The sequence below is a fragment of the Lactuca serriola genome, chromosome 2 (assembly GCF_051521515.1).
Source record: "Lactuca serriola cultivar US96UC23 chromosome 2, Lser_US96UC23_V15, whole genome shotgun sequence".
In the NCBI taxonomy this organism is placed as follows: Eukaryota; Viridiplantae; Streptophyta; class Magnoliopsida; order Asterales; family Asteraceae; genus Lactuca; species Lactuca serriola.
Window position 1 is genome coordinate 192444460 of NC_136409.1, and position 72089 is coordinate 192516548.

The window sequence follows — 72089 nt, forward strand, 5'->3', positions numbered from 1 at the left end:
TTCCCAATCCTCTGAAGAACTTTAAACGGTCCAATAAACCTTGGACTCAACTTTCTCCTTTTACCAAATCTTATAAGTCCCTTCCACGGCGAGACTTTAAGCAAAATCGAATCTCCAATTTCAAAAGTCATCGGTCTTCGCTTCTTGTCAGCATAACTCTTTTGACGATCTTGAGCTGCTAACATTCTTTCCCTAATTATTTTTCAACTTTTCAACAGTTTGATGAACCATCTCTGGTCCCATAAACTACTTTTCCCCAGCCTCAAGCCAACAAGACGGCATACGACACTTCTGTCCATACAAAGCTTGATAAGGTGCCATCTTAATGATCGAGTGAAAACTATTATTATAGGAAAATTCTACCAATGGTAAATGTTCATCCCAATTACCTAGGAATTCCAAGGTACATGCTTTCAGCATATCTTCAAGTGTTTGTATTGTTCTTTCACTCTGACCATCAATCTGGGGATGGTAAGTTGTACTTAAACACAACTTGGTACCTAATTCCTCTTGTAGACTTTTCCAAAACCTCGAGGTGAAACGGCTATCACGATCCGATACAATCGTTAACGGAACACCTTGAAGCCTCATAATTTCCCTCATGTAAGAATTCACAAGCTTTTCCATAGACCATTTCTCCTTGGCTGCTATGAAATGCGCACTCTTAGTGAATCGATCAACGACCACCCAAATCATGTCGTGGCCATTCTTTGTTCTGGGCAGTTTAGTGACAAATCCATAGCAATGTCTTCCCACTTACCCATAGGCACATGCAATGGTTCTAAACTCCCATACGGTTTCTGATGTTGTGTCTTGAATCTCGCACAAGTCACACACTCGGCCACATACTTTGCAACATCAAGCTTCATCGTCGGCCACCAGTAGTAGGGTTTCAGGTCCCTATACATTTTAGTGCTACCGGGATAAATCGAGTACATGGTTTTGTGAGCTTCTTCCATCAGAAGATCTCTGACTGGCAATCGTAGCTCTCAAAAGCTTCTGTCTAACTTTGACCTTGTAGATGAACTCTGACCTTTGTCAATGACTTGTCCATTGGATAAGTGATCATATATTCCTCCATTCTAGATATTATATGGACTGAGACATGGATTATAATCATTCTCTTTGTCCATTTGTTGTTTCCCGATTTCTGATTTATGACGACTGACTAATTGAACAAATCAAATCAGTCCAGGCCCGGCCGAGCACTTACTTTTGTCATCACTAAATCATCGAGGGGCCCACAGATATCGCTTTTATCCCGAAGGTAAAAGGAATGGATAAACTTCGACTCATATGCTTGTACTAACTGTTTGTTGAATCATACACAAAGGCACGTTTTATAACATCGAGTTACCAATGCGTTTACGTGCAATCAATGTATAACCAACTCATAGTCAACAACTCATATCTCTAGGTTTGAAGAATATAAGATATTATCGTCTCATGATTCACTCGTGATAAAATCCATGAAGTGAATCCAAATGAGCGTGGGTTGAATCCAATACTCAGCCCTTATGAGTACTCATGAATGTTGTAGCAACTATTGCATTGTCTAAAGCACTTTAGACAAATCATACAAGCCAAATTCACGACAGTCTTGATTCATATCTACTTCCAACATATGACCGACTGTGGATGGTTTGAATAACTTGGTCATTCAGGAGAATGATCTTGTTATTCTAGAAGTCAAAACATGCAAAGTGAAACACAAAATAATACTAGTCCTATATGGCCTCAACACTTTGAGCGTAAATAAAACACCTTTTATCTAAGCACCATATTGATCACTCATTATTCATGTTTCGATTAATCAACTTAATACTTGAATTGAAACAGTAGTGATGCCATGCTCCAAGCATGCATACTATGTTTCTCTAAACAATAGCTATGCCATACTCCAAGTATGCACACTATGTTTACATGTGGTCATCTCTTTGTGAAATGTATATCAATTGAACATGACTTCAATGATTCTCATTTCACAATCCCAATCCTTATTGTAAATGTAAGAATACCAAGTTCTTGTCATTTACCATAATCTATGCAATGATCCTCTTGTAATTATATTCACACAAGTCACAAAGACTTGGCAACAAACATTACAAAGTATTCCAATGGAAAGCAATTCCATGGAGATGAAGTCTCAAATTCAAAGTACATTCCTTTGAACATCCTTCTTTGCATTAAGTTCTTTAATCTTACACAGATTCAAAGAATAACTTCCACCTATGGAAAAAATTCCATATTCCCATCTTGACCATCGCTTTTGAACAAGAGTTGCCTCTTTCCAAAATATGTCAATACGATCCTTACTCTATACTTCCAATTGTCCATGAGTAACCAAACTTTGGAAAACCCCAAATTGTTCTCGACAATTGCTTAATCATCTTAGTCATATCCAGTTCTAATCCCTTTTCCCTTCTTAACGCTCTAAGCATTAGGAAAAATTAGAATGGATGAATATTATAACACATGCAATCGATCCTATATCCGAAGCATATGGGATACGATTCATGCTATAAAATTTTTATTTGCCATGTTCTCATAATTCGAACTATGAAGAGGGATGTCGTAATCATAATCGAATTTTGAGAAAGCAACATATACAGAAATTCCTTATGTTGAACCATTCCAACATAACATTCATATATATTTTTGACTAAAGTTGATTAAAATCTCAATCTAAGCTTGTAGAATTGGAATGAAGTATAAATTTCTCTCCCTTAATTATAGTAAAACAACTTTTTCAAAGCGAGTTGAAACTTTTGTTTTCTATAATTAACATTGCTAACTTGCAACATAACCATCATGCTCCCACTAGCAGAATGATTATTATCTAACTAGCATAACACTTTATGCTCCCACTAGCTTTGACATGTACCTAGAAATCAGTCAGATTTCTGATACTAGATTGCCTTGATAAGACTTTATCAAATCATACACCTGGAGTCTAAACCTTTCCTTAGATAGCTCACATGTGAGTCTAAACCTTTTCCATTCTCATTAGTTAGTGTGCCGGTTAACCACGCACGCTCCACTAACGACATGAGAATGCAAACTTCACACTTGCTATCCACTTAAATCTACTTAGTGAAAGAGTTTTCTCACTATCATTTTCATGAATCGGAGAGAAACCTTATGACACTTAGATTCAATGGTGTATGTGTTCTTATCCATGTGAATTGTCAAAACCATAGTCACAAGACAAGGATAATGACAAATCCAAACTCATATGGACTGAACTCAATCTAATTTCTTGCCACCTGGCAGCTCAAGGGCCTACCATTGCTTCCAAGTTGTTATGCAACCAGTTGAAAACTCTCAGAACTCCAATACAAAACCAACTTTAACGGGAATGGGCACAGAATATGTCAACACGATAGGTTACAAACCTCAAGTCGTGGTCTAGTGATTAACAAAACTCTTGATTAGTTCTTGAATCTATCTTAAGATCCTTTTAAGACTCCCACTGACTTCTTGACATATAAGATTCTCTTTGTCAAGAACCATTCCTTGACAAAAACGAATATTCAAGAGTTAGTGCAGATTCTTATCAAGTTAAACACTTCTCACAATTGGTCTTAGTTGGTCTTTGTTTTATCCAAAACATCACAACTTACCAATTTCAAATGTACAAGAGTAAGAACACATTTTACTCTACAATTAACAAGTGTTTTAAACCTTTCTTAAGATTATGTCACTCAAGGCTTAATCTTGGAGTATGACTCTAAGATTTAATTTTGGAACGAAGTATAATTTATCTTTTAATCTAACCATTTCAACAATTCACGATTCCTCTCCTTAGTCAAACAAAAATGAACTAAGGTGTCCTTAGAGGATCAATTGTGACATGGTTCCATAATCACTAAGATAATCATAAAACAAGATACTCAAGTTCTCTCCCATCTCTTCAGATTAGAGAAACTTTTATCTTTCTGCCTTATTTGATTCTTCTTACTCATTATGTCTATCATTGAAACTTTTCCAATGATCCAGAACTATACTTAAACTTGTAAGTATAACCATATTTACTAAACTTTAGTAAATCATAATGAATAATCTTATCAACTTTGTGGTGGACCTGATCAGCACACACCCAATTGTATCCGATCCCTTTGTCCTTCATTTGATTCACATATACATGTGAACAAGGAATTAGACTTAATTTGCCAAATATATAAAAAAATTCTCATGATCATACAATACAAGTTGCATGATTCCAAGTTTCTATCCATCTGAAACTTGGGTGATGAGAATCTTTCCTTATTTGGTAAATTATGACACTTCCACTAATGAAAGAATCAAATCCATTTACCCATATTGCTTATCAATGGAAACATATAATCAACAATTTTTCACAAATGCCATTGTAAGGATACTTAAAATAAATAAAATCAAAACCATTTTTCTTTTATTTTAAAACTTTGAGGAAAAATTTATCCTTACAATCCATATGGAAAACTTGTTGTTATCTATTCCTAAGCAATATATCATAACTCTTAAGTAACAACTCAAAATTCTGATCACTGAACCATGCGATCGAAATCCATCTTCGCGATCAGAATCAGTATATACTTCCTTTAAGTTTCTTCTCCTTTTCTTTGATTCTTAAAACATCAACATGTGACCTCGTCACATTATGCAATAAGAATCTCAGAATAGAAACTTAATAGAGTTAGACAATGGACTTTACCTGAAGTAGAGTCAAACCTGACTTTAACATCCTTAAGATGTTTCAGGTAAATCTAGCAGCTTCGCAACCAATGTCTTTCCTTTGGCAACAGAATCATATGGACTTTTTGGAAACGGTACATGCAACTATCACAGACTTAACCTTTCTCTTTACCATTTGGTCAACCGAGTTGACTATGGCCGATCCCTTTCCATTGGGAAGAGAAAGTTTTTCCTGGACCTCCAATGTCACCATTTTCAATGTCCAAATAGGTTTGGAAAGTAGATCTTCCAATCCAATTTGCTTTACTAATGCTCCAAATCACTGCTGATTTAGCATCATCAAGCAAATAGGTAAGATCATTAAGGGTCTTGTCACGACCTGTCATCAGGGAGTGACTGAAAAACCAAGTCAGCAGCCAGCTACCTCGAGACTTTGACACCCGACTCTCCCGACTTGTCAATATGTGGCTTAATCCCCAAGATCTAAGCACATATAGACTTTGCTTGCTGATAGCTTCATTTTATTTACTTCTTTTTATAGTTTATTTTAGCACATTTCATTCGCATTTTAGTTAACTTCCATGCATATTTTCCCTTTTGTTATTTTTATGACCATTTCGGGGTACTTTCTAGTTTCTTGAGCATTATTGCAGATTTTCTTGGAAACTAGCGGGGCGGCACTCTTGGGAGGCGATTGGGCTTGAAAGGAATTGGGGATTTCGTGCTTGATGGCTATGAAGGTGACTCATGGGGTGGACCTGTCAATTGCTTGAAGACTTGGAAGAATTGAGCTTTAAATTTGAAAAACGTGGGAGAATTCTTGAGTGTGCAAGATCGATGTTTAGGAGTTTGCGGAAGTTTTGAGTGATACGGAAAGACAAATTGGGCTCAAATTGAAGAAATATTGAAGAAAAATGGGCTAGAAGCTGATTGGACTCGAACTGGGCCAATGGATTAGCTGTGGGGGCCCAAGACTTGAAGAAGCCCAAAATACCCGTCAGAGCCCGCTGCCCGCGTAAGATTCCCTGCGGCCCGCGTGGATTCCTGTCAAGGGTAATTTCGGGATTTTGCTAAGAGCTCTATATTGGGAAGTTTGGTGTGCCTCTTTAGCCTTATCTTGGAGGTCCGATTTTGAGACTTTCTCTCTGGAGTTTGGAGTGCTTTTGAAGGCCAAGAACACCTCAAGAACATCTTGATTTCACCTCTTGATTATTGTAAAATGTTTGGTACAATTTCCTCTAACTTTGTTTCTTTGAGTTTAGCCATGGTTGGCTAGACTAATCTTGGTTGACTTTTTGTTGAATCCTTTGAACTTTTGTTGAATGTTGAAGAATCCATGAACTTGTTCTTAAATCTTTATGGAAATGTTTTGTGTTTTATCATATTATCACTACTAGTATGTTTTTATTCATGAGTTTAAATGCGTTTGTGGTGATTAGTTGGCTAATTTCTTGATTAAGTAAATGATCCTCAAATTAGCAAACAACAAATGATTTTTGTGTTGTTTTTGCTTCACACAATCATAAAAACATTTCCTCCAACATGGTGGTGAAAGCATTTGACCCCTCTTGGATTTGGTGACTTTTTGGTTCTTAATGCTAGTTAACTTTCACTAATTACATGCTATTTGGAATTAGTGACTTTGACTAAGGAAATTGTTATGAGCTTCTCTAGCCATTTCAACAATTAAGAAAAGTCTAGGTAATCTCAAGCTCCTTGGATTACTATAGCCAAATTAAGGATTTAAATCAAAGTATTGCACCATTGGATTCTAATGATATGTTCATCAAAAGTCAAAGTGAGGAAACTTTAAGTCAACCATCTCTCCCTTATTGATTTTACATCATACTCTTATTTTTGTTGCACTTGTCTATTTAAATCATAGTTAATTCTAGTTTGTTTCAAGTATTTCAAAACACCAAAACCCCCCATTTTATTTTTATTGTCATTTTACAAGTATTTTTACAAAGAGATTTTTCATAGAGTTATAAATTAAACCAATCTCTGTGGATTCGATCCCTTTACCACTATACACTATTTTAGTGTGTAATATTTAGGGTTATTATTTGTGTTGGCCTCGACAACCACCACTTGCCAATAGGGATTAAGTGACTTAGAACTTATCAAGTCTTAAAAATTGTGGGATAGGGAGATTTATTAGAGGAGGTGGATGAAGTGAAGTATGATTTCTAGTCCCACAAATGCCCAACAAAGGGATTGATCTTTCACCTTGATTGCCATTTGGGATATCATCTTCATTAGGAAGCTTGTTCCTAAAGATTTGGGAAGACCATAACTGTCTAAACTAGACATCTATAATGGGAGAAATTCAAGTTAGTTGATTTAAAGTCCTTAATATAACACCCAATATGAAATATTAAGGCTAGGACCCAACAACCTATTTATAACTGGAAAAGGGATGCCGTAATCCAAATTATAAAATAGTTGAAGGTAGGTAAATGACGATTTACCAATTTCCACCATGAAAACGAAATATTTTATTATTAGGTTTTATTAGTTTTAAAACTCCTAGATCTTTTGAGATACATTGAACTTTTCAATGGCATGTTTGAATCTCGATTGTGCCCTCTCAAATTTGTGACGGGGATGCCGAGGATCACAAACAAGGTGTGAATAACCATACGAATTGACTTGGTAACCTTAACAATATTACCTAATCGATGTGCCGGTTAACCACACACGCTCCACCGATCTATAATAAAGTCAAGTTACCCTTTGCCACTCTTACTAGTCCATGTTAGTGTGTCGGTTAACCACACACGCTCCACTAACGACTTGGTAAGGTACAAAGTGTAATTTTATGGGCTAGCACCTTTTCACATTTTTTTAAGTAACTAAGAATGGGAATTTATAAGTGTTTAGTTACTTAGTATTTTTCATTATACTTTTAATGAAGGGAGAATTATAGTCCATTCCTACCCGTTCGGCTAACGACCCTCCACCAGTCAAGGAAGCGGTGGGTGAGAGTGGACACCCATTAAACTGTCATTTTATAGGCAGTAACCTTATACCCCCCCTTATAGACCGGCTTCGTGAATGAGGCCTACTAACGGTAAGATTGACTTCCTCTTATACATATCTATATAATTAAAATTATAATAATAGTATAAGGGTTGAATTTTAAACTTTTTAAAATTTCAATGTTCAGTTTGGAATTAAAGTATACATGAGGAGTAACTTTTCAAATTCCAAAATTTGAGGGCAAGTTTTGAAACTATTTCAAGACTCTTTAAATCATAACTTATGAGTTTAATGGTTCATTAAAATGAAGACTCTTCATTTTAATGTAACCCCTTATTCTTTAAAAAAACACTTTAAAGGAGTGTCTCTTCAACATCCATAACTTGAGGACAAGTTATAGAGTCATTAAACTATTTAATTGAAAAAACTCTTACATTTTATGTAACCTATAAAACTTTTATGAGTTTTTAAGATTCATAAATATGACTTTTCACATAACTTGAAGACAAGTTACACAAACATAAAACTTCTTTTAGACTAATATGGATTGAAAACAACTAAAACATATTTTTTTCATTATCAATCTAAACTAACTCATAAATCAAGGAAACATAAAATTCTTGAAAATTCATAACTTGAGGACAAGTTATGAACTCCATACAATTTTCAACAAGATCATGAATTATATCAACAAACAATTTGCACACAATTCCTATGATCTAGCAAAACTCATAAGCATGATCATTCATAATCAACAATTTTAAAGAATAAAATGAACACATATAAACTTGAAACTTTTATTATAGCATTGAAATTGGTTTAACATAATCATTACCACATTCAAAACAAGTTTTATAAGCCCAAAACAGTCAAAGGTAATGATTCTAGACCAATTCCAGCACCAAAACTCGAAAATATGCTGTCTGGGGGTCCAACTCGTCGAGTGCATGAACAAACTCGGCGAGTTGGATGCATTTTGCCTTGGACTCGTCGAGTCCCTTCATGGACTCGGCGAGTCTGCTAGGCAAACAGCACCAAAAGTCGATTTTTAAGCAGTTTAAGCAAGTACAACAAGAAAACAAGCCTAGGCTCTGATACCACTGTTGGGTTTTGAGCAATCTAACACTCCTAAGTGTACATGAAACCCTAAATACCTTGGATCTATGTTTTCTCTATTATACATGCAAATATCAACTTTCCAAGGTATTGTTCTATTCTAGCATACAAAACTTTAAATAACACAAGTTAGAATAACATACCTTTTGTTGGTGCTTGTCTTCATGAAGCTTGAGTGCCTAGTGCCCCAAGTGTGACACCTCAAATGGTTCACACAACACCATAAGCACTTGGAATAACTTAGAGAGAAATTAGAACACTTCAAGAATCGGCTTGCCCTCCATGCATAACTAGTGGCCGATTTCTCACATCAATAAGATGCTTATATAGTTGTTACAATTAGGGTAAACCCTAATTGTCATGGCTTTCCATTTCCTTGGATCCATGGGTTCAAATACACCATGGAGCATCCAATGGGTTTGAGCCCAACTTGATAATCCATGGAGCATTAGCCCACTATATAAGTATGGATGATTTACACAATCAACCCATATATTTAATTAGTCTCCTTTTGATCACTTAATTAATTCCAAATTAATTCTTGATCAATACTAATTAAATAACCTTATTAATATATTAGAACTTATAATATATTAATAAACCTTAAGTGTTATTTCTCTCATTTTAGTCTGTCCAAGTGCATGATGCCATGCAACCCAAATGGACCATGCCGGGTCGGGTCAAGTCTTACCAATTATAGTTATGGACTTAGACATTAATCCAACACCATCCAATACCATACTTCCAACTACTCACAAGCGACCAATACTTAGCGATCTTTGGATCGTCCTTTGATAGTTGTTCAATTATCTTAGTCAAAAACCGATTCTTGTCCTTTTTCCCTCTTAATGCGCCAGACATTTGGAAAATTTAAGAATGGTCAAATATTATAGCATCTGCAATCGATCTTTTACCCGAAGCGTATGAGACACGATGCATAATGTCTTACATAAAGATCTGATACTTTATCAATCTTCTGCCATAATATTTTATGTGCCACGTTCTCACAATTCGAACTATGCCATAATCATAATCGAAATTTGAGAACACACTATGTATCCTTGACTAAATTTATTAACATTCCACAACCTAAGCCTTTAGATTTGAAATGAAGCATAATATTATCTCCCTTAATTATAGCAAAACAATTATTCAACCCTTACGACTTTGCAAAGTATAACTCTTGTTTTCTATAGTTAATATTGCTAACTTGCAATACTTGCCTTAATAATCATACAAGCACAACATTTATGCTCCCACTATGATGATTATTATCATATAAGCATAACACTTATGCTCCCACTAGCTTTGACATGTATTCAGAAAACAACTTAACTTCCAGAAAACAACACCTATTGAATTTCTTAAGTTCATATTTCTAATACCTAATGCTTGGATAATCTTTTATCTAAGCTTCTTAATCTTATACACCTTTGCGTTAGATAGCTCATATGTGTGTCTAAACAATTCAGACTAATTTCCAAATCCCACAATTCGGATTATGGAAAGGGATACCGTAACCATAATCGAATTTGAGAATACAATTTCACAATCACTATCTTCTTAAAATCTCTCTTAGTGAAAGCATTTCCTCACAGTCATCTTTATGAAGGAGGGAATCTTATGACACTTAGATTTTAATGGTGTATGTGTTCCTATCCATGCGAATTTCATCTTTATGAAGGAGGGTATGACACTTAGATTTTAATGGTGTATGTGTTCCTATCCATGCGAATTTTTCAAAACCAAAGTTTGCGACAAATCCAAACTCATATGCACCGAACCTTATCAATCTTGATCTCTTGCCTTATGGTAACACGGCTGCCCACCATGTCTTCCAAGTAGTTAAGCAGCTCATCCTTTCCTATCAATGTACTTTTCATTGATCAAAGTTCTTTCCTTTTATGCGTTCAAATGAGAACTCATAGAACTCACATTCATAATTAACTCAATTGGAACCGCACAGAAACAAGATAGTGTCAACACGATAGGTTGTAAACCTCAAGTCATGTGCTAGTGATGATAGATAAGGTTTATTCTTGATTAGTTCTTGAAACTTTTCAAGACCATTAAGACTCCCACTGGCTCCTTGACATATAAGATTCTTTTGTCAATAAGCATTTCTCGACAAACAAATATTCAAGAGTTAGTGTAGCTTTTATCAAGACAAAACACTTCACAAAATTGGTCCTAGTTGGTCTTTGTCTTATCCAAGACATCACAACTTTCCAACTTCAAATGTGCAAGAATAGGAAAATCTTTTCAAATTCTACATTTGATGAATGTTATAAACCTTTTTAAGACTTTTCACTCAATGTTACAATCTTAACTCTAAGACTTGTTTTTGGAACGAAGTATGATTTACTTCTTGATTTAACTATTTCTTCAATTCTCGATTCCTCTTCTTAGACATACAATTGCACTAAGACTCACTTAGAGGATCAATTAAGATATGGTTCTTAATCATTAAGACTTATCATAAAACATAATAAAAGGTACTCTCCCTTCTTCTTAGAATAGAGAAACTTTTATCTTTCTGCCTACTTGATTTTTCTTATTCGTTCTGCTATTGATTGAAACTCTTTCAATCAATTCAGAATTACACTTAATCTTATAAGTATAATCATATTTACTTAACCTTAGTAAATCATGACGAATATCTTTGTTAGTCTTGTGGAGGATGTGATCAACACACAACTTTGTGTACTCGATCTCCAAGTCCTTCACTTGACACTTTGTCAAAGAATTTGTCTAAATTTCCAAATATGAAATTTCTCATTCATTATGCAACCAAGTAGTATAATTCCAAGTTTCTGTCCAATTGAAACTTGGGCGATGAGAAACTTTCCCTATTTGGTAAATTCTTGACAATTCTACAAATAACATAATTAAGAATCTAATCCATTATTACTAATAATAGAAACTTTCAAACATCAATCTTTCATACATGCCATTGCAAGGATAAATAAATAATATAAAATCAAATTTTATTTTATTGCGGAAAAATTTGTCCTTACAATGCAATTCAATTGAAAAACTATGTTAATACATATTTATTAGCAATCTTTTCTAAGTCCAAGTAGTAGCTCAAAATCTAATCTTCAAACAATGAGATCGAAAACCATTTCTTCACGATTAGATTTCTCTCACTTCTTCCCTTAAGCTTCCTCTCTTTTCTATGATCCTACAAAACACCAAATGTAATCTTATCACATCATGTATTAAGAATCTAGAATAGGAACTTAAAAGAGTTAGTTAATGGATTTTACCTAAAGTAGAGCCATACGTTTTGACTCTCCCATCTCTTAGATCTCTTAGGTAAATAGGGCAGCTTCGTCTCCAATTCCCCTTCTCTTGGCAATAAAAGCAAATTGACTCTTTTGGAACAGCACATGGAACTACTTCAGACTTTGCCTTTCTCTTAAGATTAAACTCTTCGATCATGGCATGCCTTTCGTTGCCATTGCCTATATCCATAGAGGTCTAGAAGACAGATTCACCAATCAACTTTGCTTTTCCAGTGCACCAAACCATTGCTGATTCAGCAGCAATAAGCATGTAGGTGAGATCTATAAGGGTCACGTCGTTGTTCATCATATAGTACTCTCTTACGAACTCACTATATGAGTTAGGAAGTGACTGAAGAACCCAATCAACAACCAACTCCTCACAGACGACGGATCCCAACATTCTTAACCTATCAATGTGTGACTTCATCTTTAGGACGTGTGTACACACTGAATTTCCTTCTTCATGTTTACTTGCCAAAAGGGCTTGAGTGAGATTGAACTTTTCAAGCCTTCGAACTTGTGGGTTAGGGATAATAATTGGAGGAGGTGGAGGAAGTGAAGCATGATCTCTTGTTCCTTGATCGAATCGTGGAATATCATCTTCATGTGGAAGGCTAGTTCCACGGGATTTGGGAAGACCATAGTTGTCATACTTTGACATCTACAAAACAGGAGAAAAAATTCAAGTTAGTTGATTAGAATCCTCGATGTAACTCCCAAATGAAACATCGAGGCTAGGATCCAACACAATACTCTACAACCTAGAAGAGGGATGTCGTAATCTAGTTGCAGAATATTTGAAGGTAGGTAAATGACGATTTACCAATTTCCACCATGAAAAACGAAAAATTAATTTAAGTTTTAAATCTATTGAAAATTCCTAGATCTTTTGAGATTCATTGAACTTTTCAATGACATGTTTAAATCTCGATATGCCCCTCGATTTGTGACTGGGATGCCGAGGATCACAAAACAGGGTGTGAATAACCATGCAAACTTACATGGTGCCCCCAAATGTTACAGTCACCTATTCGATGTACCGGTTAACCACACACACTCCATCGAACTATGACAAACAATGAGTCACCCTTTGCTACCTTTGCTTAGAACCATTTAGTGTGCCGGTTAACCACACACGCTCCACTAACGTCTTCGCAAGGCACAAAGTGTAATTTCATGGAATTGCATCAATTCACTTTTGCGTAAAGTAACTAAGATTGGGAATTTTGTAAAAGCATTTAGTTACTTTATACTTCATTATACTTTTAATGGAAGGTTTATGTCCTGTCCTACCCGTTTGGCTAACGACCCTCCACTAGTCAAGAGTGCGGTGGGTAAGAGTGGATACCCATTCAATCGCCATTTTATAGGCAATTTCCTTAAATACCCCTTATAGACCAGCTTCGTGAATGAGGCCTACTAACGGTAAGACTGACTTTTACTCATACATATATATAATATTAGAATTTTAATGTTATATATAGTATAGGGTGTATTTTACACTTTTAAAATACTAGGTGGTCAAATTTAATAATTATACTTTTAATTTAATTAAATTGTAAACCAAAACTTTATGGATTTATAAAATCTCTTTTAATTATACACTTTAATTAATTAATAAAACCATAAGGGTGTGATTTGAACTTTTCAAAACAATACTAGGGTTTTAGAATTTAACATTTCTAAATTAAACTTTTAATCAACTTTTAAATTCCAAAACTTGAGAGCAAGGTTTGAAACATTTCAAAACATTAGGGTTTAACTTATTTAAATTTCAAAAACAAAACTTTTAAGTTCAAATTTAAACTATAAAACCTAAAGAGATTAATTTGAAACTTTTCCAAACGTTATCAAGAATATTCTAGATCACATAATTCAAATAAGGCAATTAACAATTAATTGGTGGTTATCTAATTAGATCTAGTTCAAATTCTTGCAAGATAATGATCAAATAATTCAAATAATTTAACATTTATCAAATAAGGTAACAATTATCTAATTAGATGACCAAAATCTTTTATTTTGACAAAGATAATCATAAGGAATCAATAAAATTCATATTTTATTAATTTTAAACAATTATGGCAATTATCCTAAGTCAAAACAGGTAAAAATCCCGAACTCTGCTCTAACTGACGCTCGAACTTGCCGAGTTCCTCTATGGACTCGCCGAGTTGGAGCTACTCGCCGAGTCCACATTGGAACTCGCCGAGTTCATCAGTCAGGGGGCCAAAAAATCGATTTTACAACAAGAATCAATGTACTAGGCATCAATACAATAGAAACCAATCAAATCTCTGATACCGCTGATGGGTTTTAGCCATAAGAACATCTTATGTGCTCATGCAAACCCTAATGCTTGGATCTAGGTTTCTCTATTGTACATGCAATTCATCCAAGACTTTAAACCCTAGTTCTAGCATACAATTAATCATATTAACATATGAATGGGGTTTAGATCTTACCTTGATTGTTATGTAGCAATAACAATCTCAAATCCTCCTTGTAATGACTTTAGAAAGCTTAGAGTCACAAGTGTCACTCCTCTAATGGCTCACAAACACCAAGAGCAAGAGGATGAAGAATAAGGAGAGAAGATTCTGCCCAAAAACGTCCAGAAACCCTAGTGGAACTCTTAGCCACGTTTTTTGGGCTTAAGGGTACTATATATACATGTAGGCTATTAGGGTTTTCAACTAGGAAACCCTAATCTGACTGCTTAAGCCCTAAGCACCCCATGGAACCTTTTAGAATACCCCTTGGACGATTTCTAATGGGTTTCCCCATAGAATCCGTCCAACCTATTACTCCAAGGTGATCCATAGCCCAAATGCAATTATCTTATAATTACAGTTCCAATCCCTTAAGTTTAATTAATCTCTTTTAGCCACAAAATTAATTATCAATTAATTCTTGACTAAAATTAATTAAACAATATGATTTTTCCTTTAATATATTATTCTCATAATATATTAATAAATCATAGTTAATACTTTCTCTCCATATTTTATCCTATCAAGTTGCCTTGGTGAAGGCAACCCAAAAGGACCATGCACCATCGGGTCAAGTACATACCAAAATAGTTATGGACTTAGACACTAATCCAACATATACTTCGTATACCAAACGGAACCTACCTCCGATATGATCCTACATGGTTGTTCCTTACTTAATAGATCATGAAGTGGGATTTCCACTCAGTAATCAGACTGGAATACCAATATACAGCGGGCCCAATCAGTCATCAGACTGGAATACCCTCGGGTCCACTTAGTCATCGGACTGGATTACCCCTGGTTTGTTGACTCATGCACAATGCAGTAAAGTCTCAACCCAACACAATATGTCGACATATAATAGATAACAAACATAATCAACAAACAGATAATCATGCAATCAGAGTTCATAGGTAGTCCTATAGATCTATCCGTCTACGCATACCTGCAACTAGCATATAATCATACAAATCTACCCCATTCTCAGCATATCAATGTATAGCAGGATATCAATCCAATGGGACGGCCTTAGAGCCTTCGACCTGTAAGTATAGTGAGGAAAACTCACCTCACAGTTTGAACAATAGTTGATGAGGTCCTGACTCCGAATCTCAGCTCTAACTAACACCTATTCATCCAAATGACCAATTCTCAAACACCATACAAAATACCCAAAATACCCAAAATACCCCTTGGTCAAAATTGGTCAAATTCGTAGTCAAGCTGGTCAAAGTCAGCCGATTCAACCAAACCGAGTCAACATAGAATGCGTACGTTGCGCGTACTCCAATGGTACGCAGGACATACTCGATCATTGAACACCATCGGGGAGGTTGACCACGTATGCGCTGCATACTCAAATTATACAGGGCGTACGCCAGTCTTCCTAAAAACATATTAAGAGCTTAATGCCTTAAGCTCTTATGTCGAACTTCCATATCCATGGCTAAATCATCCTCAAGAGTCATAAAGTTTCCAACTTTATGACTTTGCATGTCCATTAAAGTGCTTAACTCAGCATCTTAATAGATTAAGACCTTCTAAAGAATGCATGGAGCAAAACCAACCATTAAGACCCCATTTTCATGACTCAAGACCCTTCCTAAGGTCTTAAGGGACGACTTAATGGTTCAATAACATGCCATGCTCAAGAAACACCACATTTGGGACAAAAAGAACATAAATCAAGCCCATAACAAAATCTAAATGAAACTTCAAAAGTTTAGAGCTTTATACCTCCAAGTGATGCCAAATGATGGTGTATTTATGGATCTAAAGTGCTTCACTCCTCCAAGATGGCCTCTAATTCCTTCCTTATTCTTCAAAGGCACAAAACACACACTCACAAGCGTAGAAATGCTTCAAAAAGTGGATTAGGGTTGCAAAGACGTTTGAAAGGATGCAACTGATGGAATGAGCCAAGATTGGGAGTTAATGATGAATAGATATGGTCCAAACCATAAATATTAGGGTTTGAGACTTCACCACATAAGCCAAGCGTACACAAAGCGTACACCCCGCATACGTGGCTCTATCCCAACAATCCAAAAGTGGCACTAACAGCCCCTCCCATCCACAAGTCTTACATTATAAGGACTAAAATGCAATAAATCATAATATAAGTGTCAAAGATGAAAGTATCTCAAAATACGATGTTACAATTCTCCCTCACTTGACTTAGACTTCGTCCTTGAAGTTTGTTGCAATGAGTAACTCATGGTAATGCTCCCTCATCTCAGCCTTCGACTCCCAGGTCCACTCGAAGCCTCTTCGATGCTTCCACTGAAACTTTACCAATGGTATCTCCTTGTTGCGCATGACCTTCATCTATGATTGGCGTCATTCGGCATAGCTCTTCTGCTGACTCTGAGCGGTTTGTAGTCTCTGCCTGATCTGCTGAATAAGCTCTATGATCTGAAGGACTACCTCGGTCCTTCCCATGACCCTATGACCAACCTCTCCCCAACATATCGGGGTATGACATCTCCGACCTTACAAGAGTTCAAAAGGTGGGGTACTAATGTTGGAGTGATAACTGTTGTTATAGGATAACTCTGCAAGAGGTAGATTGGAATCCCAACTCCCACTGAAATCAACGACACAGGCACACAACATATCCTCAAGCGTTTGGATGGTCCGGTCACTCTGACCGTCAGTCTACGGATGATAAGCAGTGCTGAAATGTAACCCCGTAGAACTTCTTCCAGAACTGGGAAGTGAACCGAACATCTTGGTCTGAAACAATGGATACCGGAACCCCATGACGAGCAACGATCTCTCATACATCCACATCGGCCAACTTTGCAGCCAAAAATCTCTCCTGGATGGACAAAAAGTGGGCACTCTTATTCAATCGATCCACGATGACCCATATAGCATCAATACCCTTGGTCGTCTTCAACAACTTAGTGATAAAATCCATGGTGATCTATTACCACTTCCACATTGGAACCTCCAGAGGCTGCACCTTTTCATGCGCCCTCTGATGCTTGACTTTGACCATCCTATAATTTAAGCACCTCCCGACATACCAGGAAATCTCCCTCTTCATACACGACTACCAGTAGCTCAATCTCAAATCCCGATACATCTTGGTTGTAACGCCCGCAGATCCGGGCTAGTCAATTTAGAGACAATGAGCATCAAAAATGAGTTTTTGATGTAAGATTGTTTAGAAGGAATAATCTTAACCAAGTGGTAGTATATGTTACAAGGGTTCCGTACATATAAAGAACGTCAAAATCCGAGTTAAAACGAAGAAGTTATGGTCCGTCGAAGTTTTACGGCAAAACCGGCACGACACCGGGAAGCGTAAATAGTGAATTTATGATAGAGAGACTTTTATACTTAGAGAACTAAACTAAAGTAGTAGAATACGTTAAACCGAGATCATCCATAAAAAGAACGCTCAAATCTGACTTCGTATGAGGAAGTTATGATTTTTCGAAGTTTCGACTTAGCGGTATACGGACCGAAGTTCGAATATTAGATCGAGCGGTTTTTAGTTGACACAACCTAAACGAGAATCGAAGATCTCGTTAATAGTAGTGTAATGATAAAAAGACAGACGAAAACGGACGTCGGATGAAGAAGTTATGAATTTTTAACGGACCAATCCTGTCTCGGCCTGTTAATAATATAAATTTTAAAATAAAGTCAAAATTAGCCGACGAAGTCCAAACGAAAGTTGTAGAGTACGTTCTCGCGTACACGCATATATAAAGAACGTCAAAAACAGAGCTCATACGAGGAAGATATGAATTTTAGAAGTTAAGGGGGCAATTTGCGAAGATGATGCATGGATTGATGACGTGGCCTAAGTCACAGTCGTCCGATGAGCTCGCTTCAGATTGTGACACGCCACCCCTCGCATTATGCCCAACGTTCGAGATCTTGTACGCGTAGCATACAACTGGTCTCCTCGGCCCAGAAGCGAACATGTCGCACCACCGAGCCTTCGTCACCTGTCGTCCCTATCCGAAGTTACGCCCCGCGTAACCTGCTAAACGCCCAGCGTTTCGAAGCTGCTCCAGCCTATAAATAGATTGTGAATTCTCTTGGATTTTTCACACCTTTCTCACTTCTCTCTCTAGCTTCTTTCGCTCTCTAACCCATTCCAACCTCCCTAAACCCTAGGAAACCCCCTAGCACCCGAAGGAAGCCCCGAGGTTCCCGGAGTCCCGAGAAAAAGGGTCTTTCGGATCGGAAACGCTGCTCCAAGCGAAGCCCGGTTTTCTATAAAACCTATTGTAAGTGAGCTACGTCTACGCTATTTTTAATATAGCTTTTTATTTAATTATAGTAACGTTATTAGGAACTTATAATAAGTACTTGGGCTATTATTATAGGTTATATAAGTATTCTTTAACGCTTATATAATAGTAATAATAGCTAGACTATTAATTAGTCTCGGTGAATATTAGACTAAACTCTAGTGGTAATGATACTAGGTTTTGTCCAAGGAAAATTGTGTTTAGAGTAACGAAGTGTTGTTCGAGTGCCGAGTCACCACCTTCTCCGATGAGTGCATGGTCCATTTCATCTTACACATAGATATAAAGTATTTAATGTAAATTACGTGTTGTGAGTGCATGGTCCCTTTCATCTTACACATAGATATGAAGTATTTTATATAAACTACGTGCTATGTGTGCATATTATCTGTATACTTGCTATATATGTTGGATGAACGATTTTATACAAGTTTTATATGATTTAAACTGCATATGTATTTATATCTACATAATATGTTGGGTAAAACATGGGTAGATGAAATATGAGTTGGATGATGAGTTGAGAGGTGATATAGACCATGAGGTAAGGGTGAGAGGTGGACGATGTGAGAAGCCTTGTTCCCAAATGTTGGCCCCATCATCTAGCAGAGTATGGATGACAACCACTGACTATTCTAGATAGTCCAGCGGAACACTAGCAGGCTCACAACCTGTAGGTGTTGTGAACGATGTGTTCACCGGTGTACTCTAAAAACCCATTGACCTGTATTGCGAGTGGACTCTCGAAAACGATATTGTCAATAAGCGAGATAACCCTGGCAGATGCGCCTAAAGGACTCTACCGGCAGAAGCGCTTAATAGAGAACCTCATAAGCCCGACAGATGCGCCTAAAGGACTATACCGGCAGATGCGCGCCATAAAGGATGTCACAATTCTGGCAGTTGCGCCTAAGTGATAATATTAGCAGTTGTGCTTGATAGATGTGTCATTAGCAACGATGGATTTCGTGCCTATTCATTAGGATGATCCTTACGAATGAATGAACGAGGAATAGATGATTCTTAGGGTAAATCCTTAAAGAAAATAATGGGGATGGGTAATTAGGTTGATTGTTGGATGTTTAAATATAATAATTATATTATTGTGGGTTGAAAACCCTATGTACTCACCAGGTTTCTCAACCTGACCCACTCAAGCTTATTTGTATCACAAGTGTCGAGATGAAGTTACATTACACTGAGAGATTTAAAAAAGATGTAGATCACTAGTGTAACTAAATGTAAGTTCTATTTATGCTTATGTTTCTGTATTGACGATGACATACCAAATCTTTTAAAATGAATAAAAATACTTTTCTTCGGAAATGCTTTGATAACGTATTTATCATGTTTTTTTGGGAACAAATTCCGCAACATTTTTATTAAAAGAAGTACTCTGATTTTATAAAGCATAAACAAAAAAATCGGTCTTTATGGCCGTGAAAATAGGGATGTCACCTTGGTAGCTCTCGGGTGTATAGAAAAGCGACACTTGTGAGCCTCCTCCAACACTATCTTCCTGATCCCACCTGAAACTGGAACCTAACCCGATCGCATCGGGTCAACAACCCCAAACTGTCGGTGACAAACCTGTCGATCTCTCCCTTGATCCTCTCCTGTTTCTAGTTCTCCTTCCGAAATCCCTCTGCTTGATCCTCCCTGATCAATCCCAAAAGCGGAGAATCAGAAGATATCATCATACACATCTCCCCAACTGAAGAACCAGCCGACTTGCAGCTTAATGCATCCGCTACCACATTCGTTTTACCCGGATGGTAAAGGATATCCCACTCATAATCCTTGACCACGTCCAGCCACCTGCGTTGTCTCATGTTTAGCTTCGGCTAATCCATAAGATATCTCAAACTCTTGTGATCCGTGTAAATAGTACAACGAACCCCATAAAGACATTGTCTCCAAATCTTGAGGGCAAAAACCACTGCCCCCAACTCTAGGTCATGAGTATAATATTGTGTCTCATGCGGCTTCAAATTTCGCGAAGCATAAGCAATAACTCGTCCTCTCTCCATAAAGACCGCCCCAAAACCGGTGATGAATGCATCACAGAATACCACAAAACTCGACTCCGTCCGTGAGGGTCACTACCGGGGACTCACATAACCTCCGCCGAAGAGTCTTAAATGCCGATTGTTACTCAAGGCCCCATCAGAAATCCACTCCCTTCATTGTCAGACGAGTGAGGGTACCGCAATGTTGGAGAAATCCTGAATAAATCTTCGATAGTATCCCACCAAACCCAAGAAACTCCTGATCTCTAAGGCAGATTTCAGAACCTCCCACTGCATCACCACCTCGATCTTGGCCGAATCGACCAAAATCACATCCTGGTTAACGAGGTGCCCCAGGAATTGGACCTCTCGTAACCAAAACTCACACTTCAATAACTTGGCATAAAGTCATTCCCTCCTCAATACTCCCAGAAGCTCTCAAAGGTGATCCTCATGTTGTTCTCTGGTCTTGGAATACACTAAGATATCATCAATAAACACAATGATAGATTGGTCAAGCATCGACATGCACAATTGATTCATTAAATCCTTAAACACAACAGGCGCATTGGTGAGCCCAAAAGGCATCACCACGAACTCGTAATGCCCATAACGATTTTGGAACGTGGTCTTCTCTAAGTCATCCTCTCTCACTCTCACCTGATGATACCCGTACCATAGATTGATCTTGGAGAACCAAGATGCACCCTGAAACTGATCAAAGAGGTCATCAATCCACAGTAGGGGATAACGGTTCTTCACCGTTAACTTGTTCAACTCCTGGTAATCAATGCACATCCGGTGTGAACCATCCTTCTTCTTGATGATAAATATAGACGCTCCCCATGGAGAATTGCTCGGTCTGATGAATTGCTTGCCTAACAGCTCCTAAAGTTGAGAGGACAACTCCTGCATCTCATGCAGTGCCAAGCGGTATGATGCCTTGGCAATCGGAGCCGCACCTGGCACAAGATCAATCCTGAACTCAACCTGCCTTTCGGGAGGCACACTGGTTAACTCTTTCAGGAATACATTACCAAACTCCCTAACAACTGGTACCACTGAAAACTAGAGTCTGCTCCCGAACCCAACTATCAACCACATAAGCCCGATAACCCGCACACCCATGCTGAATATACTGTCGAGCCTTGGTTGTTGAACATAATCCTGAACCAACCCTGGTGCCTTTCCATAGATCTAACACATAACTACATCCGAGCAACATCATATATACTAGGATACATAACCTAATAGGCTAATATGGGTGCCTTCAACCTACAAGTACAATGAGGAAAACTCACCTCATAGTACGAAAAATAGCTGAACAGATCACTACTCCAAATACTGTCTCTACAGATCACGTATACAATTAAGAGGGACCCAATCTAAAACTACTATTTAAATTTCCCAAAATAACCTCAAATCAAACTTGGTTAAAGTCAACGGTCAACAGTCAAAGGTGAAAAAGTCAAAAGTAAAAAATGTCACATCAAGCTGAGTACGCCCTTTGTACTCCATCACTACACATGGCGTAGTGAATTCCTCTCCAGATTACGGGGCTCTAACTCAGTACGTGCTACGTACTCGATCAGCTCTTACTTTCCTCATTAAGTGCTTATTCCTTTAAGTCTTTACATCCAAGTCTCAGATCTAACCCAAACAACCTCTTAAATCATAAAGTTTCCAACTTTATGACTTTGCATGACTAATCTAAAAACCCTAACATAACACAAGATTCTAAGCCCCAATACTAATGCATGGATGAAAGGAAAGGATCACGATCACATTTTTATGAATCCATGCGCTTCAAAACATTTGAAAAGGGTACTCATAAGGTCTGGAGTAGCTCATACTCAACTAGACCAAGATTATGGGACCAAAATGCACAAAACTTAAGAACAAACAAGATCTAGTGAAGCATTCATCAAGTTCATAACTTTATACCTTTTGGAGGTTGCTTGAGTGGTGCAAATCCCAGATCTACAATCCTTGAAGCTTTCCAAGTGCACTCCAATGATCTTCTTCCTTCATGGATGAACACAAAACAATCAAATAGCTCAAGAACTCTCAAATGAATACTAGGGTTTACAAGGGGTCGTTTGGGAGGATGGAGGTTGAAGGTGGAATAGATTTGTGAGGTTTAAGGTGTTTAAATATGGCTCAAAATCCATGATTTAGGGTTTACATAATAGTCAAGTACGCCATGCGTACTCATAAACACCCGTGTCCCTTTTTAGCTACTTACGCCCAACGTACGCCCCAAGAACGCTCGACATAAGGACCATTTTTGCAAAAAAAGAAGTATACCTTAGCTAAGAATGGAAATACCTGATTAGCTGGGTGTTACATCAATTGAACTCCAATCCCTATTAAGACAAAATAACCATAATCTCTTTCATATGTTCAAATTCAAAAGGACCCAAGTTTGCAACTATGTAAAATGGCCAGAGTGGCTAGTTAGCTGAAGCTACAACCGATGTTACCTGTTGTGCGAGAAAAATTAACATAACAAAAAACCACTTCTAAATCGACAAAACTGAAAACAACAACAATGAAGTGACTAACCTATTTTATAAGATCAAGTATAATTCAAGATCATGAAAAAGAAAATCATTAATTGAACGAAACAATAGTATAGCGGTTGTCAAAGGTGTATTGGTAAAAGAGCCTCTTTCCATGCTAGCATAAGAAGAATTCTTAATAAAACAGAGTAAGAACCTCAAATTTGTACAATATCATTATCTTACAGATATAAAATAGTTGGGATTTACTCCCATGACTCGTAGAGGATATGAGCTTGTTATTGGCATAAAAATTGTAGAAACTGAGAAAGGCGTCATAAGATAAAGCACTAGTAGGCAACTTACATGCTTCCCTATTTTGATTGAAACAAAATACAAAGTAATAGCAACCATCATTTGCTAAACTACAAGAGAAAGATGTGAGTGCAGAGCTACTGAGAGTAAAAAAAAAGATATCTTGACCACCAACACCTAGAACTGTCTCGATTTCAATGAGGTTTTTCTTTGCATACAAAACCAAGAAGGATCTTTTTTCTTTTTTTGATCATCACATAGAAGTAGCATAGGGAAATGAATGGGGGAGGATGAATGCTAAGGAAATCGATTTTGCCAAAGAGCGGTCGACTGATGTTTGTTTAAAGGGAGATTGAGGACTTATAGTTACAGAAAAAAAAAAAGCGGTGGATGTGTATGATGGTGTTGAGTGAGAGAGTGAGGGACAGACAAGGAAAAAAACAGAAGGGTTAGTGGTGATGGCGATGACGATGGAGGTGAAGATATATATTCTTTTAGTGGTCATACGAGATCGTGTTTATCAGTTTACCATAAAAAAGGTTATTAATTGCCATATTTCATTGCAAATATGTAGGAACACAGGAAACCGTAAAGAATAGAAGGGCGAAATAGTAATTTGACTTACCATTTCATCAATCATACTAAGATAACATGTATACAACTTTGAGTCTTTTATTATAATAAGGGAGGATAATTCAATTTAACTTATCTATTGAATATAATATTAACATATAATCAAAAAGTAATTTGGTGTTGGATGAAAAGGGCATCCATATTTGGTTGCCCACATTTTCATACACAATAATAACGACCAATTTAGTGAATGATTAGAACAAAAATTGCCGTTATTCCACTATTTTAATGGTCTGTTTGAGAAGTTTTAAGATTTCAAAATAATTTAGTGATTCTAATAAAATTTCTCTCTCTCTCTCTCTCTCTCTCTCTATATATATATATATATATATATATATATATATATATATATATATATATATATATATATATATATATATATCCTCCTATGTTTTGTTTCTACAAATCCTTCTACCCAATTAAATAGTGACGTGTGTAACATTTAATGTCCATTTAATGAAATTTTAGTATACTAATATAACACATGTCTTGATTAAATTTGGTAGGAAGATTTATAGTAACAAAAGTAAGAGGATATTTAATTTCTCATATATATATATATATATATATATATATATATATATTATATATATATATATATATATATATTGTATAAATATATGACTAAATTTTTACCAGATTAAAAGAAATTAATAAATGTGATCTTAGGATACATAGTAATCAAGACGAGACAACAATTAATATACAATTACATTTAACTAATTATAAAAGCATTAAAGGGTAAGATACATTTTATGAAGATAACTAAAAGAAAATTAACTAAATTTTAGGAAACTAAATTAAATCTATTATTAAAATCCAAATTAGTACTATTAAAAATATATTCATGTACTGATAAATTTGTAATATTATTTTATATAACAAAGCATAAAACGTATTTTGTTCTTTAAGAATCATTCTATTTCATTCATCTTATTTTGTTTTTTAAAAATTATGAGATTTCATTCATGAATTACACAATACTAACAATATGTTTTTCCATAATACTCACAAAATTTGAAATTAAAGAATCATACAATCTGATTCTTTAGAAATATTTTTTTTACTTGTAACTGAGTTCATTCTTTAAGAATGTGTTGATTTGTAAATGTTTTTTTAGCTATTGTCATATAACTAGTGGCGTGCCATAAGACTAGCAACATAAATTAAATGTATTTCATTCTTTAAGAATGATTCATGAATATTCTATAATATATTGTTGAAGAACATGCAATAATCTTTTTACACAGCACTCAAATGATTTTAACCAAAGATATAATACCAATAGAAAATTCTTGGAAAATATGAAATATTCGTTTTGTACATAATCAATCATATGTTACATAATATCACGTATTCTTGAAGAATGTGCAGTAAATAATAAATGTTTTGTATGAATTTCGATATAAGAACTATCCTAAAAATAGATACAAAGATGACGAACAATATCACTTGAAGAATATGGGGAAAATGACTTACCAAGGTAATTAACTTTTCAGTATGTTCACATCTGGGTAACTATCTTTTTTTTGCACACATCTAGCTAACAAACTTGTTGGAAGTATTCACATATGACCATTATGACCTGCTGTAGCAGGTTACATCATAGATGTGAACACTTTCAACAAGTTTGTTACCTAAATGTGTACAAAAAAAAATAGTTACCCAACTATGAACAAAACGAAAAGTAAGAGTAAATTACACGAATGGTCCCTATGGTTTGGGGGAATTTGTGTTTTTGGTCCATAATTTATTTATTTTTAACTCGGATTGTCCCTACTGTTTATTTTTGTTGCGCGTTTGGTCATTGTCTTATCTAAAAAGACTATTGTGCCCTTATTAATTTTTTTAATTAACTTTCATTTATGTATTTATATTTTTATATATTAAAAAAAATTAATAGACCCCACATATTTGTACCTCCTCACCATCCCATTTCTCATCCTCCTCAACTTCTATTTATTTTTCATCTCTAGTGATATTGACATCTTCACCATCACTTTTTTTTTTCGTTCCTTCACCTCCGTTGAATCAACAGCACAACCCACTAAAGATGAAGAGACAGTAGAAGGACAAAAAAAAAGAGATGGTGAAGATGTCGATATTACTAAAGATAAAAAAAAATAGAAGTTGAGGAGGATAAGAGATGAGATGGTGAGGAGATACAGATATGTGAGGTCTATTAATTTTTTTAAATATATATAAAAAAATACATAAATAAGAAAGTTAATTAAAAAATAAATTAATAAGGGCACAATAGTCTTTTTAGGTAAGACAAGACCAAACGCGCAACAAAAATAAACAGTAGGGACCATCCGAGATAAAAAAAAATAAGTTAAAGACCAAAAACACAAATTCCCCCAAACCACAGGGACCATTCGTGTAATTTACTCTAACTTTTCGTTTCCTTCATATTTGGGTAACTATTTTTTTTGTACACATCTAGGTAACGAACTTGTTGAAAGTGTTCACATCTAGGATGTAACCTGCTATAGCAGGTCATAATGGTTATATGTGAACACTTCCAACAAGTTTGTTACCTAGATGTGTACAAAAAATAGATAGTTACCCAGATGTGAACATACGGAAAAGTTAATTACCTTAGTAAGTCATTTTCCCAAGAATATGATAAATAGTAGCACTTGGAGAACATGATGAATAATAGTCTCTACTATTTCCAACTCTCAGTGGCAGACCTATGTAGGGCCTTTGGGGTCCCGGGTCACTGCTCAATTTCCGGCACGCAGTGTAATTTTTTTTTTTTTTTTTTTTTTTGGTTTTTTCTATTAGGTGCACCCGCTTGAAGTACGGGGGACACCCCTACTAAAACAGTCTGCGTCCGCCACTGCCAACTCTCATCTTGTGTATCTCCTTTTTGTGGTTGTGTATATCACCTTAAAAGCATAACAAACGAAGTAATGAAATAAACATTAATGAAAGCTATAATTATACAAATCCGTAAACAAATGAGATGAAATTTAAGAGAACTTACTATGTTGACCCAATGTAAACAATACATGTATCATGTATGTATCCGTGTGTGTTATGTCTTCTACGATATAAAAACATGTTAATTTAAAAAAAAAATAAACACAAAAAACTCAACATGTTGACGGCAAACACAATGAGTTCATTTAACCCTCATACGAAAAACCTAACTGCAAATGACCCTTAAACCTTTAATGGAAGCAAACTGATAATAAAAATACAAGACTCCATTATAGATAAAATCATGTCCGATTAAACATAGTCCCAATTATGGTTCCATTTAGGTATTTTAATAAAATTCTAAATAGTATTTAACAAAACATCCTCAAATAAAAGTTTACAATTCAACTTTAACACATGCAAGCATTAAAAGCCAAAATTGATCTCTTAACTATCAAGATCAAACAAAAAAAAAGAACCTTAAGCAAATTAGCAAAATGAATAAACATCAACTCAGACCATGTATATTGGAAAGCTCGTTATTTCTAATAAATAAAAGTTTTTTTTTGTGACTTGTCACACTCTCATTCAATTTGTTAAATGTCATTTTGTGGTTATTTTGAATTAATTTTTTTCCACATGTTATTTTATGAGTTTTTTTATTAAATTTTACATAATATTTTAATGTAATAATTGTAATAAATTTAGTAATAAATTGATATCAATTTCATTAATTAACTTACATTTAAATTTCAAAATTCCCAAAATTAAAGCTCATTAGTTTTTTTTTTTTTTTTTATTTAAATTATTTGTTTAAATTTAAAAGATAAAAAAAACATTTTCATTATAATAATTCATTATTTTTCTTATTTTCTTTTAAATTTAAAGTTGTTAAATATTTTGACCTTTATATTTATTTATTTTTTTTAAATTAACCCATGTAATACATGATGTCACAACTATTATTAAGTTATTATACATGTCTAAGTTCAATATAATGTATGTACGATCTTCAACTTCCAATTCAAAATAGAAAACTAAAAATATTGAATAATTCAAATCTTTTAGGGAAATCTTCAGAAAAGTCCCAATATTTACGGAAAAGTTACACTTTAGTCCCAAGAGTTTTTTTTGAATGAAAAAGTCCTGAAAACCGGCAAAATTTTGCAGTTTGACCCTTTTTGACCGGTTGAAACCGGTACCAAATTAATTTGAGACTATTTCATAAACTAATCCAAAATATTGGGACTTTTCTGTAAATAAAAAATATTAGGACTTTTATGTAAACAAAAATATTAGGACTTTTTTACAAACAGAACCATTATTATTATTATTATTATTATTATTATTATTATTATTATTATTATTATTAAAAATATAAATAAGAATACTATTTTTTGAACTTGTTATTATTAATATTGTTACTAATACATATAAATGAATTAAATGAAAAAATAATATTAATGACATTGTTTAAGGGTGGAGGTGGAGGAGATGGTGATGCTTTTAGTATTGAAATCGTGAATGTCTACTTGTATATTTTTACTTTGTATATGGTCATTTCATATTTGTTATTATTGTTTTCAATTCAGAATATTAATACTTAACAATTTGAAAGAAGTTGCATATTAATAGTTTAAGGTAGTAGAGTTTCTCACTTTGTATATAAAATTGTTTAAGGTTGAAGAATTACTTTGAACCCAACAAATCCACTACAAACATCTGCATAGGTAACCCATATCAAAATTAAAAAGTATTAATTACAATATTTTGTTTAATAAAAAATAATAAGAATAAATCAAAAGTATTAATCAAAATTCAAAAGTATTAATCCAAAAAACATGTCCTATTACTTTTTATTAAACAACACATTGTAATTAATATTTTTGAATTTTGATATGGGCTACCTATGTAGATGTTTGTAGTGGATCTATTGGATTTGGAAAATAATCCTTCTATCTTAAACATTTTTATATACAAAGTGAGAAATCTTTTTAGCTTAAACTATTTATAAACAATTTTTATAAATATGCAAATTCTTTTAAATTGTTAAGTATTATTATTCTGAATTGAAAACAATAACAACAAATGTGAAATGACCATATACAAAGTAAAAATATACAAGCAAACATTCATGATTTCAATGCTAAAAGCACCAACATCCCTTCCACCTCCACCCTTAAACAATGTCATTAATATTATTTTTTTCATTTAAATGCATTTATATGTATTAATAACAATATTAATAATAACAAGTTCAAAAAAAGTGTTCTTATTTATATTTTTAATAATAATAATAATAATAATAATAATAAGGGTTTTGTTTGTAGAAAAATCATAATATTTTTATTTACAGAAAAGTCCTAATATTTTTTGTTTATAGAAAAGTCTCAATATTTTGGATTAGTTTACGAAATAGTCCCAAATTAATTTGGTACCGGTTTTAACCGGTCAAAAAGGGTCAAACTGCAAATTTTTGCCGGTTTTCAGGACTTTTTCGTTCAAAAAAAAAAATGTTGGAACTAAAGTGTAACTTTTCCATAAATATTGAGACTTTTCTGAAGATTTCCCAATCTTTTATTAGTCAAACAAAAATTCCATTCGAATCTCATTTTATCTTCATTATCAAAACCATGTAATCCAAAACCCGTTTAAATTCCAAATAATTATAAGTAATCCAAAGCCCTTTTAAATTCCAAATAATTATTGATCTATTATGAATGAAAAGAAAGAAAACTGAAATATTAAAAAAAATTAAAATATGAAGTCAACAAACTTACATGTTGCAGCTGAGATCATTAGAGAGAGCAGTAAAGAGGCAACGATGGGGTCTTTTTATCCAGCATAAATTCAGAATTAAAATAGAAATAACAAATACGAATAGATTATATCAATCCTAAGGCTAAACGACGTCCTAGATTAATACCGCTGGTGGTTGCTTATTTGGCATGTTTACCAACGGTAAACCAAACCGTGTTTCTTTTTTTCCGGCGGTAGTGTGTCGGCGGTGAGTTTCCACCGTTGTCTCTCTCATCCTTCGCCGTTGAAAATTAATATCTTTTCCTCCTATTTTACCGGTGATGTTCCTAAACACCACACCCTAATACCAAATCTTCATAGGTAAAACAAAAAATCCTTTATGTTGAATCTATGTGACACCGGTAAGAAGTGTAGAATACCGTTCAACCTAATGAAAATCGAGATAAATGACCACTTTTTCTCCCATTTTTTGAGAAATAATTGTTTTTTCACTTTTTGATTTTTTCCTGTCTCTAGTATCCGCTTTCTATCGATTCCATTAATCCACATATTCAAAAGTTTGGGCCCAAAAAATCATATGCATAATCAACGAACGATGACCGATTAGGGCATAGGAGAAAGAATATCATGAATTTATGGAGATGATGAAGTCGAAGACGTATGAGGCGTATATCTTTAAAGTCTTAGTCTTTTATCTTTGAATATTCTATAATTATAGGTTCCATAATTTTGAATATGAATTGCAAAATTCCAAAACTTACCTTAATGATTGGACGATATTTGATCATACAATCACATTATATATATATATATATATATATATATATATATATATATATATATATATATATATATATATATATATAGAAGTAGGATCAAATGAGAACGTCTAAAAGGTTGAGAACGCGAGAACAGATCTGGACTATCTAAATACTAAGATCTATGGTTACTATTAAATGGGGGATTTATGAAAAATTCTAAAAGTGTTGGCATTTAAGTGTAACATTTGAATGATCAGAAGCGTATAATAGGAATTGCAATTTTACCTGATTCCTATAATTTCTCACCCTCACCTCTTACCTTTCTTATTCTCGTATCTATATCCTCTCTCTCTCTCTTGAGTTTCATAAGATGCATTTACTGTGACAACCATAGCCGACCTTCCCCTTGTCTAAACAACATCACTTGCAAGAGGATTCAGAGAAAGAGAAAGAGAGATCGAGAATGAAAAAATGTCCGTTGATTTAGGTTGTTAGTGGCGAATAACACAGTAGGATTCAAAGAGATATTGAGAAGGGGAAGTAAAATTTCATTTGTGTTCCCCCATTTGTGCGCTGTTGATGATGACGATTAAGCCATAAGGGTCGCCGGAGAATCGACGCCCTTCCTGTCCCCCTATTGCTGTCGTCGCTGGTGAGCCTTCACACTCTTTGCCCCTTTGACTTCCACCATCGCCAATTCCATCGAAGGCCAAGAGACCACCTCGATTTCTCGTAAGCCCCAGGACTTGCAATCCCGATTCAGGGCTTGAAGAATGACTGCAAAAATCACGATTGGTAATCGCAATCCGGGGCATTTTTGGTACTTTTCATTTTCTAAACATGTCTGGTCCTACTGTGTTATTCGCCACTAACAATATCTCTTTGAATCCTACCAAGTCCGAACCCGAACACAGAGAGGTTGAACGTTGAAGATATAAGAAGGGTTTTTACTTTTTACGATTTGCTGTGAATCGATTATCGAAGTAGAATAAGCGGCTCTGGAACTGCAGATTTCTTCTACAGAGAAGCTCAGCGACTTGGTTATGTTGCTCGCTCGGCCTTCAAGGTAATATACTAGTTAGGTTTCATTTTTTCACAATTTGAAGATTAAAACTGGTATATTATATTTATATTCGGACGAACTTTAATTTAACCAAAATATGATATGAGTATCACCATTACAATTGCATTACTCTTTGTTTAATTATGGTTGGAACTTGGAAGTGCAGCTACTCCAGATTCAGAAACAGTACAAATTGATAACACCTGGTTCCTCTGTTGTTGACCTAGGTTGTGCTCCTGGTGCTTGGCTTCAGGTCTCCTTCTTTTGATCTTTCTGATGGCTTTATTGGCTGGTTGGATCAGAATTATATGGCGAAAGAGGGAAGAATTAATTGTATAAGGCGAGATCGATATGGGGATTTTTTGACTGAAGGGTATTTTGGGAATAAGGTTAAGAATTCTATGGCGGTGGTTGTGGGTTGGTTCTTGTTGACTCAGATTAGCCAATATAGATTCAAGAAGATGGGTGGGTTCACAAGGATTAAAGATTTTTAACTATACATGGAGGAAAAAGAGCGAGGGCATTTTTGGAATATATAAGTTTTTTTGATGAATTCTACGCCTGGTTTGATATGCGAGATGATAGGATTGAAGAGTTTCTTATGTGGCAGACCTTAAATGAAGTTCTTTTTTATTATTTTGTCAATTCTTGGAAGCAGGGGCTTTGTGGTCATTCTACTATGAATTTATTCAAGTGTATTCATTTATGAATAACGTTGTAGTTATGTGTGAATGGTTGTATTCATTTATGAATAGCACGTGTATTCATTTATGATAGAATGTGTATTAATTTATAAATAACAGTGTATTCATTTGTGAATTGCAATGTATTCGTGTGTGAATAATTGTATTTATTTATGAATAGTAGTGTACTCATGTGAATGAGTGTATTTATTTATGATTAGAGGTATTCATTTTATGAAAAAATGATAATTTTTACACTATTTTTTATTTTCAATTTATGAAAAATGCATTGAATTATTTATAATTTGATGTGTTTTCATTTATGATTGGAAGTGTATTGAGTTGGGATTGGATTTCTATTTTTTTTTTTTTTGAAAAACAAAAAACGTGAAATAGTAGAAAATAATATTTTTTTTAAGATTTTCTTTTCAGATTTAAAATAAAAGGAAATATTAATTTTTTTAGATAATTTTTTTGAAATGGTCATAAATAATTTTTGGAAAAAATCATAAAAAAAATATTTATATATATATTTCATTAACTAAAAGGAAATATTAATTTTGTTAGGTAATTAAAATCATTATCCCTAGATTTTAGGAGATTATTAATTAATATTTATATAAAGTTACTAATATACCCTTATAAAATGATTGGTCCAGAACTGTTCTCGCGTTCTCAACATTTTAGGTGTTCTCATTTGATCATCTCCCTATATATATATATATATATATATATATATATATATATATATATATATATATATATATATATATATATATATATATATATATATATGAGAAAAGTGAATATGTGGTTGTCATGTATGTAATATTAGGTGTAGAACCATCAAAATTGATTTCATTTTGATTAAAAAAAAACACAATTTTTTCATTGTGAGTTTCTTCCTATTTTTTGAGCTCATATTATTTCTTATTTCATAATTTATCCTCAACATCTATGTATTTAAAATGTATTGTTTATATGAGACCTCTATTAGACTTCATAACTTTATTTGACATCTACCATGTGTATACTTGCATGGTTCTTTTTGATGTGTTATGAGAAGAAGTTTATTGGGTTTATAATGAACAATTTCAATCTTTCACTATAGTTTTCTATATTAAATTTAAATATGAAGACTTATCGGTAGTTGATAATGTACTCTTGTACAAGGTTTGGGGTGAAAAATTAAATATTTAAAGCTTCATAAAAATATGTATAAAGTCTATCATCTAGTCTAATAGAGGATACAAAAAAGATGGTAGAGAGATTTGATTGCATTTTGTTAAAACTATGTAATTTTTGATGGTTCTATACCTAATATTAGGTACATAACAGCCACATATTCCCTAAACCCTATATATATATATATATATATATATATATATATATATATATATATATATATATATATATATATATATATATATATATATATATATATATATATATATATATATAGAGGGTCGTGATAAGTTAAAAAAAAAAAATTAAAATACAGTGTATGCATTTTTCCAAGTAAGCTATTTATAATTTAGAGGAGTACTGGAGTTCATTAGTAAGATGCTTTGGGCTAAAGTACATGATAATCTAATAATAATATAATTTTTAAAAAAAAATACAGTTGGGCCGGATGGGCCCAAATATTGAACCATAATCCATAACCCACTTCCATGTATATAATTTCTTCTAAAACGTCACTTTATCCAGAAGACCACAGTGAAGCTACACATGAGAAACTAAGAAATAGCCAAAAATCATGCAATTAAACTACATATGTCAAAAAAATATGATTTTTTTAGCCCTTCCAGATTTGTCTCACGTGATGAAATATATCTAAAAATATAGGAAAATAATATTTATATGTTATTATAGAGCAATAATCTTATTTATTTTAATTCAAAATAGATGATTTAGTAAACTAAAATTAGAATATGCTTTTTTAGAATGGTAAATTAATATTCGCCTGAGATATTGAAAACAAAATCATTCTCGATAGAAACACATTGTTAAGGCTAAGAGGTATGGTCATAAGATGTTCACTAGAAAACTGGTGTCACCTATGTGCCACATTTCCTCCATTACATGTTCACTAGCCTTTGGAAATGGTTATCACTCTATATTATTTATCTTTTTTATTTTTATTTTTTTGACATTATATTAAAAAAACACAATTATTAAACATACATAAATATTTTTTAAATAAAAAACATCAACGTAATTAAAATAATATTTTTAAAATTCAATATACATTTTCCTACTAAAAAACATTAATAAAACATTGAAATAAAAAAAAATACTAATCGTCGTCATCGTTGTCCTTACCGTTGGCCTTGTTCTCATCGTCCGCGTCCTCATCCTCCTCTTCGTCGTTGTGGTCTTCTAATTTTCGTTGGCATATGTGCTCAGTCAAATATTGACGTAGATTGTGATGTGTTTCACTATTTTGTATTTCCAAAAGCCTTGTAAAGTATGTTGGGCTACCAACATGTATTATTGCAGGTGGAATTAGTATATCGTTTGCAATATATGTACAAATAGCCATACCCTCTTCTTCTGTTATCACGTTATGTAAATAACACACGCTTTCATCGCCTTCATTAAATTTTCCCTATCCCATGCTCATGTTGGATGTTTGATTATGTGGCACTTCTGTTTGAGGACTCCGAATGTCCGCTCCACATCCTTCCTTGCAGATTCCTGTGCTAACTTGAACAATTTTCGTTTTTCATCGGTCGGATATGTGTATGATTTGACAAATGGAGCGTACTCTAGATATATCCCATCACCAAGGTGATATCCATGATTGTATTCATGTCTATTTACAACGTATGACATGTTTGGTGTTTTACTCTGAAAAATGTCGTTAAATAACGGAGATGCTTCAAGCACATTCCGGTCGACCCTGCCATACCAAAAAATACATGCCAAAACCAGATGTCTTGTGAAACAACTGCTTCTAGTATAACAGTAGGCACACCAGGATCACCTCGTGTGAATTGGCCTCACCATGCATTGTGACAATTTTCACACACCCAATGTGTACAGTCAATGCTACCTAGCATTCGTGGAAATCCATGTTTAGCCTGATGTGTGACATACAACTGTTCGACATCATTTTTAGTCGAATTTCGCAAGTATATGTCACCTTAAAACTTTATAACATACTCACAAAAAAGATATGTGCATTCTCGACCCGTCCTCACAGACATTTTCAAATATTCACCTGAAGCGTCTGCGTGCACCAATTGTCTAAGAGCTGATGTGCATTTTTGTAATGTAGTAAAACCACATATACCTCTAGCATCTCATCTCAATTGAAAAAACTCATAATTATTTTCAAAATCTCTAGCTATATGTAGGAATAAATTTCTACTAATACAAAAATGATCTTCAAATTTCGATAGGTCGTATAAACTATCAGAGCTAAAGTAATCACGTACCAAAAGTTCGTTCGTCGCGATACGATCCCGTTTGATCAACTTTCTTCGTTTCTTCTCGACATTTGAACTTTTGCCTCCCTAACGTACAAAGTTTTGTGCAGCAGACAACGTGTACAAAATCAACTCATCATCATCGAAATCATCATCAGATGAAGAAGAAATGACACCAAAAAAATTATTCATGTATGTTTATGTGTTTGTATATATAGGTGAAGTTTTAAATTAAAAAGAAAAAAATTAATTAATGTCAAACGGTCAAAAATACGCTTTAACCAATCGCATGCTCTGTAATCATCCGTGACAAACATCAATCTGCATCACACTTACGTTTGGTGGGGGCGGTGTTCACACGTGAACAAGCCTTCCAAGTCACCTCTTACAATCATTCAAAATAATAATAATAATAATAATAATAATAATAATAATAATAATAAATTTGATACCTTAAATCTATCAAATGTCCCATCAACATCTATCACTTAATCCAACCGTTTCCTAATTAATGAGAGACATAATTGATATTTTGGGTTGGGTTTTAGTAGAGTTTTACGTCCTTAAGCATGTTGCGTATACGTCTCTTTTAAAGTCTAATGCTTAAACGCAAACATAAGCCCGAATTTCATGGTCCACATCCACCAAACACATTTCCAACCCCAAATTTATAGACGTAGAGCGGAATACGTGACACCCTATATAATCTTGAATTAGATTGTTATTCCATATTGTATTAAGGTCGTTAGAATATTATTTTCTGAAGCAAAAGTTTATGTTTCATAGTTAAGTGATTTTCTAATGGAAGTTTAGAACGTTTTGCTGTATTATGTAATTCATGTTGACAATTGTTCGTCTGCCAATTTTATGTTGTTACAAATTGACATATATCACAATATTACATTGAAGATCTTTTCAAAAATTAACATTAATGGAAATTATTTTTAAAGGAGAAAGAGGACGGAACAAAGTTCCTCCTTACTCATGCATTGTACTCCAAATGTGAAAGCCAAAGGAAAACATATATTTTTTAAAACAAATTTAGCTGCATTGTGCATCAAATTGTTCATGCTTTTTGACAACTAATCATCATCGAACTCTTGCAATCAAATTTTAGTTAATTAAAATATATTAATATGTTCATTAATTTGTTGTGGTTTGACATTGATAATAAATATTTTTTAATATCAAATAGTTTTTGGCCTAACGGTATCAATAGTTGACAGAAATGTGTCATTAGCCAAAGTTTGAGGATTCAAATCCCGTTGTTGACGAAAGATGTTGATTTATTAGTAGAATAATAAGTGTGTGTAAGCCGCTCATTTTTTTAATGTTTGGATGGAATAAAGCTATAAATCCTTTTTTTAACGATTGAATATTATTACTATTAGCGAGAAGTTAGAAAAATAATTTCAAATTAATCATGATAACTAGGTTTTGTAATCACATCACACAAATGGCTTTTAGTTTTCGAAATCTTAAACTGAACCAACTAAACTGGAGGAGGGATCCATGATAGCACATCGACTGGGAATGAGAACTAATAATTCCTTTACAAGGAGTGTGATATATTCCTTATCACAACACGTTTAGCATATCAAATGAGAAGTTTGCAATTAAGTGTGTCCGGTGAAAGCGGGTGACCCAAAATGGATAATATGGTCTTACATGTCTTAGGGATGCAACTAATGGTATTAGAGGCTGGGGCGTCGAACCTTGTGATAAAGGGTGAATGAGGGATGGATCCTAATCTCACATCGACTGAGAATGGGAACTAAACATTGTCATATAAAGAATATGAATACCTTCCCTATCATAATTCCAGGATGCTGACCCTGTGTGAGGTTTTCGTGTCGGATGGTCTAAAGCAATTTTTATGGTGTATGTTTAAGAGATGTTGCATATGAGATGAAGAGAGTGGGATCTTTGATTGGAATGTAGGTAAAAAGCGGGAAGAAAACAAAGGGTGTAAGACGTTTTCATGTTGGGTGACCTAAAGCGGAAATTATTGTGGTACGTGTTTCAGTAATGTTGCATATGATTTGAAGACGATGAGTTCTCTGATTGGAATGTAGGTAAAAGTGAGATGAAAAAAGGGTGTAAGATGGTGGTGTAGGGAGCATAATCAAGATATAAGGTGTTGTGGAGTTCCCGAAGTTGCTATTAACGTAAACATGCAAGAGACAAGAAGAGAGCATGCAAAATGACGTACTAGAGAGAGAATGAAAGAAAGAGAGCCTATCCTATATAAGCATGAGTATTATCTTGCAGACGAGATATGCTCGGATAAGGTTGGACAAGGTATGGCTATGAGAGCAAGGCTGTGAATGGTTGGGAGTGAGCATGAAAGTGTCTGAGAAGAAATGGATCTAAGCTAGAAAGATCACGGTGGAAAGTCAGGATTAGATGAAGAGACCATGAGTGCAAGTAAATTGAGCATAAAGGAAGTGATGTTGAAGGTGACTTACCCGACGTTAGAGAGGTGTCGACCTACATGATATAAGTGGTGATGGAGTTACTGGAGCTGCTGCCAATAGCGTAAATCCGATGTAATGTGTGAGGGAGTTACTGAAATTACTGTTAACCTTTTTTTTTGAACAATTGCATATGATAAAACAAACAAAAAACTAGAAAAGAGATTACATAAAAATGTTTAGAATTGGGTTTTGTAGCCAATCAACCCAAGTAATCTTACTTTTCCTATTTCTATTCACAAACCAATCATATGAATTATCAACTATCAAATAAAAAATCGGTTTTTTGTTGATATTTCCGTTATTAAAGACAACCATATTTCGATTCTTCCAAATAGACCAACAAGTTACCATGAAAATGGATTCCAAAGCTTGTTTTTTTGTATCTTAAAATGTCCACAATATCAAGTCAATTTCACGTATCTGAAAATGAGTCCCATTCTGGGAGAATCAAGCCAATCCATCGGCAGATAACATTCCATGTTCTAGCTGCAATTTCACACTTAAAAAACAAGTGCTCCATGCACTTCACCTGTAAATCACAAACCGGACACGTAATGCTTGAAATTTCCAACCCTTTTTTCGAAAGATTAAATTTCATAGGAAGCCTATCAAGTCGAGCCTTCCAAAAGAAGATGTTTATCTTTCGAGGCACAAATCGGTTCCATCTCGTACTACTAACATAAATATACAATAGATAAAAAGAGAGCCTGCAAAATGGTGTACTCGGAGAGAGAGCCTATCCAATACAAGCATGAGTATTATCTTAATGACATGATATACTGGAATAAGGATACTTTAGTGAAAATATTTTCATATCCAAACAATGATAAATGACAAAAGGTTCAAGGTAGCGCATGCATCAACAAGGAATGATGTTGAACGAGCTTTTAGTGTTCTCAAAATTCAAAAGTCTTTGGGGGTATAAAATGTATAATTCAAAACCCTTCACTAATAATGCAACCTAGAAAAATTAGAAAATAATGTACATTTTCATTATATTCGAGAGAGTTCAACCAATTTAGAAGCTCTAAGCAAACAAAAAAATTGGGGCCCTTCAAGTAAGTAAATAGTTTTGAACTTTATACCTTTAGTTTTATAAACCAATTCTTTTACCAACAATCCAAGCTTCAAGTTGTCTTTGTATCCCAAGAAATACGTACATATATAACACAATAAGTTTTAAAATTGGAAGCCCTTTAGAATTGGGGGCCCTAAGCCCTTGTTTAGTTTTGCAAAGGGTAGAGTCGTCCCTGATTATATTACACAATATTGTTTTAAAAGACGAAGATCGGGTGATATGTTCAATTCATAAAAACGAACCCCCACCTGTTCATGAAAGTCTAGAAGTAAATCTAGATACTCTTCGGGAGTTGTATTGCGAAGAAACTCCCAACAACCTACAATCTGATCACATGGAGCATATTGCAAATCTTGACTACTAATTCCATATACATTTTAATTTATTAATAATTTGATGTAATTTTTTAATTGTAATTTTTTATTAATGAAATTTTATTTTAATTACAGTTTCATATATTTTAATTAGTTTTTATGTTGTTTTTATTAGATTCCATTTGTTTTAAATATTTGATTTAACAAAAGTTGTAGGATGGGAGGGAGGTAAACGAGGACACCCTCACCCTAAGTGGTTGATGGTATTGTAAATCAATCGGTGGATTTTTCAGGTGATTCAAACGAAATATTTATCAAAATAGACAAATTAAATCAGGATGCAAGGAACGCTTTAATGAATCAATAAATGAAAAGAAAACCGTTACTAAATCGAATCGAACTTGAATCGAAACCGAAACCGATTGGAACCACATAAAAATATTCTTGTTCGATTTCTAGAATTTCTGATTTTCGGAACTAAACGATCTCAACCCCACTTTAGAATGATAAATGATAGCATATATAGTGGATCCAGAAACTATCCGACCCATGTGACTATTTATTCATATGAAAGTCAAAAGTTAAGTTTTTAATTGGTCAAAAAGATTAAAGAAAAGAGTCAAAACTCAAATGAATACAAAATACAAATTTCTAAGATCGTGAGAGAACAAAGGAGGAAACAACATGATGCATTGCATGCAATATGATAACAAAGATACATTTCCATTTAATATATCCTTCACTATCCATTCTTTATAACACACAGTTAATGTGTAACGTGTGAGAAAATAGATTTCCAAATAATACAAAAAATCAAACACTATATATACCCCCAACACAAAGCTCACACCAAAACCAACCTCCTTTCATTCATCTTCACACACAAAAACAATGGCTTCTCCTCTTTCAATTCTCTCTCTCTTCCTCTCTTTCCTTCTCTTCAATTCTTCATCATCTTTAACCACCAACCCATCTTTACCTCTGAGAAAAACCGGCCACCAACTGATCAGAGACCTCAATTTGCACCCGAATCCTGAAGTCAACTTCTTTAACACACACACCTCTTTTGATGACAATTTTAAAGTTTCTGAATCCAAGATTTTTGAGAAACGATTGAAGTTCCCTGTTCATGGTGAACCTGGTGCAACTGTTAATGACCTGGCTCACCACGCAGGATATTATCATCTTCAACATACAGTAGATGCAAGGTATCATATGTTAACATTTTTTTTTTAATCTTTCTGTTCAATGTAAGAAAAATTCCCATCTTATTCAATGCAAAAGATGCGGGTTTCTTTTTTCCTTGTAAGTCGTCGTTTCTTATGAAAAGAATTCCAAGCTATCATTTTTCTTCATGGGTTTTGATTTTTTAATCGGGGAATTTACCTACCCATGGAAAAAAATCTTTATGGTTAGGAAATTTTGGATTCTTTAGGTATTCGGTGCAGAGGTGACAGTCTTTTTATTCTATTGGTAGAGACTTTAAAGTAAGGAATCTTTGAAGGACATGTGGGTTGTGTCAAAATGTCCAAAAGCACATTCTAATGATACCCAAACAAGGGCACTACTGTCTTATTCTCTACTTTTAGGACAATCAATTATTGCCCATATGTTTTGGAAATCAAGGACCTTACATACAAAAAGAATTGAGGGATTTCCCGTTTTTGATTGGAGATCAAGATCCATTCATTTGGCCCATTTTTCTTCTACAAAGAACAGGACCCACAAAATTAAATCAAGAAATTGATGGGTTTTGCAGAGGGACTAAAATTGTTAATGATAATGTTTGCAGGATGTTCTACTTTTTCTTTGAATCAAGAAAAGCCAAAGCTGACCCTGTGGTCATATGGCTGACAGGAGGACCAGGGTGCAGCAGTGAACTTGCTCTGTTTTACGAAAATGGTCCTTTTAAAATTACCAACAACATGTCTCTTGTCTGGAATGATTATGGCTGGGATAAGGTAACTTTCTGTTTTACTGCTTTAAGGAATTGTACTGTACAACTAACTCATCTAGTTTGTTTGACTTTGACTCAGGTTTCAAACATGTTATATGTTGACCAACCTACTGGAACTGGTTTTAGTTATAGTTCCAGTGGTGAAGACACTCGCCATGACGAAACTGGTGTTAGCAATGACCTCTACAACTTCTTACAGGTCTGTTGTTTATTCCTGGCAACACCGGAATCAGCAATTCCGTTGTTGAATCTAACTCTGTAATGACAATTGACATTTGACAGGCGTTCTTCATGGCTCATCCCGATTATGTCAATAATGACTTCTACATCACGGGAGAATCATACGCAGGACATTACATTCCATCTTTCGCTTCAAGAATAAACCAAGGAAACAAGAACAAAGAAGGAATTCATATAAACTTGAAGGGATTCGCAATTGGAAATGGGTTAACTGATCCGGGAATCCAGTATCAAGCATATACGGATTACGCTTTAGCCAATCATTTAATTTCGGAATCAGATTATAACCAAATAAGCCAACGAATCCCAAATTGTGAACAAGCAACCAAACGATGTGGTAATTAATCCCCTTCGTTTCTTGAATTTTGTTCATTTAGGCTCTATAATTGTAATTATGTACGCATGTTATTGTGTTTATTTCAGGCACAACGGGAACAGATACATGCCAATCGGCCTTATATGTTTGCCAACAAATTTTTGAGGATATACTTTCGATAACAAACAACATAAATGTAAGAACTAAGAGAATCAAAATCTCACCAAACGTAGAAAATCGATTATTCTATTCTATAATGATTTTTTTATTTTTTCTAATTGCAGTATTATGATATAAGAAAGAAATGTGAGGGTAACTTGTGCTATGACTTCTCAAGAGTGGAAACTTTTCTAGGACAATCATCGGTTAAAACAGCATTAGGGATACCAAAAAATATAGATTATGTTTCATGTAGTGATGGAGTGTATGAGGCAATGATGAATGACTGGATGAGAAATCTTGAAGTTGGGATTCCAGAACTTCTAGAAGAGAATGTGAAATTGCTTGTATATGCTGGAGAATATGATCTTATTTGCAATTGGCTTGGTAAGTTGACTTCAAGATGTTGACTATTAATTATCCGATTTTATTGAATTGAGTCAATGAGTCATTGACTAGCATGAATGATTTTCAGGGAACTCGAGATGGGTTCATGCCATGTCATGGTCTGGACAGAAGGATTTTGTTGCAGCTTTGAATACTTCATTTTTAGTTGATGGAAAAGAAGCTGGGATTATAAAGAATCATGGACCTCTTACTTTTATTAAGGTTCATAATGCTGGACATATGGTTCCTATGGATCAACCTAGGGCTTCATTACAAATGTTGGAATCTTGGATGACAGAGAAACTCAACCCTTTAAGGAAGGGTAAGGTTGCACGACTGTAAAAAAAAAAGTTTAATTTTGTTACAAATATACATGTAACTGTTGAAAGTATTTGCTGTTTGTGTGCATATTTTCTTAAAAGGAGGAAAAAGGTGGAAACTTTACTTGTAATTAGACAGCAATATTTATTGGGAATGTTATATGAAAGAAGTAAGAAGAAATTTGTTGACATAAATGATATGCTTTTGTTTGTTAATTGAATTCTGGTAAGATTATGTAAATAAGTACAAGCTTAACTTTTGAAAGTCAAGTTTATTAAATAGAAAAACATTGGAGTTACAAAACGAAAAAAAAAAATTGGTCGATTTTGAATCTAGAGAATACATTGCTTGAATTCCAAATGGAGCAAACAGGTTTTCAACAACCATTCAATTGACAAATGTTTTGCTTCAAATGCAAAAGTTTGCAGGGTAAGCAATGAGATATGAAAACATAACTTCAAAGAAAAATCGCGCTTTTTGGAAGCAATCTTCAAAGAGGAAAAAAAAGAAAAAAAACATAGATACAAGACAAAAGATTTTAGCTTTTCTAGATGAGCATATCCAAGATTTCCTGTATAGCTCTACTCAATTCAACATTCGTTATATGTCAATTTCTCTTGTCTGAAAAAAGAATGATTGTTAACAAACAAAAATGTGGACCATTTATAACAATTTTCCTTTGTTGGATTACTTATTTCTAAACCTTAGTTCAGCAACTTTTAAAATGATGAAATAAAAGTTCTGATCGTCTTTTTCGTATGGGTAATTAGCAATTTTCTTCTTACGATTGATACTAACCGGAAAAAGGAAGAAGCTTGATGAAATCAAAGATATGTGGAGCAGAGCAACAAAATAGAACCCTAGCAGCGCTGTCAAGCACGAGCACCACAAACAACTTCGTCTCCGTCGTTAACGACATGAATTGAGAATACGAAATTGCCGTTAAGAAGGTTTAGAAGTAGAGCCACATTGAGGTGAGGATCAGCACTTGAGTGAAATTGCAGTGAACTCATTATAGATGGCGCCGCGGTGTTGGTTTCCGGGAGGGTTCTTTCAAAGAAAGAGCACATTGTGTAATACAAGGCGGTGTGATCAATGGTGACGGCTGTGTATATGGTGGTATTCCGTTTGTCCTCTTCCATGGCGATTGCTGATGGCCGGGGAACAACAAACTATGGTGAGCACATGGGTAAGATAGATGATTTATCAGCAACAAAACTAACTAACAGATTTATAAAATAAGTATTACATATAAACATCAAGCGGGGATAGCTCAGTTGGGAGAGCGTCAGACTGAAGATCTGAAGGTCAGGTGTTCGATCCACCTTCACCGCATTTTAATTTTCGTGTTTTCGTTTTAGTTACTTGACACAGTTTAGACCATAAGGTATATTTAACATACTTCTTATTTTTTCCCTGCATCTCTACTGTTATTTTTTTTTCTCTCATTCTCTTTACAACATATTACATAAATAAATAGAAATATGTCATGGATTCATCTTAGATGCTTTAAACCTTCAACCTATAACTTCTTTTCAGAATTTTCACATATGGATCCACTTTAGATTTAAACATGGATCCATTTGAATTGAAGCAAGGGCTTGAACAAGGAGAGATATACATTGGTTTTCTCAAGTGACCACCCTCGTCATGTGGGGATTTTTGAGGTTGGGGTGGTGTACTATACCCCTACGGTTGGGGTGTCGAACGAGTAAAATTTTCGGGTTTCGGGTAGAACGGGTATTTCCTTAAGAAAATAATACCTGATACCCAACCTATATTGTAATTCGGGTTTTCGGGTTTCGGATATTCGGGTTTGAGGTCGGGTCGGGTAATTATCGGGTATACCCGAAAATTTCTTAAATGACACTTATTAATAATTTTTTTTTCTTTATTTTTTTATGTTTACATGTTGGTTGGTTTAATAAAGAATCGGGTAGTAAAATACTTCATACAATTAACAAGTACATATATAATAACAATACAAATCATTATAATATGTTATGTACTTTTTTAATTCCATTCCGTACAATAGTGAGAAACTGAGAATTGTGATGACGGTTCAAGACTTCAGCTTCAGCGTCGTATTCCATTTGCAAGTTTGCGTCGACTGTCGAGCTGTCGTTCATAAAAAGGAAACAAAAAGTTTGTTTTATTTGAAGTGTGTGTACGTGACTGCATTGTATATTTGATATTATTTAAAAACGAATTCGGGTATTCGGGTATACCCGAAAATAAATATGCATACCTAAAACCCGACCTATATTATTATCGGGTTAACCTATTACCCGAATGTTCATACCCTTTACCCGTTCTATCCGACCCATTCTACCCGAATTCGAAACGGGTCGGGTGGGTAGAACGGGTTTCGGGTTTTTTCGACAGGCCTACCCTACGGTGCTAGGTCACATCTTAGTTTAACAGGAATTTAAAATTAAATTGACGGTTGATTTTAGGAGTTTTTAGGAAAAGAGGAAATGATTTAGGAAAGTAATACAATTTCTATTTTGTTCAAAAAAGTATCATTATTTTTTGCATATTATACCATTAAACTTGTTAAAGTGTTTAAAAAACACCATGACTGTATGTGTAGCAGGTTTGATGTTGATGATGCACATTTTTGCTGAATTAGACATCACTTTCTGCTTCTCTTCAAAACCATTGTTTCGAATCCTCACTACAATCGAGCTTCTCATCCTCATTACAATCGAGCCACTGATGAGTTGATACATCAAAAGGAGAGTTCACGAGCGAAGATGGGTCCATATAACAATAGTCGGGTTTTTGCGACAATATATTACTGCATCATGTCTACCTACTTCAACGGTCTAGGTACGACCTAAATCGGGCACCTTGAACATGATTTGCTTTTGCTTAGTTTGTCTCGCATATCATCTTTGTACATAGTCGGTGCGACTCTTCCATTTTTATTTGTAATTAGGGACCATATACAGAGTATCTTTTATTGTACATCAATGACAATATTTTGACTACTTCATCTTCTGAATTTTTACAACAAATTATAGCCACACCGGGCAACAAGTTCTCCATCTTGGGGACATAAACCATTTTCTTGGAATTATTGTTATAGGAAATCACTACGACATGTTTTTATCTGATTTTCCCATAATTGGATTTCCGTTAAAAGAAATAATATATACAAAGTACCTTGGGCTACATGACACAAATGGACTAACTATTAATTACATACAAATGGGTTAGACTAAATATAACACAAATACAATAAATACATATACACTAATACGTCCCCACAGTTTGAGCAAGAGCTCGAGAGCAAACGCTTACACTGGATCTGAAATACATAAAAGAGATGTTGGAAGCCCTATGGTGAAGATGTTTGCATGAATAGATAGATTTGTTGCACAACATAGGATAAATCTAAACGGGTAAATGTAAGATATTGAAGTCCGCCTGTTGGGCTGCAATACATAGTAGGATCTGAAACTAGAGAGCCAGAGTTATACTGTTTGCACTAAGTGACAGATGGAGTGCGGCCGAGTTTGTAGTTGGACATGATCACCTCTCAAGTAGTTCTAACGCGTATTTGCGTTGAGAAAAAAATACCCTTGTCATCCTTAGTAGCTGTAATACCCAAAAAATATGATAAATCCCCTAGATCCTTCATGGAAATCTCAGAGGCCAAAAGGGAAATAATGTGATGCATAATAAGAGACATAGATGAGACGGTGAGAAGAATGACATATATATATATATATATATATATATATATATATATACACACACACACACACATTAAATTAATGCCCTGCAAAATATATAGTAAAGTCACAAACAACTATGTTTAAATCCAATATCATACATACTTATAAAGCTAGCATTTTTTTCTTGAATCTCATGCATTTGAAACCCCCATTCTTTTTTCCTTTCACCACATTCATTTAAAACTTCCATGACCTTTCAAATTTCTTTATCATAATAATTGTAATTTGGTAATTAGGTTAAATAAATATTAAATATAAAGTGTAATCATATATAAACTAAATTTCAATATTAAAATAATATCTTTAATTCTACTTATAAAATTATGTTTTTTAACTTTTAACATATTATACTTAATTTATTAGTTTTAATATATTGTTGGATGTAAATCATAATCATTTTAAAGGTATAATTTTTGAACAATTTGTATAAAATACTTAAATTATTAATTAAAATATAACATTATAGGCTTAACTTAAATATAAATTTTATTTAACTTAAACAACCCAAAGATTATTTTATAAATAGTTAAAAGTGATAAATTGCAGTGTCTTTCTAATAATGATTGTAAGTTGGTTAATAAGGTTAAATAAATATCAAACCTAAAGTGTAATTATAAATTGATTAAATTTCAATTTTAAAATAATATATTTACTTCTATTTATAAAGTTATGTCTTTAAATTTTAACATATTATACTTAATTTATTAGATTTAAAATGTTGTTGCATGTAAACCATTATCAGTTTAAAGCTACAACTTTTGAGCTGTTTGGACAAAATACTTAAATTGTTAATTTAAATATAACATTACAATGTCAACTTAAATATAAATTTCAGTTCCACTAAAAAACCAAATAATATTTTGTAAATAGTTAAAAGTGATAAATGCAAAAACTAAATTGTAATATCCGTTTAACTAAAATATTTCCTAAATATATTTATATAATCGTTAAAAAATTTCAAATAAGTAGCTTAAAATAACTTATAATAACAATAGTTAAAAATAACTGTATATAAATGATTATATTGTTATCTTTAAAATCAAAAAATAATGTTTGATGTTTTAAATAATTATAATGATAGAAATTAAAATATTAAGCAAATAAATTTTAAAAAATTAGTTAAAAATAACAACAACTATAAATAATATTAAACCATATATAATATTTAATTTTATTGATGTGTAACTCGCGCGTAGAAGTCATTCAAAAGATTGAGACTATGATGTTATAATAGATTTATATATTATCATATAATTCAAAGTAATCAATATATTATATCAAATTTAACAACATTAGTGTTATATTTAATATATATATATATATATATATATATATATATATATATATATGTAAAGACTTCAACTATATAGGTGTTTATGCGCATTACAATGTCAACTCAAATATAAATTTCAGTTCCATTTAAAAAACTAAAGAATATTTTATAAATAGTTAAAAGTGATAAATTGTAGTGATAAAAGCAAAAACTAAATTGTAATCTTAATTTAAGTAAAATATCTCTTGAATATATTTTTATAATCGTTAAAAGTTTCCAAATAAGTAGCTTAAAATAACTTACAATAACAATAGTTAAAAATAACTCTATATAAATTATTATATTGTTAGCTTTAAAATAAAAAAAACAATGTTTGATGTTTTAAATAATTATAATGATAGAAATTAAAACATTAAGCAAATAAATTTTAAAAAAAATAATTAATAATAAAAACAACTATAAATAACATCAAATCATATATTATATTTAATTTTATTCATGTGTAACTCGCGGGTAGAAATCATTCAAATGATTGAGATTATGAAGTTATAATAAATGTATATATTATCATATAATTCAAAATAATCAATATATTATATCAATTTAGTATATACAAATTATTATATCAAATTTAACAACATCGTTATTGTTATATTTAAAAACCATATGTTTGTAAAGACTTCAACTATATAGGTGTTTCTGCGCAACGCGTGGGCATTCGCCTAGTGTATGATATAAGAAGCATAACGTTGAAACCAATAAAAATGGGCTTATGGTCTTTTTTCAACCCATAAGAGACTTTTGTAGATGACACATATAATTTGGGTGAGTTAGGTTATTAAACCTTGGTGGCTAATACATATAAATTATCTCATTCGAGTGGTCATGCAGGAGAGCATTGTTGACATCAAGATGATGAATATGTCAGTTATATGAGACAAGTTGGCTCAAAACAATGTGTATATAGGCCAATTCAACAACATGACTAAAAGTATCATCACAATTAATCACAAACTGTTGATGTTTTCCATTTGCAACCAAACGTGCCTTATATCGCTCAAGAGATATGTATGCCTTATATTTCTTACGATATAACTACATAGAACAAACTATATTTTCCGTGGGAGGACGCATGAAAAGCACCCAAGTACTGTTAGCAATAAGATCGTTAAATTCATCGCTCACTGTAATGGTCCAATTCGGGTCTTGAAGAGCTTGAAGGTGAGATTTAGGCATGAGTAATTTGGTGGTGATGTGATGATTAAGGCACTGAGTGGGTTTGGAAATACTAGCACGAGATTGAGAAATCATGGGATGAGAATAGGGAAGTGGCATGTGGGCTTGATCCTAATTTGAACATGTTCATTTTGTTAGCCCAAGTTGTATATTCCCTTAGTTCGAAATTGTAAGAATGAACTGATTGAAAGTCAAAATTAGATCGGTTGTGAAGTCGACGTTTTGGAACTGGTGATTCAAAATTAAAACTCAATTTTGGATCTCACACCTTGCAAGTAGAATGCATATGTGTATCTATTCGAAATTGATAGTCAAAATCGAAATTCGTTTTCGCTAATATTCGATTGGAATCGATAGATGAAGGTTTTGATTTTGTGGACATTTGGTAGTTCGATTGATTTGAAATCAAGAACGGTTGATTCGAACATGAATATCATTCGACTGATGTACCTCTGTTGTTCACATACGGGATATCGATTGTAATGGATTATTGGAGTCGAATCGAATGAGAAAAAGATTTCTTGGAATTGAAATTGAACTAGGCCGATATTAAGTTTGAGTATCATAGTCGAAAGTGTTCTTGATTTGATTTTGATGATATTGATAGATTTTCTTTTGAGTTCGATTGAGAATTGAGAATCACAAGTCGAAAAAGAATTTTAAAAACGAAAATGAATGTGTATGAATCGAATTTCATAGATTTTTGATGAGTCAATGGAGTCAATGGTACTTTGAGGTCAAACGAAAATCACATAATCGATGGTCTTTTGGTACAAGTTGAACGTGTTTTTGAGGAAATTGGTCAATATCAAAAGTTAAATTCGACTATTATGGAGACTGATGAAGTCTAAATTTTATTCAAGATGACGATTTCGATTTTGGAATGTCCATATGGAGTCGAAAGCGACAAAGCTTGAAGCACACTACTTGTGAGTCGAAATCTTGTGGTGTCAGATGTATTAACAATTAATTGTTCAACGAGGCTTGTGAGTCAAAACCCAAATGGGTTAAGTCGAACACTTTTATTTGATAGTCGAACGAGTTTTGACGATAAGAAGTCAAACGTGAGTCGAATTCGACTGATGGATATTGGTGATGTTCATTCGATTCTGGAACAGATTGGGTGAGAACGTAATTCGAATCAAGTGTTTGGGTTGAAATTGTGTTGAGTTATCCGCAAAGTTAAAAGCCACATAGTCGAAAATCAATTATTGGTTCGACTAGTATGGTGTTGATTGGAGTCGACATCAAATTCGACTGATGTTCTTTGTTCGTGTACTGGAAAACAATGGGGAAAGAAGAGTTCATCATTTCGAATTTGAGACCTTGATCTTTCAGCATTTTGACAACTTACACCCAAATTCAGTGTGGGGTATTTTTTGAAGAAGTAAAGATGTTTCAATTCGAATCCCTAAAGTTTAAGAATTTTAGCAGTTTACCCGGTTTCGAATTGGGGGTATAATTTTGTGAAGTAGGAAGATTTTTCAGATTCAGTCCCTATAGTTGATGCGAATTGACACTTTATACCCAGTTTCACCTTTGGGGTAATGTTTCACATTTGAAGCTGATTTGTCCCAACGGGTCCCTACAGAATTTGTGAAATTGACAGTTATTACATTGTTTTCAAAATTCTTGCAACTTCCACCCAAAAGTCGAATTTTTCACAAAAATTTGGAAAATTTTCTTGACTTTTCATGATTGTTTTTCATGCAAGATTTTCATGATTTCATTTTTTTCACACATTGAGGGGAGTTTCGTCATATTTATTCCTTGAGTGCTTCTCATCCCTTGTGGGTTTTATAATCATTTATTGATTATAAAAAGGGGGAGAATGCTGAAATGGGTATTCGAATATTATCGTTTCAAAGCGGATTTGAAGACCAGTTTACTTCGAGGGGGAGTTGGGTCTTGATCGCTTGGAGCTCGTTTGGAAATTGAAATTAGGACGTCCAATCCTAACTTTGAGGGGGAGAACGTTAATGTGCAATTTTTCCTCGTATGTGCCCTACCCTCTTATGATGTGTAATGGGTTGAGTCTTTCCTATAAATAGGAACCGATTCACTCCCGTTTATGTAAGAACCATGATGGAACCCATTTGGAGAGATTAGTTTAGAGAGAGGAACCATTACAAGTCCCACTTTGTAAACTCTTTCTATTCTAGAGGAGCTTAAAGATTTATTTACTCTTGGTGTTCTTCGTGTTTATATGATTCACTTGATCTTTACTATTCCGCACATGTGATCATAATCGGGTCACTATAGTGATCATGCCACCATCATCTACTATGAAAATGATAGTGTTGTTTGTTTGTCCAACAACCCACTCCAACATCATTGTACTAAGAACATTGAAATCAACATTTGCTCCCTTCAAGACAAAATTTACCTTGAAGAACTATGTATGCTACATGCTCCCTCCTCATCGCTATGTCGATATTTTTACTAAGGGTTTGGCATCTACTCCGTTTTTAGAGTTTCACTCCAGTTTGAATATTCACAACTAATACCACCATCAAACTGTTTAGATTAATTGTATTTTGGGATGTATTTAATTTATGTATACGACCCATTCAAAATGTTAGATGCATTAAATATTATAGTTGCTTAAATATTTTAATTTTTTTTTTGATTAAGACACAACTTTGATAAAAAAACACACTAGCTAAATATTAGACCATTGCCCTATATTACTCACATCCTTGTGGTGTGACTTTGTACTACCGCCATTCAAATTCTTCAATTCATGGATGTTGAGGGAGGATTGTGAATCTATTTTCATTGCTTCAGGGGGTATGGTACCTCAGACATGTACTTACTGGCGAAACTAAAATGGGTGAAAGAGGGACTTAAAAAATGGAGAGTCACCACATTCCCAAAGAAAGAGGTCGATCTTATGAATCTAAAAGATGTGGTCCACAAAATTGATATTGAAGCCGAATCCAGGATGCTATCTAATGAAGAAATTGAAATAAGACACAGGGGTTACAAAGAGATCATAGAAAAAGAGAAAAATACGGTATTATATCTACAACAAAAGTCAAGAATTAAGTGGGCGATTGAAGGAGATAAAAACACTCGATTCTTCCATGGATATTTTAACAACAACAACCGGAAAAACAGAATTAATGGTCTTTTGATAAATGGTGAGTAATGCACTAATCCTCTGAAAATCAAGATGGAGGCATAGAATTTTTTAAAGCAAAATTCCAGGAGGCGTGTCCTATGAGGCCTAACTTGATCAACCCCCTGTTCAAAAAGATTCCTCCATTTGAACTCCAAAATCTCGAGTCCGCTATTACACTCGAAGAGATCAAACACGCCGTGTGGGCTTGTGGAAATGAAAAAGCACCTAGACCGGATGGTTTTTCATTTCAATTCATCAGAAGATATTGGGAGGTTCAGTTGGGCGATATAGCAGCGGTGGTCAAATACTTTGAATAACACGACACTTTGGATACCTTGTGTAATTCCTCCTTTATTTCCCTAACCCCCAAAGTCAAAGACATAATGATTACAAACCGATAAGCCTAATCGATTGTATGTACAAAATTATTGCAAAAATACTGGCGGTGAGGATAAAAAAAAGCGATGGGTCATTGCCTCGACGAGGTAGAATTGGCATATGTTGAGGGAATGGATGTATTAGAAGGACCGCTGGTGGTGAACGAAGTATGTGCATTGGCGAAGAAATCAAAATCTAAAATTCTCTTATTTAAAGCATATTTCAAAAAGGCGTTTGACAAAATAAATTGGGACTTTTTAAACACAATTTTACAACAAATAGGATTTGGGGAAAAGTGGAGGATGTGGATTCGGGGATGCCTTAATTCAGTGAAAGCTTTAGTCCTAGTTAACGGAAACCCAACAAATGAGTTTAATACCTCAAAAGGGGTTTGTCAAGGGGGGACCTTGTCATCGTGTCTGTTTATAGCCACAGTGGAAGGTCTAAGCGTGGAAATGAAAGCATCTTGCATTAATGGGGTGTTCAAAGGGGCACAGATGCCACATGGAGGTCCGGTGATCACTCATTTATTGGACGCCGACGATGCGTTGTTCATCGAAGAGTGGTTCGAACAAAATATCAAAAACTTAGCTAGGTTCTTACGTTGTTTTCACGTATCGTCAGGTTTAAAGGTAAACTTTAATAAATCAAAGTCTATGGTATTAGTGCACATACAACTGAAGTTGCGTGTTGGGCAAGGCCTCTCAGATGCGAACCATCTGACCTACCATTCACTTACCTATGCATACCTGTGGGAGCCAACATGAAACTGAAGAAGCATCGGAAACCAATTGTGGATAGATTTCGGGAAAATTTGTCAATTGGGAAAGCAACATTACTTTGATTCTAGGGGCAATTACCGCTCATTAAATTGTTAATAGGGAACCTCCCAACATACTTTCTATCACTATTTGTAGCACCCGAGGGTATAATCAATACTTTAGATAAAATCAGACGTCGGTTCTTAGGGGGGGTCTGAGGAGTAAACGAAAATCCATTGGGTTCCATGGAAGAATATAATAGCAAATAAGAAGCTAGGCGGTTTGAGGGTGGGTTCCTTAAAAGCACTAAATACTTCCCTTATTGTAAAATGGTTGTGGAGGTTAAGAGTGGAACAAATGACACTATGGGCAAATGTTATAAAAGGTATACATAATATTCAAAAACAAATCGAATGAATATTACTCGAGAAAAACATTGACATGAACTTGGAAAAACATTACTGGTGCAAAGAAAGATCTGGAGACAAAAGGAGTCTCAATTGATCAGATGATTAAAAAGAATGTGCAACCTCATGGTGTAACTTGGTTGTGTGACCTCACGACTGATGGTGAGTATAAAGTCAAAGCATTGAGAGTTAGATTGCAAACTCAGGAACTGGTAGACATTGGAAAATTATTATGGATTAAACATGTGCCTTTAAAAGTAATCAGCTTCATATGGAGGTCTAGATTATGGTGAATACCAGCTACTGTGGAATTCATCAAAAGACGGGTGATGGTGGACTCAAACATTTGTCAATAGTGCGGGAATGCGGAAGAGACGATGGATCACATTTTAGTACAATGCCCTTTCGTAAAGTCAGTCATGGAGTGGATTTTTAGTTGGTGTAATATTCATTTGGTTAGCTTGAATTCAGTGTTTGATGTTTTGGATTATGCCTCAAACTGGGGTAATTATCTAAAAAAAGAGAGTGAGATTCGTTAGTATATGTTACGAAATGATGTGGAGTGTGTGGAAAGCAAGGAACGATTGACGGTTCAACAAAAATAAACTAGCACACAAATATCATCAAATCCACCACTTTTGTCAGGTTCAAACACAGAAGTGGTCATCAGAGTCTTAAATGGACAGATTGGAGTATACAACCATTCTAAACCAGTGGTTTTTTTTCTTAAAATTGTGTGCATATTTTTTTTTCTCTTATTTCCATATTGGTTTTTTCCTAGCTTTTTATTAGGGGCCCTTTTTTATATTCTTTTGTCAGTTCCAAAAAAAAAAAGTAACATCTACTAGAAGAAAATAGCAAAATTTAACCTATATGATTTATCTCCACTTGCACATTTTGTTCGAGTAATTTTTGTAGTTTGATCAGTCTAAAATAGGTTTTCAGCAACGATAAAATCCTTCCACCGTTGATGATTTCGTTGGTTTATTATCGAGTGTTGTGAATTGGAGTTATATGCATGTGTTGTACACATGTGACATGTGTTCAAATGAATGGTGATTTAATTTTATTTATGAGTATTAATGAAACTACCAAAAAACAAAATTTGTAGGTATTTAAAATACCATATTGTGAATTTGTGATAGACTTTTTTTTAGGAGTTTTGAGTTAAGGACTTTGAATTTTCTTTTGGAAAAAAGATGGCTTTGGTTTGTGTTTTGGGTTTAATTATAGTTATCTTTTGAAAAAAGTTAAAAGTTAAAACAAATTAAAAATTTATTTTTAATTAGAACCTCAAGCAAAACTCTCGTCTTCTTGAGGACGCTGAACGAAAAGAGGCAAATAATAATAATAATAAATAATGTCATTTCGGTGATCTTAAATAAATATTCATCATACCCATATGTTGGTGGATCCAACACACATATTCCATCAATGAGATTCATTTAAACGCGTATTAACGATGAGAATGGGAATGAGAATTGAAAAAGCCCATTCTCAATTTCTCATTCTCAGTCAATAAGTCAAATGCATCTTAAATTAACATTCAACACGCTTAGACCACTCGGTGTACATTGCACGAAGCCGTTCGTGGTCTAGTTGGCCACGAACCACGGCCGTGCACACCACCCCGGTGGTTCGTGGTGGGTCGTGGTCGTGGCCTTTTGTGGCCCGGACAACGAATGCAAACGAACCAATAGCCTCCGATGCGCAAAAAATTCGACCGTTTCTTGTGTAGCCGTTGTGTAGCCGTTGTTAAACGGCTAGATTTATATATAAAAAAAATAATAATAAATAAATAATTTATTTACCTATAAATACCATACTTTTACTCCATATTTTTTACACCATTCTTTTCTTTCTCTATACACAAACTACACACTACATCTTCACAACCAAAAATCATGGATCCCAACCAAAATACCCCTCCAAACTACCGAAATCGCAAACCCGGTAACGCTTTTGCGTTAGACACAACACCTCGACAATTCCCGACGATGGAGTCACCTCAAGGCGGTTTTATCAATCTACTTCAAAGTGGTTCCCTTATCCAACAAACACCACTTTTCCAACAACAATATCAACCTTTTCCGGCTTTCCAACAACAACAAATGCAACAACAATACCAACAATTTCAACAATTCCAACAACTACAACAACTCCAACAACAATCGTCACAACAACAACAACCACCAAGCTCACAACCACCACTTTCGTCGGATTTTGTTCCGGAAACGCAACCTTCACCACCACCTCAACCAAAAAAGAAAAAAAGAAAAAAACCGGCCCGACCCACTACCAACCAAGAAAGGGTCCCATGGACAAAAGAAGAAGAAGAAAAGTTAGCGGAGGCATGGGTGGCGGCTTCCGAAGATCCAATTGTAGGAGATAGCCAGACGTACGGAAGTTTTTGGGAAAAAGTACGAGCCATTTTTTACGAGTTAATGGAAAGTCAAGCTCGAAATGCCGATCAAATTACGTCGAAATGGCGAGATATTCGATTAAAATGCACCGATTTTGGAGGAATCTACAACAATCTCCTAAACATACGCAAAAGCGGCTGGAACGATTTTGATGTTTTCAAGGCGGCCATGGACCAATATGAAAAAACAACGCCTACACGCAAAGCTTTTCCGTATATGAAGCCGTGGCTAAAATTGAAAGACTCCCCAAAATGGAAAGAGCAAACGGAAGGAAGTTCCCAATCTTCCGGTTCAAAGCGTTCGAGAAACCCCGATGGAACTTCTCAACAATCGGACGGCCGAACACACATCGACATCAACGACGATCCGATAGATCTTGAAACCGACCAACCTCTTCCTCGGCCCGTTGGAAGAAATAAAGCAAAAAAAGCGGCGTCAACATCTTCGAATTCTAGTGTTATGGATATGTTCGGCGATAAATTTGATCGATATGTGCAGCTTCAAGAAACGAAGGCCGAGGTGATGACTCGGATGGAACAAAAAATGATCGAAGCACAAACATCATTTCAAGAGGCACAAGAGACACTCCAAACAAAAACCGATATGGAAATCTTGAAAATGAAAGCGGACGACCTTGAGGGCGAAGACTTGGAACTTTTTCTAGCAATGAAAGAGTCGGTTCGAGCCCGACGTAGGCGTAGGGGGTAGTTTATTTTATGTATGGTTGAAATTTTTAGTTTTTTTAATGTTTTTTTTTTTAATTTTTTTAAAATTAACTAATGTAATTTTTATTTTGATTGCTATTTTTATTTTATTTTTTAATTTCAATTAATTTAGTTTTTATTTAATGTAATTTGGTATTTTAATTTAATGGAAAAATAGTATTAAAAAAAATGTTTTTAATGTATTTTTGAATTAAATTTAAATAAAAAAATGAGGTGGAGTGGTGTTTTAATGTATTTTTGAATTAAATTTAAATAAAAAAATGAGGTGGAGTGGTGTGTTTAGTGGTAAGTACCCCATGTATGTGGTAGTGGAATGTGGTGCTGATGAGACACCCACCACATATGTGGTATGTGGTGGGTATAACAGATGACCTTAGTTAAAGCTTTAAAGGCATCTTAAGTCTATGAGAATGGGCATTGAAAAAGTTACAATCGTTCCTCAACCGGCAGTCATTAACTGTAAATTGCTTTGTGGATGCGATCGTTAAAACACAACCCGTTTTACTCATTTGTTGGTGCAATAAGGTGTTTGTTTATGTCTATTCTGCCTAAATATGGAAGATGACGTACACTACGTTTTTTTTTTTTTTTTTTTCTGCTACGCTTTCTCTATGGAGGTCTGGTCCAGAGTTTTAAGCTGGCCTGATGTGGGCTATGGGCCCAAACAATCTCTCTATGAGTTGTGTTGCAAGGCTAATGTATCTTTCGACAGTATACCCAACGGAAGAAAGTTTATGCATGCTTTATTTGTCTGTGTTTTCTGGTACTTAAGGAAAGCCATGAATGGCCTATTCACGAAATCTAAGACCCAAGAGGTAAGAGCTTCAGAAGGTGGAAGATTATCAATTAGGTCTCTTTACGTGGAAGAAATACGGAGCGGAATTTTTTGCTTTAGATTTGATTATGTGGCGTTCCTCTCCCATTTTTAGCATGTAATTTGTGTTTTCTTCAACTTTAAGCAAAAACCGATAGAACTCCAAAACTTTGAGGGTTTTATGACATTAAGCCTTTTATTTAAACAAAACCAAGCAAGCAAAAATGCATTGAAGAAAACACAAATTACATGCTAAAAGTTGAATTCATAAAATGTTCGGTTTTATCATTTTACCGGTGATTACAGGTTTTCCAGATTACCATTATACTTCGCAAAAAACCCCTTAAATTTACGATTTTTTTACATTTTTATCCTTCCGTTTATAATATTTTTAAACTTTTATCCTAAGTATTTTTTTATATAATATACATATTCACATAAAAAAATCGTATTTATCTATAAAAATAATGTTTAATTAAATATTGTATTTACATTTTTTAATGTTATATATATATATATATATATATATATATATATATATATATATATATATATATATATATAAACACGTTTATAACTGAACAAGTTTTTTTTATTGATATGTATATTTTTAAATGCATAAAAATACATATTTGTAGTTCTAAAAACATACTAATTTGTTTTTTACACTTTAAACGGTTTATCCAAGAAAAAAGCTCATATATATATCATTAAAAATGTAAAAACAATATTTAATTAAACTTTATGTTCGTATATAGATACAATTTTTTTTTGCATGAATTCGTATAATATGAAAAAAAATACTTACGGTAAAAGTATAACAAAATTAATAAACCTAAAGGTAAAAAACGTAATATATATATATATATATATATATATATATATATATATATATATATATATATATATATATATATATATATATATATATAAACTTGTAACACCCAGAAATCCGAGGAGCAATTTTGAGAATGAATCACCTTTTGAGGATTTGAGACGACGTGTTGGAGGCACCAACACTGCGTGTCCAAATATGAGGAAATGCGGATTTTATCAAGGACAACACAACATGTTGCCTCTTAGAACACGGCGTGTTGATGGTTGGTAATGAAATCCTAATCTTTCGGGTTTTTGCTCCCTATTTAATGGAATGTGGAGGCTAGGATTTGTTCACCCTCAAACCCCCACCAGCCCTCAAGCCCTGAAAGAAACCCTAATAATCGTTCTTTCCCATTTTTGAAGTTATTTTGGTGTTTTTGGAGCTAAAGAAGGAAGCAAAGATCCAACAAGTAAGCCCCTATTCTTTAGTTTGGCCTCTTCTTGAATGTTAGAATGGTTAGATCTCATAAAGTTTGCTACTTTATGAATCTTTAGGTCAAGGTGACCTAGTAGTATCTTGGATCTGGTCCTTAATCAAGTTTTGATGCAATACATAGAGATTAGGTTATAAATCCTCATTTTGACCTAATATGGGTTCAAGACATACATTAGACATGAATGTCTAAAAAGCACCAAGCTTTGAGATGGTTTTGGTGTTAGAATCACTTCTGGAAAGGATGGATTTCGGACTTTAAGGATTAAGTGCTTATTGGTTAAGCCCTTGCATTTTTAAGCTTCATGGATTAGGTGTTGGACCTTTGTGAGTAGTCCCAATGGAGAAAGTTGGGAAACTTTATCCTTATGGATCACATTTCGGCCTAGATTTGAGCTTTGGAGATTTTGGAATCAAGGAAAACGACTTAATGAATTAAGATGTTGGATCTTCGTCAAACATGGCGTGTTGGTCGGGATTTTCTTGATTGTTTGGGTGCACGCGGAATACAACGTGTTGGGTCAACATGGATTTTTGACCTTGACCGTTGACTTTGACCAAGTTGGACCTTGAGGGTATTTTGGGTATTTTTATGGAATTCGTCACTTGGTGGAAATAGGTATCGGTTAAAGAGGTGAGATTCGGAGTCGGTCCTCATCAGTTATAGATCAGATCGAGATGTGAGTTTTCCTCACTGTACTTACGGGTCGAAGGCACCAAGGCCGGCCCATTGGTTTGATAACCTGATAATTTTGGATTTGATTCTTATTATTTCACTTGTGATAAATATTGTAACGCCCGCAGATTCGGGCTAGTCAATTTAGAGACAATAAGCGTCAAAAATGACTTTTTGATGGAAGATTATTTAGAATGAATAATCTTAATCAAGTTACAGTATATGTCACAATGATTCCGTACATATAAAGAACACTGAAATCCGAGTTACAACGAAAACGTTATGGCCCGTCGAAGTTTTACGGCCAACCCGACACGGCACCGCGTAACGTAAAAAGTGAATTTTTGATAAGTTACTTTTTAGCCTTAGGGATCTAAGAAAAAGTCATAGTATACATTAAACCGAGAGCATGAATAAAAAGAACATCCATATCTGACTTCGTATGAGGAAATTATTATTTTTGTAAGATTTGGTATAGTAGTATGCAGCCCGGAATTCAAATTTTAGACCGATCGATTTTTAGTCAATGCAACCTAAATGAGAATTGAAGATATCATAAATAGGAGCTCAACGATAAAAAAGACAGTCGAAAACGTAGTCCGAATGTGAAAGTTATGAATTTTACACGGTCGGTAAATAGTGTAATTTCCGCATACTGTTAAATTAAAAATCAATCGAGAATTAGTCGATGGATTCAAAAGGAGAGTTGTAGAACCTGTCAATACCTACACGTGAATATAAAGAACATCGAAAACGAAGCTCTTATGCAAAAGTTACAGAATTTAGAAGTCGGGATGGGCAGTTGCGAAGTGGGTGACGTGGCGCGATCTGAGCCATTGCTTCCTCCCCACGCATTGCCACCAGATGGTGACACCAGGCACCCAACTCTATGAGTTGGAGGTTTAGAACTCGCCGAGTTGATCCATTTATAAGTTTATAAATACCACGCGAGTCTCACTTATTTTCCTCACACCTCAACCCTTCTCTTTCTCTCTCTCTCTCTCTCTTTCTCTCTCTCTCTCTAACTTCTCTTTAAACCCTTCTCAATCCCTAGTAACTTCCAAGTGCTAGAGGAAAGCCCCCGGTGCGCCATAAGGTCTAAGAAAAAGAGCTTTCTGCTCGGAAGTTCTGCCCCTGCAGAACCCGGTTCCTAGCCAAACCCCCGATAAGTCACATATGTTTACCATACTTTAAGTATAGCTTATGTTTAAGTTTATTATCGTTATTATAAACTTATAAACAATAAATATATTATAAAATATAATATACAAAATGTTATTATAATATCTTTTAACTACTCGTGGTACGGGAAATCTGGTTTGAAGGGCCGCATAGGGTTGTTCGATTTCAGAAGTGCTATAATGCGAAAATGGTCCCGCCCTCCGGTGTTTCATGCCTGGCCCATGTATGTACATAGTGGTTGAAAAGTATTGTTTAACACTTATAAAACAATATCGCCCGTGAATCTAGACTAAGAATTAGTCGCAATAAATATTATACTAAAATCTAGTGGTAATGATATTAGGTTTCGTCGAAGGAAAATAAAATTGTTAGAAGCGAAGCGCTGCCCGAGTTTGGAATCATCACTTTAACAAGTGAGTGCATAGTCCATTTCATGAACATGATTTTAATACAAATATTGATTAAAGTATTAAATATATGTTTGTCTGTGAAATATTTGATATTTTCTGATATTCGTGTTAAGAGCATATATTATAAAATATGATGATGTAGGATACAGAGTAAACATAAATTAATTAAGAGGAATATTGGGTAGTATCTCCTTATGAGTACGTGTGAGATATACATGGAGAGTAGAACTTTAAAACTTGTCATTGATCCGAGAGCATGGATTTGACTTAGTCATTCGTTCTTAGTCCGAGAGTATGGAGAGGACATAGTTATTTTTTATTAATCTGGGAGCATGGATTAGACATAGTCAATTGTCCCTAGTCTGGAAGTATGGAATGAGCATAGTTATTGATCTGGGAGCATGAATTAGACATACCTAATCCAGGAGTATGGATTAGTTGAAGAGGTTAATTTTAGATCCGGAAGTATGAATTAGGTAAAAAGGTTAATTTTAGATCCGGGAGTATGGATTAGGTAAAGAGGTTAATTTTGGATCCGAGAATATAGATCGTGTCGTTGTAAGGATCGACGGGGTAGGGTAAAAATTGCTTATATGAGGTGAAATTGTATATGTTGTGAGTTCTAAAACATATATATATATATATATATATATATATATATATATATAACATTGTGGGATTGAAATCCCTATGTACTCACCAGGTTTCCCAACATGACCCACTTACTTTATTTGTATCACAGGTGTCAATACGAATCTACATTAGATTGAGAGATTAAAGGATATATAGAACACCAGTGTAAATGAATGTAAGGTCTTTTTATGCTTATGTTTCTCTATTGACGATGACCTCCCAAAGATTTAGTATAAACAAAATACATTTCTTTGAAAATGCTTTGATAATATGTTTATCATGTTTTTATGGAAACAAATTTGACAATATTATTCTCTAAAAATGAATACTTTGATTTTCAAATAAGCATAAATAATATTTTTAAAATGATTGTGAATTTGGGGATGTCAAAAATATCATAATTGACTAAGTGATAATGAATTCTCATCACCTAAGTTTCAATTAGACAGAAACTTGGAGTCATACAATTCGAAATGTGTGATATATGAGAATCTTGATCTTTGGAAGATTATAACTAATTCATTGATCACATGTTTTATGAGAATCAAAGTAAAGGACTAATGAATCTAGTCTATTGATATGGACAATTCAAATCTGCCACAAATGTTGAAAATTCTATTAATCATGATTTACTGATAATTTAGTAAATATGGTTGTGTTTATATGGTTAAGCATAATTCTAACATTTTGAAAAGGTTTTTTTTAAAGAGTGGTAGAACGAATAAGAAGAATCTCATATGTAGAAAGATAAAGGTTTCTACAATCTGAAAGAAAATGATAGTACTTTAGTATCATGTTTTGTGATCATCTTAATGATTGTGGAACTATGTCTCAATTGATCCTCGAAGAACATCTTAGTGCAATTGTTTGACTAAGAACAAGAATCAGATATTGTTGAAATGGTTCAATCAAGAGATGGGTCATACTTCGTTTTTAATCAAGTTTTAGAGCCATGCTCTAGTTACTTTGAATCGTATCTTGAAACTTATTTTATACTAAGTAGGTTTATAACACCTCATGAAATGTGGAGTAATAATTTTTTCTTACTCTAGCACATTTCGAATTGGAAGTTGTGATGTTTTGGTTAAAACAAAGGATAAACTAAGACAAACTCCATGAAGTGCTTCTTGTCGAGAATCCACACTAATTTTGAATATTTGTTTTTGCTCATCAAAGAATGTTCCTTAAGAGATGAACTTATATGTCAAGAAGTCAGTGGGAGTCTTAATGATCTTGAAGTGTTTTAGGAGTCAATCAAGAATAAACCTTTTAGTTATTACTAGCACACAACCTGAGGTTGATAACCTATCATGTTAAATTGACACATTCTTGTTTCTATGTATATTCCAGTTGGGTTGGCAATGCTTATGAGTTCTATCGTTTTCATTTGACTGCAAAAGGCAGAGCACGTTGGTCAGTGAAAGTATGTTGATCAATATGGGTGAGCTGCTTAACAACACGGAAGGACTGGTAGACCCTTGTGCTACGAGAGGACAAGAAATTAAGAATAAGAAAAGTTTGGTCCATGAAAACTAAATTTGAATTTAGTTTTTGTCATAAACCTTGTCGTATGATTGTAGGATGGAAATGATAGATTCACATGGATGGAAACATGTACAACATCAAAATCTAGGTGGCAAAAGGTTTCGCTTTAATTCATAAGAATGATTATGAGGAAACACTTTCGCTAGTAGATTTTAAAGATTTGAAAAGTATCATTATGGTTATTAGTTGTGATAATTTCATTCTCAAATTCACAATATGATTACGACATCCTTTTTCGTAGTTCGAATTGTGAAAGATGACAAGGAATTGTTTGAACCTTAAGGACATAAGGTTATAAGTTCTGGAAGGGTTTAAACACACACATATGCTATCTAATTAAAGGTGTATAAGCTTGAGAAGTCTAGTTAAAGACTAATCAAAGCATCACGTATCAGAAATATGCACTTTAGTAAGAAAGTCAAGAGCATTGATTTCTAGAAGTCCAATTGATTTCTGGGTACATGTCAAAGCTATTGGGAGCCTAATTGTTATGAAAATGAGAGCATAAGTGTTATTCTAGTGGGAGAATAATTGTTATGCTAAGTGTTGCAAGTTAGCAATACTATTTGTAAGAAACAAAGTTTACAAATTTGCAAGTTGCAATTTATAGATTGTTTCACTATAGTTAGGCTTAAGGGAGAGGGCACTCATACTTCTTTTCGAATCTAAAAATTTAGACTAAAGGATTTAGAAGAACTTAGGCTTGGACATATATGAATATTGTGTTGAAATGGTTTAACATAGGAAATTTGATATATAGAAATATCATAGCAAGAGATTGATTAGATATCAGGTCTTTATGTAAGACATTATGAATCGAGTCCCATGTGCTTCGAATATAGGATTGATTACATATGCTATAATATTCACTTGCTCTGATTTTTCCAAATGTCTTGGGCATTAAAAAGGAAAATGACTAGAAATTGGTATGAATAAATTTGTTAAACAACTATCAAGAACATTATGAGATTACACCAAAAGATTGGTTGCTTGTGGACAGTTGGAGGTAAAGTACTGTTTGGAAGGACCATAGTAACATGTTTTAGATTGGGATAATTCTTGGTCAAAATTGATGGTCATATGAGAATATGGAAATGTTTTCATAGAGGAAGTTGATGATTAAAATCGATACATGTGAGTTAGAAAATTTAATGCAAGGAATGTGTTCAAGAAGTGTGCCTTGAATTTGAAATTCCATTACTTTGGAATTGTTTTAGTAACAAATATCCAAAGAAACATTTTGTAATATCGTTGGATAAGTTTTTGTGACCTTGAAGCCTTAACATTACAGAAGACCATTGCATGTAAGGTTAACTTCTAACACATTCTAATAGTGACAATAATTTGAAATTGTGAAATGAGCATCGTTGGAATAGTGTCCAGTCGACCTGTTCACACAGGAAGGACCATGGAGATACATAGTATGCATGTTTATAAGATGGCATGAATGATTTTTAATTCAAGTGTTTAGTCGATTACTCGAAACGTTATACAATGAATAAAGTCTAATTAATATGGTGATTAAATAATAAGAGTTTAGTCGATCACTCTCTCTCTCTCTACTTTCTCTCTCTAGACTCGAAAACGACCCCGATTCCGCTAATTTCCGACTTCCAAACGTAAGTACTCATCCTCTATCTTATTCTAGACATGCTTCATTGAATTTGAGGGCCAAAAATCATAGGAATCAAGGTTCAAAGAGGAGTTTACGGCCTAAGAAGCTCCTTAGGCCGTAAACCCCCAAAACCAAGCCAAAGACCAAGTTTTTCCTTCTTGTATGTTAGTATACTACTTAAGGCTTATAACTAGAAGGGTTTGGACAATAAAACACAAGGAAATGATGCTTAAAAAGGAGTTTACGGCCCAAGCATGTGCTTAGGCCGTAAACACCTCAAACACCCTATAAATCTATGTTTTAAGCCCCAAAAACACTTCTAGGATGTTTGGTAAATTGGACTTGACTCCAAGGAAGGCTTGAGTGCATTAAACATCATCATTTGAGGCCAAAAAGAGGAGTTTACGGCCTAGCTTAAGCTTGGGCCGTAAACACCCAAGAAATTGTGTCAAACAAGTCCCTAAACTACCCTAATGCATGAAAGGAATTTATCTAAGGCCTTTGGAAGTGTGTTGTACCATTAAACACCTCATTTTGACACCAAATGAAGAGTTTACGGCCAAGGATGTTCTTGGGCCGTAAACTCCCCAAAAATGTATGCCAAATTGTTCCAAACTCACTATAGGGCCTTCTAGAATTTTTCTAAGCCATTTGAGACCATTTTGTACAAGTAAAACCATCATCTTGAAGGACTTATAGGAGTTTACGGCCCAAGAACAAGTCTTGGCCGTAAACTCCCCAAAAATATCACAAATTTTGATGTTAATCCTTCCCTCTTGGTCCAAAACACACACCACTAAATTAAGGAAGTGATATAAGGCCTTAAACATACACTGTGGGACACCACAAGAGTTTACGGCCAAGCCTAGGGGGCTTACGGCCTTAAACTCCCAATGAATGGCTTTTAGGCCATAAAATCTAAGAGAGTAAACTCAAGGACCCTCCCGTAAATCATCCATGGCCTTGTACCACTCCCGGGAACCCTTTCTAGGCCTTAAAACCCCGAAAACGACACTAGAATGTCCAAATTCTATAATGAAAAGCATAAGATGATTAACTTCTGGTAAAATACATATTTCATATGACATTAGGGTCCTAAAAGGGTGCTCAAGTGGTTATTTGGTACCAAACGCTCAATCGACACTATTACCCGATTTACCCGATTCACCCGATTTCCGCGATTTCAGGTGAGTTCATACCCCTTTAATGAACCTTTCAAGTGTTTTACATGTTTTAGGGGGGGGATACAAGTTGCTTATAAATGTTTATGTAAAGTTTTGCGGAACGATTTCCGAGTTACAAGGATTAATCACATGTGATTCACTACTCTTAGTTCAAATCACATGTGATTTGTCCTTATGCCTTAAAAACGGGGTTTTACCCTTTTCAAACTATTTTTAAACAGTGAATCAGAATTTAAATGTTCTTTTGGAAAATACTTTTATTAAATCAATTTGCTTATAAAATGTAACCACTCTGATATATTTATATAAATAAGACTTGGAGGACTTAGGACCGATATCTCGCCTTATTTCCTGTTCTTGTTTGATTGTGGGCTTAGGGTAGTAGTTATCCGTCCGACTGTCGTTGATTTCTTACTTATATAAAAATCTGTATATCAGTATGGGATACGATTATTACTGCTTTCACTTAATGCTAAAGTCACTAACGTGCTAAGAAAAATCCCCACTAAGATAACCATAATAGGTATGGTTAAGGTCGCTACCGCTACTACTCGCTAAAGTTATTACTATCTACACTATAATACTCACTATTACTCTACGATACACTAGTAAGAGAATACACTATGATCAATATTAAAAGCTTACTATACTATAACCATAGAGTAAACACTAAACAAACAATAATACACTAAACCACTACGAGATACTCTATTCGCTATTCACTACGCCCGAAGTGTTCCAGCAGGAGACGACTCTACATGTATAGATCTATACGGGGCAGACGCTATTACATCCCGATTGTTAACTCAGTCCGTGCCGTACAGGCCCACGGATGCCACTACTTCACTACACTGTGCATGACCGGGAAGGTCATGGGATCCTCTATTATCCACACTATTGGTAGTATACAAGGAATACCCTACAACTACACTAAAATACTACACTAAATGCTAAACCACATCCCGAAGTAAGTAAGTATCTATCACTAAAGGAAGCTCGCACCTCTATCATGAATCACGGGCTTAACTTATCCTATCACATTTGTTATTTGGAGATTTGCCAAAGTATTTTTACAATAAATTGTTTTCAAAGAGATAAAGAATGCATACTTTTCACAGATTGTCACTTACAATGTATTTCCTGGAAAAATATGAGATTTTCTAAGTTTCTACTATTTATGAACATGAATGATACCTTTTTAACACTAATGCTTTGTATACAAAAACTCACACTAAACTCTTATGAACTCACCAGCTTTATGCTGATAATTGTTTTCAAAATAACTTGTATCTTCAGGACAAAGATAGACAGGTTCAGACGCGGCATTTTTGGAGAAGGTGGAGCACACAAGACCCATCTCTTATTTTTTATTTACTTTTGGGTGATTGTTAAACATTACAAAACACGCATGTAATTAAATTCACTATGTAATACTACGGTTGTATGTTTCTTGTTTCTACTATTATGCAATTGTGATGATACTGTTCACTACGTCATCCACCCCGAGACGTATTCCGCCGTTATCGGTTTTGGGGTGTGACAGATTGGTATCAGAGCATTGTTTATAGTGAATCAAGTATATCAACCTATAAAAGATATACGAACTATAAACACTACCGGACTAAAACACTCTGACCAAGAATATATACTGTTAAGTATCTAAAAGATCTAACTAAGTATATATATACTCACATCACTATAAAACACACCGTATTATTCTAGAACAAAACAAAAGTATTAAGATTGTTGGGCAGCGCAATTGGGTTTAGAGACATATAGTCACATTCAGGACGATGTAGCCTGATCAACTACGTCTTCCTGAGAGTGACTAGCATGTGCCTAAGTTTGGTTGCGATGTTTCAACAAGTCTAAAACTTACCAACAATACCATAATAACGCTACCATAAGAATACTATAGGAGTATTATGTATCTCTAGATTATACGTATGTGTTAACAAAAAGGGTCGTTATTGGTAGGACAATAGTTGCTTAGTGGATACACCACGATTACATGTGATTAGGGCGCTATAGACTCAGAATCTGCAGCCTTTGCTTCATTCCCTGTTCTTGTTTGATTGGGGGTCTGGAGTTAGGGTGGTTTATTCGAAGGACTATTTTGCTTCGATTACATGTAATCGGTATGCACTATGCAAGTATTGGGTCAACTAGTAATGATTCTCCCTATAAGTATCTTAGAATAGTACGTCTATTAATCTTCTTTCCCCCCTTTCTCGCGTAGATAGCATGGCTGGCTTCCACCTACCCGGCGATCCGTACTTTCCGAACCAGGGCAATGGAGGATGGCTCGAAGAGGAGTCAGACGACGATCACCCTATTCCTTTGAATGATCATCATGCTGAAGGCTTCTCGGATAGCTCGAGCTCCAAGCCAGAAGTCAACAACCAACCTCCTGAAGCCCCAAACCCAAACCCCCGACCGGCATTTCAGGGCGCCACTCCTATGTGGGCAATATCCTTGCGTCGATGGAGCGAGGAGCAGGGTCAGCCCTTGCCTTACAATGGAGACCGAAGTTTCTACAACATAAGTGAAGGAGGATCAGCAGATCGGGTTCTGCCCATCATGATCCGAAGAATTGCCAGAAATGTTGAGCAAGGTCAAGCTGCTATTGGTCGAGTTGTAGAAGTGGATGCCAACTCAAACCTCAACACTGTTCGCATTCGCCAACTCAAGGAAGCCGTGGACAGGACAAGGAGGACCAACGAGGCTCTGCAGCATCAGCTGGCCGCATCCCGAGCTGAAGTTAGGGAACTCCGAGCACGCCAAAGGACCCATGATCGACACCTTCAAGAAGTTATGCATCAACTGGAGGATCTGAGGATTCGCCCGACAAGCAGCCGTCGCCAGTAGAAGACATCTAGATACCTCACTCTTTTTTTTAAAGGACTAGCCTTTTATCTCTATGTTCCGTAGGTCTCTTGTCTGTAAGCATTCCTAGTTGAAAAGTACTCTAGTGAACCTCTAAACTGCCAACATTTTCTCTATGGTGTGATGTAAGACCTACTGCTAGGTCAATTTTCATGAACTTGTGTTGCATCATTAATACCAGTATATTGGCAGTTGATTCCTCTATTACTATAACTCTTACCCTGATCTTGGATTATGTTGATTTAATCCATGAAACACTCTATTCATATTCGCAATAGGCTCTTACTATTGCTATCATTTCTATGATCTTCCAGTGAAGGATGCCTCCACGAAAGCGTCCCAGCAGAGGAAGACCTGAAACTCAAACCCCTCCTCCACCACCTCCTCCTCCGCAGTTCGATCCGGTGTTGTTTCAAGCGGCTGTGACTGCGGCTGTAACAGCAGCCATGGCCCAAATGAACTCGGGTGATGCGAGCGGTGGAAATTCTAGATTTGGTGAAGTCCACCAACGAGTGCAGGGATGCACTTATAAGGACTTCATGAATTGTAAACCTGCTTTCTTTGATGGGACCGGAGGAATTCTGGCATTGTCCCAATGGTTCGAAAGAACCGAAGCTGTGTTCGAGATGTGCTCTTGTCCCGAAGAGAGCAAAATCAAGTTCGCTACTGCTACCCTCACTAACAGGGCTTTGTCATGGTGGAACGGCCATGTCAACGCACTCTCCTTGGTCACAGCCAATGCCATGGGCTGGGACACTCTAAAAGATCTTATGAGAGGAGAGTACTGCCCTAGGGGCGAAGTTCAGAAGCTTGAGGAAGAACTCTGGAACCTCAAGATGAAGGGGACCGACATAACGGCTTATACGGCCAGGTTTTGCGACTTGGCGGCTATGTGTCCCAACATGATCCCCTCTAAAAGCAAGAAGATTGAACGTTACATATGGGGTTTAGTGCCCCCGTATCGAGGAAATGTTCTGGCTTCACGCCCTACCACTTTCGACAGCGCCAAGGAATTGGCCCAGAGTCTGATCAACCACGAAATCTCCTCCACTCCAGCAACAACAACCACAACAACCACTACACCATCCGGATCATCCGACAGAAAGAGGAAACGATGGGATAAGAAGAAAGGCAAGAAAACTCAAACCGCCTCCAGGGATCAGCAAATTGTGACGGTTCATGCTGCCACCGCCCCGGTCGCACCAGCTGCTCCAGCCCCACCGAAAGCTTACAGTGGGAACTTGCCTAAGTGTCCCAAGTGCCCTTTTCACCACAACGGTCCATGCCGTGAATTGCAGTGTTCCAACTGCGGACGGAAGGGCCATACTGTCCGATTTTGCAAGGCCCCTCCCAAACCTATCACACAGGTTCCTGGTACGGGAGTGACCCCGACGTGTTATGGCTGCGGTGAAGCGGGCCATTTTAAGAAGAACTGTCCGAAGGCTGCAAATGCTGGAGGAACTGGAAGGTTACTTGCTATCGGTCACAATGAAGCGGTAGCCGATCCCACAGTGGTCACGGGTACGTTTCTTCTCAACAACTCTTATGCCTGTGTCTTATTCGATAGTGGTGCAGAACGAAGCTTCATAAATCAAAACTTTAAACACTTACTCAAACAAACTCCTCAACCACTAAAAGAAACATTCTTCGTAGAAATGGCTAATGGGAAGACAGAAAGCTCTAATGAAATCTATATAGGTTGTACTCTCACGTTAGATGATCACCCCTTTTTAATCGATCTTAGACCAGTCTCAATCAAAAATTTCGATGTCATTGTTGGTATGGATTGGCTAAGCCTTCACTACGCCGACATCCTGTGTTCCAAGAAAGCCATTCGCCTGAACTTTCCGAATCGAGGGACCCTAGTGATATACGGAGATAAGCCAAGTACAAACCTTCGTATCATCTCTAGTATTCAGGCTCAGAAATACTTGCGAAAGGAATATCGCGCCTTTCTTGCTCACGTCGTCGACACTAACCAGAAATCGAAAGATCCAAAAGACATTCCAGTAGTATGCGATTTTCCTGATGTCTTTCCGGAGGATCTCCCAGGCCTACCTCCTAAACGACAGGTTGAATTCAGAATCGACCTAATTCTAGGAGCTACCCCCGTAGCTAAGTCACCTTACCGCCTAGCGCCCGCCGAAATGCAAGAACTATCCAGTCAACTCAACGAACTGCTTAGCAAGGGTTTTATAAGACCGAGCTTCTCACCTTGGGGAGCTCCGGTCTTGTTCGTGAAGAAAAAGGATGGGTCATTTCGGATGTGCATCGATTATAGGGAACTCAATCAACTCACGATCAAAAATTGCTATCCTCTCCCTCGTATCGACGACCTATTCGACCAACTCCAAGGAGCCAGTTACTTCTCCAAGATTGATCTTAGATCGGGGTATCACCAATTACGGGTGCTTGAGGAAGATGTTCCAAAGACAGCTTTCCGAACCCGCTACGGATATTTCGAGTTCGTAGTGATGCCCTTTGGACTGACTAACGCTCCCGCAGTATTCATGGACTTGATGAATAGGGTATGTCGTCCATATCTAGATCAGTTCGTCATCGTCTTTATTGACGACATACTTGTCTACTCTC

The 72089-nt window shown here is 34.9% G+C and overlaps 1 protein-coding gene and 1 non-coding gene across 2 annotated transcripts; both read left to right on the forward strand.

Moving 5' to 3' along the window:
- The first annotated feature begins 40609 nt into the window (after positions 1-40609).
- LOC145087898 (serine carboxypeptidase-like) lies at positions 40610-43385 on the forward strand. The gene is made up of 7 exons (XM_079026001.1): positions 40610-40998; positions 41583-41751; positions 41827-41946; positions 42030-42324; positions 42411-42499; positions 42588-42849; positions 42938-43385. Exons 1-7 carry the CDS (start codon positions 40682-40684, stop codon positions 43189-43191), a joined length of 1506 nt encoding a protein of 501 aa, XP_078882127.1. The 5' UTR covers positions 40610-40681; the 3' UTR covers positions 43192-43385.
- A 1047-nt stretch (positions 43386-44432) lies between these two features.
- TRNAF-GAA (transfer RNA phenylalanine (anticodon GAA)) lies at positions 44433-44505 on the forward strand. Its single transcript has one exon. It is a non-coding gene; the product is annotated as a tRNA-Phe (tRNA).
- Positions 44506-72089: the final 27584 nt, after the last annotated feature.

What these genes read in the sequence shown, in the direction of transcription:
- LOC145087898 (XM_079026001.1), top strand. Translation starts at nt 40,682, where the DNA reads ATGGCTTCTCCTCTTTCAATTCTCTCTCTCTTCCTCTCTTTCCTTCTC. An exon ending in CAACATACAGTAGATGCAAG is followed by an intron (nt 40,999 to 41,582) that starts GTATCATATGTT and finishes TAATGTTTGCAG; the next exon opens with GATGTTCTACTTTTTCTTTG. An exon ending in ACCTCTACAACTTCTTACAG is followed by an intron (nt 41,947 to 42,029) that starts GTCTGTTGTTTA and finishes GACATTTGACAG; the next exon opens with GCGTTCTTCATGGCTCATCC.